At 45.2% G+C, this 60948-nt stretch overlaps 1 protein-coding gene across 2 annotated transcripts; it reads left to right on the forward strand.

Annotated features, from left to right (window-relative positions):
- Positions 1-31039: 31039 nt before the first annotated feature.
- LOC119169418 (uncharacterized) lies at positions 31040-60652 on the forward strand. 2 transcript variants are annotated; one of them, XM_075884049.1, is made up of 3 exons: positions 31040-31178; positions 56385-56527; positions 58114-60652. In XM_075884049.1, the coding sequence occupies exons 2-3, from the start codon at positions 56432-56434 to the stop codon at positions 58459-58461; spliced, it is 444 nt and encodes a 147-aa protein (XP_075740164.1). In that variant the 5' UTR covers positions 31040-31178; positions 56385-56431; the 3' UTR covers positions 58462-60652. The 2 variants fall into 2 exon arrangements, with proteins under 2 accessions (XP_075740164.1, XP_037276418.2); XM_037420521.2 differs by lacking the exon at positions 31040-31178 and adding an exon at positions 38512-38727.
- The last annotated feature ends 296 nt before the right edge of the window (positions 60653-60948 follow it).

Here is a 60948-nt window from a genome sequence, read left to right on the forward strand (position 1 = left end):
CGTCGACCTCCGCGGTGCCGTGGTGGCGTGCACTCGTCTCGTGGCCGGCCCAGCCGAACAAGTGGCGCCTCACGCGTGGTGCCCAGACAAAGGTACGGCACGGCACGAGTGCAGAGAAAAAGGCACTGGTGCCGCTAGCCGAAGGTGCCACCAGTTGCGGCGTTATAGTTATGCACGACCCTACTGCGAACGCGTTGTATGGATTGTTTGTCTACCTCTCCTAATGGCCTTCCTTTCTTACGCAGCCCTCCCTCAGCGTCCAAGGTCAAAACTCTAGGAGCACGTCCATCTTCAATAAGATGAGCACGCGGGTGCGAGCGTAGCCAAGTGATTGTATAACAATTACTTCTTGAGGGTGTGCATAGTCTGCGCAATAAAGCTGATAGAAGAAGAGGGCCACTCGCTGGCGTTTCGCCCTGAGCACTGCTTCTTGGCAAGAGCAAAAGCAGTGGGTGGACAGATCTTCGCCATGGGTGTCTGCCAATAAAACTGACTGACGTGTGAACTCGGATACGAATTCGTTTATTGTGAGAAGACCTGGGCCCGGTTCCACTCGTGACTGTGAGAGGGCATGTACCGGCTGAGCAGGGTGTTATAAAGTACAGGCTGACCACGAAGATTATACGCGTGGATTCGGGGTAAACTGCATTCACGATGTTGTAAGGCGCTTACCAGGAGCTAATCTGAGAAGCCACCAGGCTGGTTATTCTCAGAGATACTTATCGCAGGCATGAAAAGCTCTTATTTTAATTTTAACAGCCCGGACGTGCCTTCAAAAATTATCCCCAGGGAAAGTTTCTGTCAGATTTATTGCATGGGTGCACTTCTGCACTCAATGGAACGACAAGCAAGTGAAAGAAGGTGCCTCAAGTTTGAAAACAGTGCCCAACTTTGTCGACCATCCTTGATGCGAAGCCGAGTTCTATCGTAGCCAGTGAAACAGAGCGCGCTGCGAAGTGCATTTGACCTTTTCGTACTGTTGGCTCGTTCAAAAGAAGGTGTTGCCAGGGCACGTACAGAGTTTTGACTAGCTCGAGCCATTCTGCAGAGCGCCCCTGGCGTTTCTCGCGTTGACTGCGGCGACAGCTTTTGAAACGGAAGAAAGGACAGCAGTCCGTGCATACAGTATGCGGAACGTTCGACTGGCCGTATGGTTCGGTTGGCAAGTGGTGCTTCGGCTACGATGGTTAACAAGTTTAACCAAGTAACCGAGTTTTCGCTTGCATAACAAGGCTTCGCTGAGCTAAGCGGCAGTCAATTTTTAAGTCTCCCAGTTTAAATGCTTTGCTAGCACGGCCGCTTTTGTAAAGAAAGTACCATGATCAGGATCGCGGCCAAGAAAGAGAGAGGTTGTGGAGGTTCAACACCACTTCCTCCACAATTTATTTTCATTTTGCTTGCGTATGTGTACACTCACACACACAACGAACATACATAAAGTATGGTTTAACCCCCTCCCCCCAAATTAATATTGGTACACCCCTGAACGCGTTAATAACGAGAAGTGGGAGCTAGGTCTTTGCATAGGAACTTAGAAATACTTGTTTACCTTTTAAAAAATGCTAGCTGCCTGCAGACAAGTATATAATGTATTTGAAGTGGGTCGCAGAAAACGATTAAGAATTATAGCATGACTGCGCTGATTCTACACTTATTTACGCTGCCATTACTACTAATTTTTGTGAAATACACTGTGATATCTTTTAAGGCTTCCTTTTTTAAGGTAGCTCTGCAAACACTTGACATGAAGTTACGTAATTTTTACGCATTTATAGAGAGTTAATTATACGGCGTGCTACAAAAAGACCTATAACTAAGACTTTTGGAATTCGGATAATGAAAAGCAGATAGACAAAGAGAAGAATGGCCGTCGCCATGACGCGCTGTACGTTTGAAGCACGTCGAACGGCGTAATGCTGGAGAGTAGATGAGAATACGGTTCATCTTTGCTCTCTTTATTGTATGGAGATATCGCGAGTCAGTTCTTAGTCTGACGATTAATTGAAATCAGGGCATGATGGCCACCTTCAATCGTTAAAGGAAGTATTCACTCTCGTAACAGCGCAGCGGGTTCTCATCTTTACGCAGGAACTCGTCACAAGATGTAAAATTCCAGCCCGGTAGTTTAAAAATCCACAATTTTTAGTATTTAATAATAAGCAGACCTCTTCGGTGGGCCTAGTTCGGCGTTTGAGTCTACGAATTAGATTTTTTTCTATAGTGGTCCTTTATGTCCATGCCCTACTTGGAAACGTGTGGGGTTAACGGTAAGAGTTGCCTCAGAAAAATCTGGCGCCGCTATAAGACCGTTGCCCAGGTGCTCTGGGCCGCACTGGCAAGATAAAAACACACGGCGTTTTTCGCATTCCATAGAATACGCACGTTCCGTTTCGAAAATGGCGAAGCGTGTAATGTCGCGACGATCTTCGTGCTACCAAATAGGATTCTGTGAGTGCACACAGCAGAACAGAGTTGCGAAATACTTTGGCGTCACGGCCATTTCTGCCCACATTTCCCGCGTTTTCGGGGACTGAAGCGCGCATGCTTCGAAACAACCCTCTGCTTTCTTTTTTTTTCTGCGTGCTCGCGAGAGCTTCCACGTCCCTTCACACATACCATGGCACGTCTTTGTTTCCACAACAGGAAGAAACAAAGAAGGTGCCATGCGCAAGACATATAACTGTATTTGTTTTCCTACTTCTAATTCCCACTAACTATAATCGCTGCTGTAATTAGCTGCAATCACTATCTACTCCACATCTGTCAAAAAATTAAACCAAAATTTTGAACAAGGAGCCCGCGGCTGCTCAAAAAGGAGGAAATTTCGGAAAGGCCCTTCTCGAAGCACCTCAGACACGTTTCCTGAGATTTCTTTAATGAAGGAGCTTTTTTTTTTTGAAATGTTTGCGAAGTTGGGTGGCTTGTTTAGAGACATGCACTTCCTGGAAATGCTTCCCTCAGAAGATTCGTAACATTAAGCAGGTGTTCCGGCGAGTGGAAGCTTCAGCGATCGCAGGGGAATGTTGAAACTTAAAGTGGCTGTGTGCGAATCCCGTGCTTAAAGCATTCAGCGCGTATCATGGTCGTGAATGAAAGCAAGGCACTGCTTTTACTGAATTATCAGGTAAACGTTTTGCAGCCTTGGGAAGAAAAGATGCAATAAATGAGCTATACCGGTAATGCAAAAGAAAGTTTTGTTGTAGCACTTGTTGCTGAAGCGCGAAACGCATATATTGTTTGCCTTTCGTTGTGACCTTAATGGCTCGTGGCTACCAGTTCATCCCGTTAAACTGACCGTTCATGGCTTCTCGTGACTCATCACACAATTTTTCTACCTTAGTCTTCGCAACAGCTAAAGTAGTAAAGAAAATGCAGCAACTATGATGTCTGTGTTACAACAAAAGCACTACGTCTTTGAAGATTTAAGAGATAGAGAAACGCAGGAGTAACGCTCGTGAACAAGCATGGCTAAGGGACATATAATTCATTCATTTTCAGCATATCTGCCATAGCACACACGTAAATGTGACCATAAAAAATATTTTATGGTCACATTTACTGGAAGCTGACATTTTTACTGGAAGCTGACAAGTACAACAGCACCGTCGTAGCATCGAATCCTGGCAGAGGCGCCTGTGCTTTTGATGGAGGCGAGAATGTTTCAGGCACGTGTACTTCAATTCAGGCACATGGCAAAGAACCCCAGGTGGTCGGAATTTCTGAAGCCGTCTTCTACGGCATCTCTCATGATTATTTCGTGGTTTGGGGAGGTTAAACTTTAGGTATTATTGGGTGCAACAGCAGAAATTTGCCTACTCTGCATATATACTGGTCCCGAATGACAGCTTTCTTTGCCGAAGAATGGCCTTCAAAAAGATCATCACCCCCCCCCCCCCCACACACACAATAGTGTAGAACAACCCATTTTTTTGTGTGTCCAACAATAAAATGCACTACCTATAGCTATACATTTTATAGAAGACGATTGGTTCATATAAAGAAGGTTGTAAAAATGAGTAGCCACGCTTAATTGCATCAATCATTCGTATAAAATCCAACTTAGCAAACACTTTTCTTTTTAACGGAATAAGGCATAGACTTAATATATTCGTTAGCACCCGAAGTTCAGCGAATTGCTTGTGAAATGTGATGAAAGCACAGTATAATTAATTTAACCGAATAATTGACTAAAGTGGGCCACGATTTGCAAATACAAAGCAAAAAAGCAGATTACGAGGAAAAAGACTGAACTTTTTCACAAGGTGACTTCAAATTATGCAACTATATATCCTATTTTCCCGCATTTTACTCGGCGCACTGCAGCCAGTGTTACTCATGCATCGGTGCAGAGAATGGACATGTATACGTGCAATGGAGTCTAATATTTCTAAATTACGCGCATGTCGCAGGATCAACTCGCGGCCACGGTGACCACACTTTGGTGGAAGGGCTTGGGGCTTGTGTACTTAGATTTAGGTGCACATTAAAGAAACACAGGCAGTAAGACTTTCCAGAGAACTCCACTACGGCATTTGTCATGATCATATCGGGCTTGTGGGACGATGTGAACCAAGAAACAATTTAGTATGTCAAAAGTGCACTATTTACAATAGGTTTCTTAAAATCACAGTTCTGGGGCTGATAGGGCGCAGCTGTCCCAGGTCGCTCTTGCCAGCTCCCTAAACTTACATGCGAACAGGGCTAGCTCCTCATAAAGCCTAGTTAAAGACAATAGCAAGCACTCTCCACCTGGTCTGAAAAGGTCACTGTCTATGTGGAGGCGCTTCCTCGCTCAACTACGTCAACCTGCCAACCTCGTATCACCGCCCCAACGCGAAATGGGAGGCCCTTCTCTTCAGCACAAGCTGAGATGTTGCCATACACGGGTCCTGGCATAAGCTGAGAATACTATTGAGAGCAGTGGTGTACCATGGTTTACCACGTGGGCCAATCACGGAAGACGGAAGACGGAAGACGTGCGGCCGGTCGGTGGCACTTTTTATGCTACCGACCGGCCGCACGTCTTCGCTTCTCTTGGCACGCATGCACAAAAAACCTCAATTTCTTCTTTTAGGACACAGTACAGCTCAATTCCGAAAAAAAATAACGAGATATATGTGAAGAAAACGATGTCAAATACGCCATTCCGTCAAGCAGGTCATCATAGATATCGAATATCTTCGGCTATTGAATCGTACGCCAATATGTGAGTTGTGCAATATTAACCGAATTTTTACTGAGCAGTATAAGCTTCTAAGAGAAATCGATAAGGTGATTGAAACCACGGTTATATCATTTGGAAGAAGGAGATAAAAGAAGCAGACGCTTATGAGCACCAGATTATTCTAACAAATGTGAGGCAGAGTATAAGATTGAAGATGCACTACAATATCGGCAAACTCACGTGGCATCAATAAAACAACGAACGAGAACGGAAGCAAGATGAAAAATACACTCTTTGTCTGCGTACCCACTATCTATCAATAAAGTCTTCAACAGCAATCTTGTCCCACAGGACCTGGATGAGTCTACCTTAGGACAACTAGAGGGACATAATGGCAGCAGAAGCCTGGGTTTCCCACTACACAAAAGGCCTCTTCCACGCCGATCGAGATCACGTTAACGTGCCATGCCCATCAAACTAATGAGTATACATCTGCAACAACTCCGGTGTTGGTGGAGGAAGACATTCCTAACATCGATAGGTGGGAAGACTTCTGAAATCCAGTAGGCCATCCGAGAGAGATTAACAATGTGTAAAAGCCAAAGTTGACAGACTTGAACTGTATAAAGTCTTCACCACCGAGCGTACTTGTGCCCGACAGAAAAAAATCAAGAGCACTTCTTAGAGCGAAAAGAAATGAAACAAAAAATGAAAAGAACCTGACGACACAAAAGCAAGTTTCTTGTACAGCGCCCAGCTGCTGCTCATCGAGAAAAGTGCACAAATCAAGATGGAAGAAAATGTACGGTACGGCTCATTACCGCGAAGCTGCGAAATGCCGAGACAGTGTCACAGCGCCGAAAGGGCAAGATGAGACGAGGACGGAGGCCGAAGGCTGATGCTTTCAAGGTAAATAGAGCCAGAAAAAGAAAGAGAAGGAAAAGGTGTCTGAGAAAGAGCTGCACAATATTTTTTTTCTATCAGCGCCCTGAATGGGAATTTTAATACCAAGGAAAGCTTCTCAGCGAGAGTACAGGTGCATTGATTTAAACGCACTCAATCAATAGCACGAACGTGGCACAAGCGCCGAAAACACAGCTGGAAGATCAAGTGCAGAAGGGGACCCAGATTCCACTATACTAGAACTGACGTGGAACTCTTGCTGATACTGAAGAACATTTTGTACTCGGAACTCGTGTGATTGTTTACTTTTCGTTGTCAGGCGCCACTGTGGGGGCGCGGAGAATGCTGAAAATTGCGTAGAAGACGAGGAGCGACATTATCTTCATCGGCGATTAGATCACTGGGATCGAATAAAGCAAAATGATGGGGAGAAAAGAACGACCCACCATCCCCATCGTGAAGCCCACCGTCGACGTCTTCTTTATTCTCCTGCTCATGCCTCCACCTCCTTTTTCTTCTTTTTCGTGTCTCCGCCTTGTTGCTGCGCATCCGCAATCATCAGCAACAATACCCGTGTACTCTAATGTATCGGGATGTAATCGGTACATCGCAGAAGTATTTCAATACTGACTTACAGATTCAGTTTTAAAATGTTTCTTCATACAGAAATACAGATACTTAAACGTATCTCTGAAATATCATCGCAATACTCCTGTGTCACGAGACTGCTTAGTTGGGACACGCACGGCGGATAGCCTCGATGCCAGTGAAGGTGCGTTAGCATCGAGGCGTTACGCTCGCTACATTGCGTTTGATGGCCATGCGGTAGACTACTTGCACATCGTTATTGGGGTTCACTACAGGAGTGAAATTTAGACTAAACGTGCTGTTTAAATTATTCGGCAGATCCCACGTACCTTGGGAATCGATGTTATGTGATGCATGCCGGTGGAAGGTGACTGCTTCGTAACTTTTGTCATTGAGTGAAACGTTACGAAATAGCCCTAGAGATATGTACAAATGCACGCAGAGGCATTCGTTACAAAGCCGGATATCTTTTATATAATGAGTTGCTTACAATTGCGTGATGATGCCAACAGCAAAAAAGATATTATATATGAACACCAGACAGCGGTAAGCAGATACCAAGCGCAGAAAAAGGTGTCGCCCTGGAACACTGCTTCATAAATCAACTTCAGCGAATGACGCCTAATTCCGATCCACGTTAACCTGAGGTGACGCCTGTGTCATAGGTGTACATATGTAATTTTTATGAAAGTGGATAGCCAGCACTGCAACCACAATAGACGTTTCACGAACTTTAGAGTCTACTTGAAAAGTAGTTCAGAGTTGTTTGGTTGTTCTCTTAATTACGATAACATTGCAACATATGCTATTTGGTAGAATATGGAAATGACAGGGCTAGTAGAAAGGAGATGGTTTCGAATAAACGCATTTCTTAAAAAACAGATTAACTTTAAAACGAGCGATACACTGGTGGGTATGGTATATTTAAATAGATCTTGGTAGTATGGCTGCTGTTATTCGACAATCGTAATGCCAAGCTTTCTCATCAATAAACTTATTATAGTACTATAAACCAAACAATATTAACTAAAAGTACCATGCGACCATGGGTGCACTCCCGAACGCCAACAAACGCAATTAAACCAATTTTAATGCGCATTTGCACTTCGCTCGAGAAGAATAAAAGTTGCGTAGTAAGCTCACAACCTGCTCATTTTATGTGTAATGTTTTTAACATTTGAAAGGCAGCACAAGAACCACAATTGACGTTGTATGCAGATTAGGTTCTATTAGAAAAGTAATTCTGTCACCTGGCGTGGCCCTGTCGCAGAGAACTTGCTTGCCATGCAGAATGCTAGGGTTTGATTCCTCGTGCTGGAGCACTGACGCTTATTCTTTGCATTCGTTGGCTCAACGCTGGCGATGTCAGTAATATACACGGGTAATTTTAACGCTCACGTGTTAAAATCACTCACGTCTGTTTGCGCCGTTGTTGGCATTTACGTGTGGCACACAGGTGCAAACCCGTGGCCCATACCAACCCACGGGTATGTGCCACACGTCTGGTGGATAGGGTTAGATGACGTACGCGATGAAATAGGGACATTATTTTTGTCATATCACCAGCAAATCATATTCGTCAGACTATCTTACCCTCTTATGTTAATTTTGGTTTACCGAAACTTACAGGGGTAATCACTAGAGCTCCAAGTGATAGATAGATAGATAGATAGATAGATGCATAGATAGATAGATAGATAGATAGATAGATAGATAGATAGATAGATAGATAGATAGATAGATAGATATACAAAGTGCCTGCACTATGCAAAGAAATGCTTCCTATTTAAAAATGAAAGCTGTCATCTAATCTAACCATTAACGGTACATACAGTTCCCATGAAACACTTTGAAATGCCTCTTACGTTACTGCGAGGGGAGGATAAGAATCTTCCGTAGAGTTCCCTGTCTACGTTTTTTGACGTCATTAGTGTAGTTTCTCATTAAGCAACCACTGTACAGTTTGCCATGAAGGAGATTGACAATCCATTTTTTTTATGAAATCCTTTTCTTTTCTCGGGCCGCCACGTGCCTTCCCTCAGGCGAATGTTTCTTTTAATAATATTCTGTTTTAATAAGATTATCTTTCTTTTAATATTATTCTAATAAAATTTATTATTGTTTAGCAAATCTTACCTTGTTCATTTTAAAGCCTGCGAATATTGTTCAAGCGGCTGTGCTTTTCTCATTGCGCTACACAAATTTATTAAAACTTTCGGAAGATTACACTGATAGTACTATTGACCACCGGTGAGAATTTCCGTACCAGTTCTGACCTTTTAATCATTTCTGCTTTGGAGCCCTCTACTACGGCGTCTGTCATAACAATATGTTGGTTTTGGGACGTCAAACCGCACATATCAAATCAATCATCATTTCTGTTAGGTTATGTATTTACTGCAGGCTACTCATGTGCAGGTTTTAATGTTTTATTTTCATTTTGGTGAGCGCTTCGTGATTTTCGGTAATTGCTTCTTTTCTACACACTTTTGCTATATTTCTCAGTGTGGTCATTCACTATCGCTGATAGAGAGTCACATAAGTGACTCTCTATCAGCATAGTGAAAAATAAAATAAAAAGCAAGAAAAATAAAGCAAGGTCTCTCGCTTATCACTCCCGCTTTGACAATATGTGGCACAGAAGCTTCGTAAACATTACGGTCTTATCGCTTATCTGCCGTTTCTGCTGCGTGCGAAGACTTAAATCACTCAAATGGACATCGCAGCAGCGCATACGAATAAATAAATGCAGGCATCCACCAGTTATACTCGATCGCGCAGCTTCGGCAGGATTCATGCTCGGAGACGCACACACCCCGCCCGTGTGCCAAATAAGTTTGCTGGTTCGGCATTCGCAGTTCTCAGCCCAGGACTAGACCACAAACTCTTGGCAGTCCAGCAGGCCAAGGAATCTGGCTTCTAGGTGTAAACCCAGTCCGGAAACCTGCAGGAACTGAAGAAAGTTATTCGCCCACTAACGGCATGCCCTCGTTGTATAGCGCTGTTCCGTAAGATCTCAAAGGCGCGATAGGTGGGATTGATCGCCATTCGAGTCACGCCTCTTAGTGCTGGAGTTTCTTTGCAGGCCCACCGAACTAGTGTTTCTGCGTCGAAGGTGCTGGTGCCTGAAACATACATGCGTGTGTTCCGGAAGAATTTACGAGCCATGCCATAAGGCGCCTCGCGATCCATTAACGCCCAGTTGAGCGTTCGCTGGTGGCCCTCACGTAACGCTTTCGTTAGCCCTGCCTGGCTGGTTACTCAAGTGGATCGATTCTCTGGTTTGGCGAGCACGCTATAACATCTTCTTCGGGCTTTTGTTCCGTGGTTTTCGTTAGTTAAGACGTCAATGCTAGAACCTTTGCTTCTCAGGCAGGAACGTTGAGAGGAAAGAAAACGTAATTTTCTTAGAATCAATACACTCAGCGCCAACCCGCTGCGGTGGTCTAGTGGCTAGGTACTCGTCTGCTGACCCACAGGTTGCGGGAGCGAAACTGCCCAAAAAATGAAGTATAGAATAAATACACAAATCGAGCACACACACACACACAAAAAAAAAGGCGCCTCTAGTGCCTAAGGCATACTATAGAGGCTGGAAGCACTACCCTTGGATAGATCACCATCTCATGAACTACTGTTGTGAATTTGTGGCGGGATGATTATATGACGCTGTTTAAACGCCAGTGGAGTCAGTGGACGGTTTCGGGTGCAGCGGAAAGGCCATGGTGAGGCGTTCTACAACCACCTTAGTGTAAAAAACCGGTTGAATATAATCACGCTTGCGCCACAGTTTTCGCCCCGCAATACACATGAGGGGGCGCAAAGCTGTGCAGGTGAATTTCTATGAAGTTTTGCTGCTTCGGACCATTTCACGGCCAGCTGTGCTGTCAGAGATTCATTTCCGCTCGTTGAAGGTAATCGCTAGAGCTTGGGTCATGGTGCCACACTATAGCCCTAACGTAGCTATATCGCAGATTTTTCACTACCCTAAGTATAGTACTGTCACCAACTCGTCTAATTTTCTTTTTCAATAGCATACTTTGGCTTTATATAGAGAAACCTGGTAATACTGGCTTACTGTCTTACGGCGCCGGTGGAACCACTATTGGCTTCTTTGGTCTATGGATAACAGATTTTCAATGTGTTTAGGGAACCGTCATCACGAGTAAAAGTGCTATGGCGCACAATGTCACCTGTAAGTCACCAACGGGACAAAATTACTATAGCTATTATTGGTAAATAAAGAAACTGGTATACCAGACAAACATTTAAATCAGAGTTGCTCGCTCCTTTTACCATAACATTGCTTGAGAGCTATAATAAATGCGAACTTCGGTGACTTTGAGCGTATCTATCTATCTATCTATCTATCTATCTATCTATCTATCTATCTATCTATCTATCTATCTATCTATCTATCTATCTATCTATCTATCTATTCGATTACGTTTGGGTGCTGTCTTGGTCAACCTATTTACTTGGTGTGAACCGAAATTAGCACGAGAAGGTAAGATAGTTTGACGAATGCGACGCGTGCTTGTCAAGACATAAATTATGCCACAATGGCGTCGCTTACGTCGTCAAACACTTCCCGCCAGACAGTGGCACATTCCCACGGGTGGGTATGGGCCGCTGGTATGCGGTTATCTGCCACAGGTGATTGACACTTGGTATCTGCTCAGGAATGGCGAGAACACACATGGGCAATTTTAACGCGCGATTGATAAGAAATACCCGACGTTGATAGCGTCGACCCGACGAATCCTAGCTGGAATCGAACACAAGCATTTTGTGTGCCAATGAAGCATTTTACCACAGAGCTACGCCAGGTCTGGGAACTACTTTTCAAACAGACGCTAATCTTCGTGAAACGGTGTTAGTGGTCGCAGTGCTGCCTACCCAATTTTACAAGCATTACATATGTACCACTTTAATACAGCCGTCACGTCAAGTTAACGTCAGATGTGGTTAGTTGCCATGCTCTAAGGTGGATTTATGTAGCAGTGTCCAGGGCAAGCATCCTCGCGAGCATCAGCGCTTCATAACAGCTTCTGGTGTTGCTAATACGCATGTTCCAGTTGGCATCGTTGCGCAAGTGCAAACAACTGGTTATGTAAACAACTGCAACTATTGAACATAAATTTGTGTGTGCAACTTTTTTGCATTTTTTCAGCGTCATTTTATGTCATTTCGCTCAATAAAAAAATTGCAACACGGCCACCTTTCTTCCGCGTGCTTCGCATAACGTGGATTGCCAGGTACGTGGGATCTGCCCATTTTTTTTCTTGAACCACAGCGACACCGGGCCACTGAATTTGTATTGTCTAATTTTGTTGGAAGATTGATTTTTCCATCGTAGCCACCGTATCCCCCGAGCGCAGGAGACGTCTGACGGTGCACAGCTGAAGGCACTGGTAGGCTCGTCGCCACTATAATGACCCTCGTCAGGGCTACCGAGGCTGTTGCCTGTGTTGCCCTTTGCAAAGGAACGAAAAACTAATGATATTATTACTTTCTGGAGTTTACCAACTAGAACCACAATATGATTATAAAGGCGTCTTTGTGGAGGACTTCAGACATATCTACTACCTGGTATTCTTTAACATGCACCTGCATCTAAGTAAACGGGCCTCAAGTATTCTCGCCTCGATTGAAAAGCTTCGGCAATTTCTTTCGGGAAAGCAGCACAGACTGCGAAGCCACTCACAAGATTTCGTGCCATAACGCTAGGACATTTCAGAACTAAAGAGCGATACCAGACGTCAACCAAATCGGGTACTTGTCAACGCCTAACATTCGTCTATTTCGGTGTAACAGAAATTGCGCACCTTAGCAAGCAGAATTCAGCAATCACAAGAGGAAGATACAAGGAAACATTGTAGGTGCTCGTAGGTCTCTTTCCGCACGTCCGGTTTACGTGACACTTTCTTCTGTGATTGTTGTTTTGCACTTGTGAAATACATACGTCACTTGGCTTCATACTGTGCCTCCTGTGTCGGAAGCTTCCAGAAAGATGATTGTGTAGACGCCATGGTGGTCCTATTTTTATGGTGCTAGACTCTTCTCCCGATAGTCGTGAGATCGAACCTCGGATGTGGTGACCACACGGCATAGAGTGACCATCTGAGACACGTAAGAGCATTTATTGCTCACTTCCTCCCCTTCTTTCTTTCTTATTTTTCTACTCTCATTGACCATTCCCCCATCATAGTTAGTCGATTTCACATATGTCTCGTTAACCTCTCTGCCTTCTCTCTTTTGTTTTCTTCGTTCCGGCCTGGCCACGGTGGTCTAGTGGCTAAAGTACTCGGATGCTGACCCGCAGGTCGCAGGATCAAGTCCTGGCTACGACGGCTGCATTTCCGATGGAGGCGGAATTGCTGTAGGCCCTTGTGCTCAGACTTGGGTGGACGTTAAAGAACCCCAGGTGGTCAAAATTTCCGGAGCCTTCCACTACGGCGTCTCTCATAATCGTATAAGGTTTCGGGACGTTAAAACCCCCATATCAATCTATGAATACTCGTTCTTTCAAGGCACATGACTAAGCGTTCTTCAGTACTACACAACGCCATCTACAGCCTACCAGTGTTTCGGTTTCAAAACATAATGCGGCTATATATTGTAGGAGTAAAAGCTATGAAGTTTATGCAGAAAACACTCATATAAGCAACGAGAGCCACCACATGGCTCAGGTCTTCGTGCCTACAAATACAATCCTTTCGCATCATTCGTGACCAAAATAAGAGTTCCATTAATTGGCTTGCCTTCACGCACTGCGAAATCGCGACCTACATAAGTGATATCGCAGTAGCCCTTATGTAAAACCAAATTATGGCTGACGTCGTAACCAACCATGCGAAATGCTTAAAGATCGCTGAACGATGTCATCGGGCCGTTCTTTCACAGCGCAATGGTTTCTTCCTTTCATCACAGGCGTCGCGACTGTTTTGATAAATTGTTACGCACAGCGGATTCGTGAACTTATTACTTATTACCAACTGTTACTTATGGCTAAGTATCTGTTAGTTATATGAATCGCTGAAAAGATTAGACGTTATTTAAGGTTGCTATGAGTGCAAAAAAGTAACATCTGACCAATGAGTGCAGGCAGCAACATATTCGAATCTTACGCCATAGTCACTGTTTGAATCCGCTTTTAAAAGTAGCAGCGAGCAATTATTCTCTTTATAAGACGGTCTCGTGTAACTCCGTAGAACACTCATGTAATAAAAATGCCGCCGTTGGTGAAGCGAATTTGGTTGAATGCAGGCTAATCATAGATGACCCAACATACAAAAAGGTAGGAATCTTCTGCGGCTTACTGTCAAGATAGAAAGCGTGGAAACACACCCAGCTGCTTAAAGTGCGCCGCTTCTGTTACAGCCGTCTACCAACTCGCCCCAGTTATTGTTAGCAAACTCTTCATAGTCACGTCTGATGCCGGTTCCTGTTGACCTACACTGGCTGCTCTTTAGACTGCTATAGTGCTTGCTAATTTTGGTTAGTATTAGCTAAGTGCTGCAAAATGTCAACCTAATTTCGGCTATTCGGGGACATTGCGAGGTGATTTTGTAATTGTGTAGGTAATTTCAGACAGCGCTGGTAAAACTTCGCTAATGTCTTAGAGCGTTGGCTAGCTTCTCAGATAACAGTATGAAAGAATACGAATAAACTGCTACCATTGTGAAACTTCTAGTCATGCGCCGCCGGACCCCGCCGTCGTTGGCCAACGAGTCCTGCTTATAATATACACGCCTTAGTGTAACTAACTTATCGCGACTTGGCAATCCCTCGAAGCACTGGCAAATTCACCCACTTTTCCACTCTTCGAGAAAGGCACACCACACACAGCGCTTGATGAACTGCTAAGTGCTGCGTGTGGTTCTTCAGTGGACACGTGCGTGAATTTGAGAGTGTTTCGAGGGATTTACAACTCGCGATAAATTACCTACAATACAATATACAATATACAATACAATATACACGTCGGCACACCACAGCGTGCATATCTCCTCGACAAAATTCCGACCTGTGCTTAGGAGCACTTCCTGTAACATTTTTTTTATATTTGGCAAAATTTTGGACAGTAGGCTACGTTAGAGCTGGCTAACCTAGCATCATGGCAGAAAGGTACAAGATAAGCACAAAAAGAAGAAAAAACTAATCAGAAGCACTATGTTCCTTTACTTTGTGTGCATGTTATTTGCGGCTAAAGCATGTCATTAAGCAAGTACCATCTAGGCAAACAATCAGTATTGTTACTATGTAAATACTATACACACTGTAAGGCTTATAATGCATGAATGAGCACAGTATGCAGGGGCGTAGTCAAGTTCATATATCGAGATCACGTCGCAGGTAGCGTACGTACGATTAGTGGCAAAGTATAATATCAACTAAAAACAGATAAGCAGATTTGTCCCCATTAAAAATAATAGAAGGCGCTCACTGCGCGCCTTTGACTATCGGATTGTTGCCCCAATCCACCACTTGCTGTTTCAGTCGGTTCGCACTGTGTTCTGATCATAGAACTATGGATATTTAGCGCGAAACAATGTAGCATTGAGGAAGAAGGAGCATAAATATGCGCATGAGGAGGGTAGGAGGTGTGCCTTCCTCCTTATCACATAAAAGGGAGGGGGGTAGCAAGGCCTGCTTCCTTCTTTTACTCAATTATGACCACGATAGTTCCCGATGGTAACGCTCGTCGAAGAACGCTGATGCAGCATTCGAAGTACTCATAACGAATTCAATTGTACAGCGCCGAACACTAGACCAAGAACGAACACGGACGGTGTTGTTTTTTCCCTTTGGTGTCGTATTTCGCAATGTGGAATTAAATAATTATGGATTAGGCCACCTAACCCACTGTCCGTTCTGTTCTAAGTGCATTAGCGAAACTCTGTTATCATTATCACAGGCGGCAGCCCGATTTCAGGGACAATTTGCGTTAAGTTCGTGCCTAAAGAGCCCCTTAGGCACTTCCTGTTGCGCCGTCCATGCTTGGTGCTTGTTTATTTTTATGCTTTTACAGAAGCGAAATATTGTTTGGCTTTCAAGCAAAACAACACATGCGTGTAAGTGTCGTTGTATGTCGCTCCTCTGCTCGTCCTCGTATTTTTTTTGCGCTGTTGCTACAACATGGCAGCACACCAACTTGTCCAGCTAACTGTTCCGATTCCAAGAACTCTACATTTCATCATAATTCCCGAAAGGGCACACTATTCTCCAGACGCACTTAATTTTGTTTCTTCTTTATTGCCACGTTGACTGGCTCTTAATCCATGGTATCACTTCATTTCCATTTTTGTTTCTTCCATTGTGAACCATGTTGTTCTTTGGACTCGACCGACGGGATGGGTTGGAGGTGGGGAGCGCTGCGATGAACCTTTGCCTCCTAATGAACAACTATGAGAAGCATGCAGCTTAGCCGTCACCTGGCTCCCTTTCAGCACCTTTTTTTTTAGGTTGTTACACCCTAAGTGATCATTGTTTCATGGCAAGTACAAAGTACGTAGCGCAACGAACTTGTGCTGTAGCATTTAGCTCAGACGCAAGTAGAGTGGATTCTTTTTGCGAGCTAGTTGATAAAGACTCGTATTGTAGATGGAAAGTGTCTTGGTTAGTGTCGGCTACTACTCGAAAATTTGCCCTAATGGTAAAGTTAGCTATCACTGGCTGACTGCCGGCAATACTTAGCTATAGCAGATCCTTGCGGTGGTGAACGCACGCCTAACACTACATTGTGTTGCCTAACTTACCAGTGGCACTGTCCACCTAATAAGTTGTCCACGTTTAGCTTGCGCGAAAAAGTTTGCTTCAACTAATGCGTCCTAGCCAGCCACTTTCTGGCTGTTTTGCATAACATTGATTATCACGGTGTGCAGGACCGGGCGAAACATTTTTTTCTTGTTGTAATACATTTTTTATATTATACCTAACAAACCATTGGCTAAATGCATATGTTTGTGACTCAGTACAGGGAAGCTTGTGCTTAATTTTATTAGAACCAAGATTGTAAAGCGTGGGTGGACTACCAGAATTTGCCGCTCCTCCAACAGCTTATAATGTGCGATGGCGTCGAAGCAGAAAGCTGCGAGTAATGACGATTATTCCATACTGTTTAAGAATTCACGAATGCAGTGATTAGCGAGCTAATTTTGAACTAATTGGCTGTGTCTCCTACGCATTATGAAACGAGGGGCCGCTGACCTTCGCGACCCATAGAGAATTTCGAAATACTTAAAAGAACATGGACATCGGGGGCTCTGAAAGTTACATGTTGGAGTGTTACCGTGTCTATACCCTACTTCTTTTCACTTTGAATATTTCGTCGGTTGCCGAGCTGCTACTGTTAACTTGAAAAATGAGAAATTGAAGACCTCATCGCCAAGTGGTTGATGTCATTTATCCTAATTTATAGGCTGCTGAATGTAAGCTTTCTGAAAGAGATGTTATTACATTTTAAACGCTCGTCAATGAAGGAAAGAAGTGTATATTTAAGTGCTTCTTTTTTGAGACGCAATATTAGTGAGCATCAGAAGCATTATTCGAAGGTCACAAGTTCGCGCTCTGCAAGTTATCTTTTCAATCACTTCTTCTTTTTCACATATACATTACAAATACTTCTAGTAACATGGAGTCAATATTGGGATGATGGAGGTATAATCCCGATGGTTGAGATAAACACGACAACATGTTGAAGGACTGGACAGGCCTGGTTGCTCAGTTCCTGGCAAAATTCAGTTTATTTATACACAGACACTAATTTACAATCAAAGCCGGGGCGTCCTCTAAACTGACCACACAGTAAGCACTGAGCTGTATTAACGTCGGCATTACTTACCGAGCCCTTAGTATACTGCACTCGTTTACACCAACTTCTCGATGTAAGATCGAACCCTGGATCAGAGTCGGCGCCAAGCACGACTTTGCTTCTCGATCTCGTCCTCGAGCACCAAGCTCCCCTCCTCACCATTTCTGACTACTAAATACGTCCCGTCTCATCTGAGACCACCTCTTCAGACGAACCCTTTCTCAATGCTCCACCAATGCAGCAAACAACTCTCCTTTCCTCGGAGATGTGTCTCCGCCTCTGCGTTCCCACACTTTGCTGTCCGTCTTCCAAGAAAACCGCTGAAAAACTTCGTCGTTTCGTCAAAGTACAGATTGAAAATACTTTCGTGCAACAACAAGCTGGGCTAGACAGGTGGCCCGCTTTCTGGAGTTAGTACACACGATGTGGCCGTATTTATGTCCACGCTTACTGTGACAGCACGCCGCCACATTATCCTGTCTAGAGTGGTGTCGCAATAGCGGCCACTTATTTTGCTTCTCACATGGAATTCCAATGGTAGATTGCGAGCTCTGGGCCGGATTGCGAATACAGCGCGCAGATCCGCGCGGGATTGCTCTCGCTGAATTTACGACTGCAACGCGCACTTCTCGACGTGAGCTCTTGGTGAGCGGAAATTTAGCGAGGGAGCGCGAGGGGATTCGAGAGAGTGCAAAGCGTTTTCAGGGCATCCATCGGTGATATGATGAAAGGTGAGCTCAGAGAATACGTCTCTTGAACTTCTGGTTTAAACCGCCGATTTCAGCGGAGCAAGAATTCTTGCTTCACGGAGCAATCCGTCATCTGCAATTGCTCTCAATCTACCATTTGAACACACAATTCACGCTTCCAATCCGCCAATGGAATGTGATTGCTCCACTCAGAGCAGAAAAACTTGACCTAGATCTGCCATTGGAATTCAACATTCAACGGGCTCACCGTGAGAACGCTTCCGCCGTACGGGTGTCCCACCAGCGCAAGGTACGGTGAACAACAGCTCACGGGGTTCGGCCACAAAGGCGCGTGCAGAGGCGAAAGTCTTAGTCCACGTCTGTGCAGCCACTTTTATTATCTCCCCTTTTCGTCAGCCACCGTCTAACGACTGGCCATCCTTTGCTTGCCCCAAACAAAGTTGTTCTTAAAAGAAAAAGGGAAGAAATAGGCACGGTGCCTTTACTGCATCTCCTTATGAAGAGCACCTCCACAGCACCGCGCAGGGGATGGGGGAATCGGAATAGAAGGGTCGGAAGGTAAGAGCAGAGATGCAAAAAAAAAAACGAACTCAATCTGCCCAACGTGCACGCGCAAGAAAACCCGCGCGCCACACTCAGTCGACCGGGGAAACCACCGAGAAGGCCGCGGGTACAGTGATGTGCAAGTTTTAACACGGGCCAGAGCCACACTCACGAAGCGTGTGTGGTTGACCCGGGGATAGCTCGAATGAGAAGCCAAATTGATGCGCCATGGACTCGAAGGCGAGCAGGAGCACAACACAAAAATTGCACTGGTGGGAGCCAACCGGGAGGGCCCTGAGTGCTCTACAAATCCTCGGAGCAAAACCGGTCAAGATGCTATTCCTGGTTGTGATGTCAGGATCTCACGAGGTTGAGGAATCGGGCTTAGTTTCTTCATGTTCCTGGGGATGGCGGCCGGAATTAGTGGTTGCGAAAACGCGTGCGGTGTCTGCAACGCCGTCGAACGCTTAGTGACGACGGCAAAGGCCGGCTGAAATGTCGATGAGGGCGGGGCTGTCGTAGTTGTAGTGGGGACGACGGGCGCACTCGTTGTGGAATGACAGGCGGCCACAAAGGTCGTGCCGCCGGTACCGGTGAGCGTACCTCGAAAAGAGCGTTCTTTGATGATGGTGGTGTAGTTGCCAGGGGTCCTAGCGTGTTACAGGGCTTGGCGGCAAGTCATGTTGCCGTCAGTAGAGGCCATGACGACTGCGGTCTTGCGCTGAGTTGCCAGGAGGGGCAGCACGGCTCTGTTGCAAAATGCTTTCCGCGACAGTTTATCCATCGAGGGTGTGCTGTACACAGTCCTGGGGCGTGCTTGATGCCACAGCGCAGGCACCTTTCGTCTCGCGAGCAGGTGGCGGTTGCGTGCTCGAAGCGGCAGCAACGGGAGCACTGCAGGGGCCGGGACCAGCGAGGTCAAACAGGGTGTTTTCGCCTATAAAGCAGCATATCCGGAGGGACGGCGGTCCCCACGAAGATAGGAATGAGGCAGCTGCCTCTGCGGACACTGGACTCGGATGGCACAGGTGACGCAATTTTGTCGGCGAGGTCCTCGAAGGGGATTGTTGGGTCCACTTCAAAAACCACGCCAACGCAAGTGGTCAGGTACAGTTATTTTGCGCGAACCTTCGTCTCGCAGATCGTCCCTACCTGGAGTAGGGTGGTCAAGTCGGTGGTAGGGTGGTTGTCGACCGCAACCAGGTTGCGCCGGAAATTCACCCCCACACGCTGGGAAGCTGGGAACCCTGACAGAAAGGCGGGGATCGCATTTTTCTACGCAGCCAGGAAGTTGGCCTTCTTCCTGATGGGTGTTGCGTAGCGCGCGTCCGACGACGTTACGAAGGGCGCCTCGAAATCTCACCGCTGCAACCACTGTTTCGAAAGACGGCGACGCCAACACGGTCCCGAAGGCGCCACTGCTTCGAACTCCGCCGGGAAGGTCACCAGCCGTTTGGTAGCGTAGGTTTCTCAGCTCGCGACTGCTTCTGCGCAGAGCTGATAGACGAGCGGACGAGATGACGGTGAGTTAAACAAGGTTTATGTACAGCATATATACAGATGCATTACAAATTCGGCACTGGGGCCGACAGAGACTCGAAGAGCCGCGCTCTCCTCTCTAACACATAGGTCTGCTCTCAAATGGGTCCGCTGTCAAAGGGGTGTGCTCTCGACGCGCCGCAGGGCTTCTTTTATATGCCCCGGGTCCAACCCAAATGTCCAACCAGAAGCGCCGCTGGTCGCGAGGTCAGAATCCTCCAATGAGGTCGCCGCTGGGCCGCGTCATTCTTTCTCATCGAACCTGGAGAGGCTGTGCTGCAGGTGGCTGCGCCCAAGGACGAGTGTCGTCGCAAGGCATTGCGTCACCCCCCCCCCTTAGACAGGAAGACGCCGGTTGTTTACTCGACGGCTCGCTTGTTGAGGTGACTCACTGCACGTGGGCGACAGAAAGGCGCCGTCTCGTGATGACGCCGTTGAGTTGTTGATCGCGTCAGGCGGGCTCGCGTGCTGGCCTTGACACAGATTTCCTTTTTCCGCGGCATGGACTCGCTGGCATAACAGCACCCCCGCCACCAGACAATGCGCCGGAAAGACGAGCTGCTTCCACGGGGCTCGGATGGTAGGCGCGCTCGTTCGCCAGGTCCCTCCAGGTTCACCTCCAGGGCCATGGGAAGAATGCAGCTGCAGGCTCTGTTCCTGGAACACATCCCATTCTTGAGGACGGATCCCAGCTCCACTGGCTTGTCGCCACAACTTGTCGACCCGCTTCGCTCGTCTCTGACGATCCTTGGTTTCAGCACTTGTCGATGGTTCTGCAACTTGTCAAGAACGGTTTACAACAGACAACACACGACACAAGCAAGTGCCTTCGGTCACCCGACAGAACACCAGACAAAGTATAGTACAACATACACCTAGCTATGTGTCTATCGGAATTTCGTTCCCTCTACATCAAGAGGCACATGTGGGACACAAGACTCTTAAAATGAGAACTCAAATTTTTTTCACCTACAACAACGTAACGAATTAGAATCGAACATAAAGTTGGCACCTTGAGCGCATTCTGGACGAGAGCGCTCAGCCCACGTCGTGATGAGGTTAAAATTTTGCCCCGAATCGCCAGCGAGAAACCGAAAGGTAGAGAAGGTACTAACTAAACGCACGGCTCAATGCGCCTGCATTAGCGTTTAGCTTTCCCTTTTTTTAGCGAACGTCAAAGTTGCGCTGTCGGAGTATCACGCTCCATCTCAGTAACCGCCCACTTTTAGGCGACGATACCTATGCGGTACCAAGAGCGGCTCACACTTGCGACGTTGCACAGGGGAACAACGATACGGCTTGCTACGGATTAACTCCTCACCGCTTAGCTTGATATCGTGTTCGAACGCCCTCGTGTTTCCGGGACGGTCCGAAAACGCGTCTCCAAACTCGGAAACAATCCTTTTCAGGTCCTCCTCCTGGACTTCACTTAACCTAGGCTCTAGGTTCAACTCCTCCAAGGTTACCTCCGATTTCCTTTCTATTACATCACTGGAACTCAAAATTTCTGCTTCCTCTTCCTCTGAAGCATTCAAAAGCAGATTTACGACTGCTTTCAAGTTACTGTGGTAAATTTTGTTCGGCCGCCTTCCTAATTTCGCTTCATAATTCGTATCGGAAAGCTTAGATATTACTTTGGCGGGCCCTTCCCAATGAATCTCGAGCTTGTTCCTTTTGGACGGCTGCAGCAGCATTACCTGATTATAAACTTCAAAAGCACGCTTATTCGTCGATTTGTCGTAGTACTCTTTCGACAACACTTGTGAAGCTTTCATGTGGCTTTCCACTTGCGCTTTACTCGAGAGGTCCTCACGCTGCTCTTGAATGAGCGTTTCTTGATCAACCCTCGACAGCTCCCTCCAATTTTCCGCTACAGGCGAGAGCGTTGCAGCCCTCTCGCTCTGATTCAATGGCGCCATGTCGTCTCCACTTGCTACGGAAACCGCGCCGGTCGCTTCGGCGACGGGCCGCTCGCGTGACTGCTCACATGACTCACGCGGAAAATTTCCTCTCTGAGGTTCCGTCGACCCGCCGACAAGGTCACTTGAGAGTTCACCGCATTGAACAAGGTCAAGCTCCTGCGAAAGCTTCCGCGCTTGCGATCGCGTGAGGGCCATGTACGCTAAGTTGGGGAAGCACGATTTACCCTGCTCTTTGAGAAGCTGCTCTGAGTTGTTAGAGAAAAGATAAGGAAAACTATCGGGAAGCGCGGCAGACACAGCCGCTTCGGTGCGAAGCTTACCGAACGGGCCTTCAATGACAACCGTAGCGATTGGTAAGCAATTACTCTGCTCCTCGGCGACTTGCCTAACCCACGCGCATTCTCCTGTAAAGTCATCCGGAGACACCATGAAGGATGGACAACGTCCATGGTTGCCGCTGAGTCACGAAGTACTCGACACTTTTTCCCATTCAGACTAATTTCTTGGATATACGGCTCCAACAACCGCATGTTCTTTTCCGATTCTCGGATTGTTGCAAAGGCAAACGTTTGGTTACAGTTTATCGCGATGTGCCCTTCCTTTTTGCAGTTGTAGCAGATTAGCGGCTTCTGTTTGTTTTCCGATTCTCGGATAGTTGCAAACTGTTGCTTACAGTTGATCGCGATGTGCCCTTCCTTTTTGCAGTTGTCCTTTCCTAGGCGCACTGCCCTGCTATGCAACTTTCGGCGAGTATAATACTCCTCAGCCAGCTCTGCTGTCTTGTTTAGCTGTAGTTCACCAAGTTTGTCCTGCAGCCAAAGTTTGACATCCTCTTCGATGCAGCGGTAGAATTGCTCCAATGCAACGCGTTCCACCACTTTATCGCGGTCATCATAAACACCTTCGCCCTTGAGCCATTCAATTAAATCGACTTTAAGACGAAACGCGAAGTCAACGTGTGACTCATTCCCCTTTTTAGCATACCAGAACCTTTGCCTGAAAGCCTCGGGTGACAACTTATAACGTCTCAAGAGCACTTCCTTAACCTCGTCATAGCTCTCAAACGCTTCCCTCGACAAGCAAGTTATTGCGTCGGACACTTTGCCGGGAAGAAGAGCTAACAGGTTCTGCGCCCAAAGAGACCGCTCCAAAGCGTTTCGCTCACAGACGTGTTCAAACTTGACGAGATACTTCGCCATGTCCTCGCCTACTACGAACGGTGGCAGTTGGTCCCGAATTCTATAACCGCTGACCTGAACTGTTGGAGAAGCTACGCTAGGCGCCTGCGAACACTGTAGTATTGCCAATTCTATTCGTTTCAACTCGAGGCGCTCCTGTCTCTCGGCTTCCTCGTGGCGTTCTGGCCTTTCAGCTTCTTCACGTTCGCGAGCTTCTCGCCTTTCAGCTTCTTCAGGAACTTCTCGCCTTTCAGCTTCTTCACGTTCGCGAGCTTCTCGCCTTTCAGCTTCTTCACGAACTTCTCGCATTTCAGCTTCTTCGCAGCGTGCTTTGATATCCACCCAGGCCTCATCGACTTCCTCAGCCGACACTCCGTCATCCTTCATGATCTGAAGGATCGCTTGCTTTCGTTTCGCATGGTCCAAAGTAAGGCCGAGTTCCTCACAAATTTCGATGAGTTCCTTCAGTTTAAGGTTCTCCATCGTTCACACTAGCCTCTTGCTGTTTGCCCCTGTTAACAATTTACTTGCCGTACCCACTATAAGTCAACTAGCAAGACGTGCAAGCAATTTTTCACACTCCCGTGTTTACCCCCTCCACATTAACTTTGGTTTCAAAGCACTTCGACATTGCTTGAAATGATCAAAGCTCACTTCAATGCTTCACACAGCCCTTCTCTAAACTACTACAACCTGAGCTAGAGTAGTCTGGTGAACTGAGGGGAAAACATCAGGCACTCACCGCATCGATGTCGCTGACGCCGGCCGATCCCGCAGCTGCCAACCACTGTTGCGTAGCGCGCCTCCGACGACGTTACGAAGGGCGCCTCGAAATCTCACCGCTGCAACCACTGTTTCGAAAGACGGCGAGGCCAACACGGTCCCGAAGGCACCACTGCTTCGAACTCCGCCGGGAAGGTCACCAGCCGTTTGGTAGCGTAGGTTTCTCAGCTCGCGACTGCTTCTGCGCAGAGCTGATAGACGAGCGGACGAGACGATGGTGAGTTAAACAAGGTTTATGTACAGCATATATACAGAGGCGTTACAAATTCGGCACTGGGGCCGACAGAAACTCGAAGAGCCGCGCTCTCCTCTCTAACACATAGGTCTGCTCTCAAATGGGTCCGCTGTCAAAGGGGTCTGCTCTGGACGCGCCGCAGGGCTTCTTTTATATGCCCCGAGTCCAACCCAAATGTCCAACCAGAAGCGCCGCTGGTCGCGAGGTCAGAATCCTCCAATGAGGTCGCCGCTGGGCCGCGTCATTCTTTCTCATCGAATTTGGAGAGGCTGCGCTGCAGGTGGCTGCGCCCAAGGACGAGTGACGTCGCAAGGCATCGCGTCACCCCCCCAGACAGGGAGACGCCGGTTGTTTACTCGACGGCTCGCTTGTTGAGGTGACTCACTGCACGTGGGCGACAGAAAGGCGCCGTCTCGTGATGACGCCGTTGAGTTGTTGATCGCGTCAGGCGGGCTCGCGTGCTGGCCTTGGCACAGATTTCCTTTTTCCGCGGCATGGACTTGCTGGCATAACACGGGGCGCGGGCCGAAAAATGATGGTGGCCGCAGAGTCACTCGGAGGAAGGTCGCGAATGACATGGGGGCCATTGGGGTACAGAGACGTGCTTAGGAGCACGCGCGCAGTGGGGGCGGGTGCCGTTTGCTCGGTGGCCGCAGTGGTTTAAAGTCAAGATGAGGAGGTGTTGCTGCCAGGGGGGTATCCCTCGCGGGAAGCCACAGCCATGGCAGGAGACGAGGAAGCTCCGGTTCACACCTTCGCTTCGCTCGAAGCCGGAGAAATGGTAGCAGTGTGATGGCTGCTGACCGTCTGCGGATGCGTTTTCTGCGAGTGTGCCGGATTGGATTGTGCCTGCTGCTGCTGGGTTGGCACCGTTGACGATGCCGAGGCTGCCACGACGGCATCCTGCTGCGGCATTTTCTTCTGGTTGCTTCTCTGAAGTGCCATTTGTAGCCCTTATAAGGGCTGCGCGCTAAAAGCTTGCAGCGACGATAGGTGCAAGAAGAGGAGCGCAAGAACTTGCGTCCTTTTTAGTTGAAATCTCACTCGGCTTTGCTTGTTCTACAGATAAATCATACCTTATGCTTTCCTTGACATTGTTGGCTGTCACTTCTCATTATTGTTGTGTTTAAACGCTCGTGCTTTTTAAGTCGACAGAAGACAGAAAATATTAATGAAAAAATGGGGTGGTACGTACGCAGCAGAAGAACCAGAAACTACCTGCAAAGCTAGCAACAAAAACTCAATGCACGTTGCAACACATTCTTTGGTACTGTGGTTCACTGCGGCTCAGTATCACGCAGCACCGCATCGAAAGGGTTATGAAATCATGATCATGCCAGAATGAAATGCTTTCCTTCCAGTACGTCCACGATAAGACCAGGAGGCTTCACCTTTCTGCTACTCCATGGAAGTAGTGACGAGACAGCCTCAAACGACTTAAGCTCGCATCATGTGTGAGTCCTTCCGTCCACTCTCTAGAACGGTACCAGCTGGGGCTTCTCCCCGTCGTACTCTCCGAGCATTCACGTGAAGGCACATTGGCGCATAGCATCAATGGCGCCGGCACAGGTGTGGCCTCTTCCCGTTGCACTTCCTCAGTGATCGCGTGATGGCACAGCAGCTCGCACGGCAACGCTCTTTCGTGAGATGGCTTGTTGCGGCAGTCAAGTTTGTCGGATGACTTCCAGGCGGCCTGGAGGTGGTTACACAGCAAGCTGTTCGGAAAAGGGTCCCGACAATGCGGTTCGGTGAAAGCTTGCGCTCATTTCACTGGGAGTGTCATGCAAACAAGCAAACAAAAAAAAAAAACAGAAGACATGGCATAGTTAGTCGAACTGACTTATCCTTTCGCCGAATACACTTCTGAGTTTAAGACGTGCCCTTCAATTTTTCAGGTGGACGCATTCGCACCATGTACAGGATAAATATTAATATTTTAACGAAGCAAAAGCGCCTGCACATTTCCACTTTCATAGCTAACTAACTAACTAACTAACTAACTAACTAACTAACTAACTAACTAACTAACTAACTAACTAACTAACTAACTAACTAACGAAATAAATAAATAAATATATATATATATATTTGACGTTCCATGACGTTCGCAGTGTTCGCCATGACGTTCGCCATGACGTTCGCAGTGTGACGTCAGCGGACACTGACCAGCTAGACTATAAAACGAAGGTCCATCTTCAGCGGCCTTTCAGTGGGCTTGGCAGCACCTTCTTTGGACGGACGCTCATGCATTTCTGCTTTTTCGTCCAGATTGCCCTGTTGCGGGCGGATGCCGCCGTGGGATTTGCAGATGTTGCCTCACCGCAAGACAGTACCATCGCGCATGCGCAGGGACAAGGCCTCGATGGAACATCATCATGGGAAGCTACTACGCCTCGGGTGTTGTGTCGACGCCATGACGTTCGTAGTGTGACGTCAGCGGACACTGACCAGCTAGACTATAAAACCAAGGTCCATCTTCAGCGGCCTTTCAGTGGGCTTGGCAGCACCTTCTTCGGACGGACGCTCATGCATTTCTGCTTTTTCGTCCAGGTTGGTGACAAATATCCTGTCTATCAGTCTATTCGTGACGATTCTCTTACTTTGATAGTGCTGCCAAGCCCACAATGTTTGTTTATTTCGCTGTGTGACTATTTGATTGTCATTAGATTGCTCTTGTTAGCATCGGGGGACGTGGAGCGGAACCCGGATCCGTCTTCGGAATCAGAATCCGAGGCTACTGTAAACAGCCAGCTTCTTAGAAAAATCTTAAAAGAGCAAACGAAAACCAATAAGACGCTCACCATGCTTTCTGCCAACCTGAAACAAGTGGAAATAACTATAGGTGGTGTTCAAGAAAGGATAGCGTCGATTGAAAAAGAGCTTAGACGGCTACAAAAATGCGAGGAAAAGCTAGTTGAGCACGAAGAAGCGTGCAAGGGGACGAGGGAACTGGTGAACGAGCTTACGATTAAAGTTGATGACCTTGAAAACCGAAGTCGAAGAAACAACTTGATGATTTATGGTTTAAGTGAAGAATCAAAAGAAGATAACAAATCTCTGCAAGACAGGGTTCAACAACAAGTATTTAAGGACTTACTCGGCGTCGAAGCGAATTCGATAGAGCGCATCCACGGAGTAGGTTTTAAACGTGCTGGGAAACACTGACCAATTATGTTAAGGCTATTTGATTACTCTGAGAAAACTACAATTATGTCGGTTTGTTTCAAGCTAAAAGGAACACAGATATCCATATCTGAAGATTTTTCCAAGAGAGTTCGCGACTTACGCCGCAGGTTGTCGCATTCGGCAGCAGTGGAAAAAACCAATGAAGCATAGGTTTCGCTCTTGTTTGATAAACTGAAAGTAGACGATAAAGTTTATATCTGGGACGAGCTTTCAAACCAGCGGCTGGAAGTTACACGACGTGATGCGCAGGCCCGGCGGAACCCTGGTCATTCTGCAACAACCCGAGTGAACAAGAGAAGCAGCAGTAAAAAATGACAGCCTGTGAGCAAAGTTCTCAGAGTTGTTTCACTGAATGCGCGTAGTGTTGTTAACAAAGCCAGTTCCCTTGAACACGTTATCTCCTGTTATCAGCCACACGTCTTAGTAATCATTGAGACATGGCTACATGCAGATGTGCAAGATTCGGAAGTCATACCGTCTTCTTACAAGCTTATTCGTAAAGATAGAAAGTCACGTGGGGGAGGAGTAGCAATCGCCATTAAAAACAACGTCGCAATTACTGTTTTGGATGGCATCAACAACCACGAAAGCGTGTGGTGCAGAATTAAATTTCTTGGTAAAAGAATACTTTTAGGGGGCGTGTATCGACCACCGAGTTCTTCGCCCGAATACTTAGAAGCCATTCAAGACTACCTTGCAGATAATTCAAATTCTCGATCCCGGATTATAATAACAGCAGATTTCAACCTACCGGGTATAAACTGGGCTGATTTTTCTTATGATGGCAAATAATCTCGATGTGCAGATATACTGATTACGACCGCATTCAACTTCTGCTTACAACAACTAGTTTCTGAGGCTACCAGGGTTGACAGTTCATCATCATCCCTCCTTGATTTGGCACTGGTTAGCAGCTCGTTCCAAGGTTGTTCAGCCAATGTAGAAGAAGGAATATCCGATCACAAGTTGCTTGCTGTGTCATGTCCTGTTTCAGGAACACGTTCATTTACTAGACCGTCGGATACTTTCGTGAGAGATTACACTCATGCGGATGATAACGCTATTTTAGAATACTTGGAATCGCGCTTTGATTGTTTTAGCCAAGTTAATGATGTCAATGAAATGTGGTCAAATTTTAGAGAAATTCTTCTCTTTTGCGAGCAAAGATATGTGCCGTTAAAAAAGAAACGAGTTAATAGGAAATATCCGTGGTTCACGAGAGAAATGATTCATTCGAAACGCAAAATTAAGCGTCAGCGCAAGCGTCGGAACACGAGTGATTTTTCAAGCCTTACTTCTAAGTTGCGAGAACTAACGCGATCGGCAAAAGAAAGCTTTTTTTCAGATACTCTACCGTCATTCATGAAGAATGAACCCCAAAAATTTTGGCGCTATCTGTCAAAAGATAAACGAGGCATTTCAGAGATCAGGGTCGCGGGAGAAAGTATTGTTGACGCGACTACCACTGCCAACAAATTTAATGTCTTTTTCCAGTCCGTTTTTACACGGGCAGCTACGCATGCTCAGTTGCGGTCATATGACTCTGATAGTCTTATGACAGAAGTGGAAATCACTGAGGATGGAGTCCTTTGCCTTTTACACAAACTAGATGTAAAGAAATCACCTGGTCCGGACGAACTATCTAATACTTTTTTGAGTAGATATGCTGTTTGGGTGGCAAAAGATTTACATCGCATTTACACTGCATCGTTAGACGCTGCCGTTATTCCTGATGACTGGCGCTCGGAAAAAAATAATTCCGGTACATAAATCGGGCTCCACTTTGGAAGTTAACAATTATAGGCCTGTTTCCTTAACTAGTACTTGCTGTAAATTATTTGAGCACATTATATTTAAGGCCATGATCACTTACTTAAAAAATAACAAACTACTGTATGCCCAGCAGCATGGATGTAGGTCTGGTTTGTCGACCGTCACCCAACTGGCTGAAATAACTGATGATTTATATAGAACGCTTAATTTGAAAGGTCAAACCGATGCCATCTTTTTGGATTTTTCTAAGGCCTTTGACGTCGTACCCCATCAGAATTTAATAACAAAATTATTAGCTATAGGCATTGAGCAGAAGGTTGTAGCATGGATCGCGAGCTACTTGAGTAACAGAAGACAGTGTGTTACCATAAATGGCTGTCTCTCAAAAGAGTTGGCAGTGCATTCGGGAGTTCCGCAGGGCTCAGTCCTCGGACCTCTTCTTTTTTTGGTTTATATTAATGATATTTATTTTTGTGTCGAGCCACCGATCCAGATTAAACTATTTGCGGACGACTGCGTAGTGTACACATCCATAAATAACCAAGAAGACCAAATTAAACTTAATGATGCCTTGCGCTCAATTAACGATTGGTGTATAAGGTGGGGACTAAAAATAAATCGTTCAAAAACAAATTCCGTTACGTTTACCAACAAAACGTTACCTCTTCATTTCACATATTTCATAGGAAATGCTGCAATCACGAAAGCTGATCGGGTTAAATATCTGGGAGTTACACTTACCAGTAACCTCAGTTGGGAAACGCACGTTGAAAATGTGTGTTCGGGTGCACTGAAGAAATTATCCTTTTTGAAAAGAAAACTGCGTAACACTCCTCCCACGTTAAAACTAAAAGCGTATAAAACACTCGTGCGACCAAAATTGGAGTATGCCGACATTATTTGGAGCCCTTGGCAACAATATTTGATTAAGAAAATAGAAAGGGTCCAAAGTTTAGCTCTGCGCTTTATATATTCCGCTTACTCCCGACAACATAGTGTAACTAATCTACGTAATAGGGCAAGCCTACAAATACTAGAACAGCGAAGGATAATATCCAGATTAAAATTCATCTACCAACTTGATCACGGGGACTTTAAATTATCACGGGAACGATACCTTCAGCAGCCTTCTAAACTTTCAGCTAGGACAAATCACAACAAAACGTTTAGGCAGCCACCCAGCCACATTAATGCCCACAAGTTCGCTCTCTTTCCTCGCGCGATTTTTCATTGGAACGCATTACCTGCGGAAATAGTGAACGCTGCCTCGACGGCTTCATTCACTCAACAGATAGAAAAGATTAATTTCACCATATAAGTGATGTATGCTGAAAATAGTGTCATTTGAGTGCAATTCATCCGGCTACAAATGTAGAAAAATATTCTTAGTTGAGCGCAGTTCTGTTGAACAGCGAGAAAATATATTTGACTTTTCTGTACTTGATAGTTATGTATTCTTTCATTTATGCCCTGTACTCCAGTGTATTACTAGTTATTGCTTGAATGTATTATTTGTATCCCACTCCTGCATGGGCCTGGGTAGGGCCTGCAGTATCTGTAAATAAATAATATATATATATATATATATATATATATATATATATATATATGAGTATAAGCTGATATGCTAATATATTTCACTTATTTACTTTACCAACACCCAAATAACGTCAAGATCATGAAATATTTCTTTTTTTCAGTTGAGGTTTAATGTACCAAAACGACTATATGATTTCCAAGCACACCGGCCACAAGCATTTTCGCCGTCGTCGGTCCCGTGACTTGGGGGTCACCAGTCCAGCCCCACAACCACTACACCACCTTGGCGGGTGTAAAAGGTACTCACTAAGCATTCCTTCATAGAAGGCCTTGCAAGAACTTCTTTTGAAAAGAAGATTCTGTGCACGCAGTGTATACCATGATTTCTGACGTATGAGTATTGCCGGAAGCATCTAGTTTGCGAGGGGAAACCCAGCGTTAAATAGACCGGACATGAAAGGACACAAACCACGGCACTGTGGTCTGTGTCCTTTCTTGTACTGTATTCTTAGCGCTGTTTTCATTTTGAACTCGTGAACATGCGCCAACCAGTCAGAAGGCTTACTACCCTACTGTGGTGACGTTCCAAGTTGTTCACACACAACATTTGCCCAAGTACTCTTGTATATGAGGTGACGATCCTTCACGTGCATATAGTCACACGATGAAAAACATACAGCATGACGCACCTATACAACATACTATACTGTCATATCTTAGATGCGGTTACAATATTTTGTTTTAGTTTGCTCTTCTCTTTCCTCTTTTCTTCCCTCCTACCTTTTTTCTTCTATGTCTCCCCTTCCCGCAGGAGTAGGCAGGCGTTGTGCCCCTATAGGTGGCAGTAGTCAGCCTCTTCCCTCCCTATTTCTACTGCGTCTTCGTGTTTTCTATATTTACAAAGTAAATAACAATAGTATAATAATAATATGAATAGTAACAGTAATAATTATAATTATCTTAGAAACAACATTCACAGAATAACCTACAGACAAATCTTGTCGATGCTGCAACTGTAGTCTCGTGCAACGCTGTGGAGACAGAGTGATAGAAGAATATGCTAGGAACTGGTTCAGCTAATCCCTCTTCGACTGAAGCCTTGCCGCTATTGTGCGTCAAAGTTATTATCATGACGGCATATTTGTCATTTCTGGTTTATACCCAGCAAGGGAATCTGTATTGCGAAGAGCAAGTGTCAGAGGGCGCTTGACCTTCACCTTGAAGAGTAGCGTGCGATAGTGTGATCTGGCCCCGTTCGTATCGCCTTCTTATTCGCTTGTCACGCTTCTATTTTCTAAGTGCCCCTCCGCCGCGCTGCGAAATAGAAAAGGAACGTCTATGCGCGTGACATTGGTGGTTCTGAACACTCTCATACTGCATATACACAAGGCACAGCTTCAAATAAGTGCCCACTATGCCATAATTATTCATTCTCCCAATCAGGGAAGTAATATTTCGTAGCTACATATTTTGTGGCCGATATGACTCTTGATGGCTTATTACGCCTCAGCGCTATTAATAGATGGGCCTTTAAACAATCCACTCGTTTCCAAATCCCAAGTGTATGGTGTTTGGTACAGCTATACCCTTTTACCACGCAATCTTGCTGCGCTCGCAGGGCTCCTCCGAGTCTTCGCACTATACATGACACCTCTTTATTTTTACCTAAGTGGCTTCAAACCCTGGCGTCACTCTGAGGAACAACACCCAACTACCACGCTGACAATTACCCCAGTAGCTCTTGCACGCCCTCTAACGCCTTCGTTAGCCTAGACCATGTGATCTAGTGCTACTCTTGTTTGGAGGTGCGGACCGAATAAACCAGGATAGTTGCTATTAAAAGTACCGATGCTGAGGCTCTCAACTAAGGCACCTCAAGAGGGCCTAAGATGCGGTGGTCAGGTCTGGCCTGACTTTTGCTGTGTTAGAGCGACCCGCTGCTTGTTGAGTCAGGCACCTCACTACTTTTAGTAAAGTTTAGCATCACTCCATTGATCCATTGGAGTTGTTCGCTGATGGAAACACCTTTTTTTGCTTTCTACTAATGCTACTGACACAGACAACGGAATTTCTGCGACGTCAGCTGCATGAACGGTATTGCTTTGGTGCTTACATATTTCTGATATCATGGTATACGTATACGTTTGTTCACACAGTTTTTAGGGGCGAATCTCCTTAAAGCGGCACCCGTTCGTCCCTCATAGTAGTACGTAACATGCGTTACGCTTTGACCTGCAAGGTGGTGCCGGTGAAATATTTCTGCTGTGCGTTGTTGAAGAATAAAAAATTCGCACATCTCTCATTCACCATTAGCAGCCATTGGCATGTACATTGAGTACTATCTGACAGGAAAAGGTTGCTACGTTATACTCACTGGGCGTAACCTCCTTGGTTTTAGAAAACTTTAGCGAGAGTTGGGCCGCAGTGCCATGAATACAGTGAACTAGTATATACCATGAGCTCGAGATGGTTAAAGGTGGGAAGTAGACACGAAGCGCAAGCCGTAAGAAAGTGTGCGTGTGCCACCTCTCATTTAATCCTTGGAATGTCCGCTGGATGGCGGTGCTTCTATATGCGGAGTATATGATGAAAGGATGCGAGATGGTGGTACTTGGAGTGTTGACTAGATGGACGATTGGATACACAGACACATGCATGGACGGACGCACAGATGGCTGCACGGACAGATGCACGCATGGACGGACGCAGGGGCGGATGCATGGACGAACGCAAGGATGAACGCACGGATGGAAGTGCGGACGCACGAACAGACGCACGGAAGGACGGGCGGATGAACGCACAGACGGTCACACAGACGGACGCATGGACGGACGGAAGCAGGAACAAACGGATGGACGGATGCTTCGCCTTACTCTCTATCATTCGCTCCGCGGACATGCTGCCATTTTTTGTACGCGTTTCTAGGCAAAGTTAGCGGAAACGTTCACCCAGGAAAAGCCTACAAAAGCTGTGCCTTGAAAGGACGTGACCTCAACCAACTGAATTGAGAACGTCGATAGCTGCGGCAACCACCGATTGCAATCGCGGCGTAAGAAAGAGGAATCCTCCTAGTAGATTCCTTCAAGGCACCCTCGAAGGGGCAAATAATGGCGCTAGCCGTGTAAGAGGTTAGGCTTGTTAGTTACAGCCTTGTAATATAGGCAGTAAAACAGCAGTAAGAAGAAAAATAAATTTTGCATATTGGTAAAAAGCAAGTTCACTGTCCCGAAAACACCACTCTTAACGCGAGATGATGCTTGGTAAGTAAGAAAACACGCGATAAGAAAAGATTGTCGCACCAAAGTTCGAGACGTTATACATTTGGCGGTGTCTACTGATGTGAGAGTGAATAGCGGGGAGGGTATTTGGCAAAGAATGATTCTAAATAGAATGCTCAAAGAAGACGGCGGACGAAAAGGGTGGTGTGGCCATGAGGGTCATCATGCAATGCATTGCAGAGATGACAAGCATACGTGTATCGAATATTCGCACATGCTCCGTGATAGCCAAGAATCTAGAGAAGTGTAAAAGATCAATAATCGAGAAAAAAAAAAGATTATTCAAGCCGATGATCGCTGCGTATCTCCGTATATTTCTCTCAATGTGACTGCGTAGCACTGAAAACGTGGCAACACTGTCTCCCCTGTGTGTGTGCGTCTCCTTTTCCGTGCTTCGTCTTCCTTGCGCCTTCAATTTCCAATCGTGTATTCTGAGTTGTAGGTAATTTCTAATCGGTAAGAATGTATATTTTCATCTGTAGGTGCCATAGGCCAAACGTACGAAGTTTAAAAAAAAAGTTATCGAGCCCACGTTGCGGAGATAAAAGAAATACATTTTGAAATTTGAGCCATTATGGGTCAATGTGCGTCATTCACGAATATTTCGCCACGAAATTTAAAAATGAAACATCAACCTTGATTTTCTACGCTACTAATGAACTTATAGGGGTGGCCCCGCCACGGTGGTCTAGTGGCTAAGGTACTCGGCTGCTGACCCGCAGGTCGCGGGTTCAAATCCCGGCTGCGGCGGCTGCATTTCCGATGGAGGCGGAAATGTCGTAGGCCCGTGTGCTCAGATTTGGGTGCACGTTAAAGAACCCCAGGTGGTCAAAATTTCCGGAGTCCTCCACTACGGCGTCTCTCATAATCATATGGTGGTTTTGGGACGTTAAACCCCACAAATCAATCAAATCAACTTATGAGAGTGGAACATATTCTATTAGAGTTCTGAGAGTGCACTTTATCTTTCTAAACGAAGTCACTCTTTCACTTTAGTGTCCCGTTTTTCAATTATATGTTCATGTTCTACTTTTAGATTATAATCTCTGAACAGTCTTACAAGGCTTTGGTGGCTTTAAGAAAGTAATCCATAATAGCGCATTTTTACTTTGAGGCTAGACCGGGTGATATGTCTCGATAGTTTTGTACTACAGCTGTACGGTAAAAGCTAGTTAACTCAACTTCGGTTAATTTAGAAAATTAGATAATTCAGACGTGTTGCCTGGCGTGTGCCAGGAAGTGTATTGCTCGATGGCATTAAACTATTTTTACTTTGGTAATGCTTGGCCGCTGCCCAGTTAATTGGGACTATATCTCTGGATCACGCCATGGGAGAAGCACCGCAAATGAGCAACGGGAAGGAACGAAAACCGAGTTCATGCACTACCGAACCAACTGCGGGCTATCATTGAGGCACGGTGGCATCCACATTGGCATTAAACCTAATCAAGTAAGAGTTCAGGGTTTTGGATTGAGCCACGGGGTTCTTGCCACGTTTACATTGTGAGCGAAGTTCCAAATGACTAAGATGACAGCTTTGGCATGGCTCTAAGCAAAGTAAGTGCTAGATTTACATATCTCTCAGCCTAATGAATGTGCATGAACGTAATATAAATTTCTTTCTTGTTTCTTATGCGTTCGATAATTTGGCAATCGGTTCATTCAGACAGTTTTTCTGGTACTGTGTAATTCGAACTCACGCGGGTTTATTGTACATTCTCGGATGTTTGGTTTGGCATACGCGATGTGCATGCTGTGTTTCACTTAATACAGAATTTTTCTTTTTTGTGTGTGTGCCAAGCATTTGTGCTTTAGATCATGTGCCACCTTTCCGCCTGCAATTGCTAGGCATGTCGAGATATCATCAAATGAAGGTGTCAACATCGCATGCCTTTTCTCAGAGCTTCAAAATTATTTAATGCTAGGAAGAGTTAGCCCTTACAGCGTGCACAGACGCCACTGCATCAGCAACACTGACCGACGCGCCATCAGGTAAGAGTAATTGAAAGGTATTTCAGGTTTTCGGTGTGGCATAAAAAATTTTCCCAAATGGTTTATTGTAACATAATAATGTCTTGTTTTCAGTAGCAAACGCACGTCACCGATGACTCACATTCACCGTTTATTTCGTTGAAAGCTAGCGTCAGACTGAGAAGTAGAAGTGCTGTTGTGTTGCTCGCCGACGTGGCAACCTCCTGCAGTGATCGTAAGTAAATGATTCGTTTGATTATTAGGATTTGCGTATATCACAACTCAGTTGAGCTCACTTCTGTTTTAACTGTTTTGCTGTGGAGAGGCGGGGGTTTATATTCCCTCGGCTACTCCATTTACATAAGTTCTTCAGCGAAAAATAGATAAAAAAAACCAAAAAGAAAAAATGGTTATCCAGAATAAAAACTGAACAACTAAAACACACAAAGCGCAAAGAAATAGGCTAAAATAGAATGGTAATGTACACACTCCAAACAATTTTACGCCCTAAAAGGTGTAAAACGGGTGTACTCATTAAAAGCACTCATATGAACACCCTTTTTACGCCCCATTTTTAAAATTTAAGGTGTTCGCAATTGAAACCCCTTCAAAACACCCCATTTACACGCTTATATTTGGGGTGTAATGAACAAGGCTACAAACAATTGATTCATATGTGGGGTTTAACGACCCAAAACCACCATACGATTATGAGAGATGCTATAGTGGAGGGCACCGGAAATTTCGACCACCTGGGGTTCTTTAACGTGCACCCAAATCTGAGCACACGTGCCTACAAGGCTACAGATGCACGACATTTTCGGGCCGTTTTGCTTATACTGTTAGTGTACGTTAACCATCTTGATACCAGCAAGGCTCCCACTACTAGCTGTTTGCGAGTCTAGTAATGAATCGAAGCAGAAAGTAATGTTACTAAAACGCAGTTTTCATCGATAAAGCGCGCAAACAACTATAAGATGGAAGATACAATAGGAGCGACGCTTGTTCAATTCAGTAAGGGCCGATTCTCCTGCAGCTGTTTCTTTCATCTGTGTCATTTGCGTGATTAGTCAACACTCACAAAGTACACTGATTTGCCTGAACAAGGTGATATTGCGCACATTGGTGTAGCTATGCATAGAACACTCCCCCCCTCCCCCCGTCCCCCATAAGATTGAAGCCTTTAAAGCTGGAGATAAAACGTCCACCACCTGCAAAAAAAACAGCACAGATGTTTAGCCATAACCACCACGTCAGCTGGCCATCAGATCCCTTAAAAACGAACATTGAGGTCACGTATTTTTAGCAGGCACGTTTTATTTAATTACTGTAGCGAATGTTCCTCTTCATGTGTCCTTAAGTGTGCGTCATGGAAATTAGGAAGAAGACACCGACCAAAAAAAAAAAAGCAGAATAAGGACACTTCGGTGACCTTGACGCAGCCTTGCTCACAATGACGGGAGTCTTGTGGACTAGATTGCGAACAAAGCTCTCCTCAGGGGAGCCTAAACGCATTCTCTAGTTCTCTCTCTCGCTCCGTTTTTTGTGGATCCCCTTGTTTTAATTTATGTAACTTCCCCAGCAGACGTGCTTCGGTCAAAGCCTTGACTTTGTAGGTAGTGAGAAAACAGCATTGATGAAATATTCTCAGCCGTGGTCTTGTTCCAAGGACTGCAAGCTAAGTACAAATGTGTTGCCGCAAAGTAAAAACAGAAGTAGTAATTAACAGGTTGAGAAAGTAGCAGCAGATCAGTATTTTTATTTACTGCGCACCAGAGCGTTCCTCTTCTTTCTTGTTATTGCTTCCTGCATAACAGCGTGCAGATGTGCGTATGCGCTGTCCTCTTCGTCTTCCTAGCAGCACGCACGTGGCAATATGTTCTCATCGAATAATGTGACGGCAGATGCATGCAATGTTCCAATGTCTTTACCAAAATGAAAGTGCTGATAAAATATCGCCTGCGTGACCTTGAATGTGCAGTCCCTAAAGACCCATAGAGCTAAGCAAAAAGCATCAGCTTAGCTTTTTTACTCAAAATTCACTACATTAGGTCGGTGAAGGTGTGCTAAACATTGCTCCCGAATATTATAAATGCACGTTCTGACTAGTAACAGCTCGTGCTGGCCGCACTGCACCGTCACGAAGTTCACTGCGATTCAGATGCACTGTTAAAGAACGAGTATAACGCAACAGATCGCTGCCGCAAAAAAAAAAAACAGCACCCGCGCTATCAGCAGAGGGCCGGAGGTAGCGTTAAACCCTATGTAGCCGGTCTGAAAGCGCGCCGATGCCATGAAGTCTCGTCGCCTAGACAACCTTGGTTGCCCGGTATTGCTGAGTGCCGGGCGCACAGCGTGGGAAAGGGGTCAAGAGGTTCTTACATGTCACTGCGTGCGCTGGCGAAAAACCCTCCCGTGTGTGTGCGTGTGGTGCGCGTGGCTTCTCGATCGGTAGAGTTTATTAGTCGGTGTTTTGTTTGAAATGTGCCTGCGCTCTGTGCTCCACCAGTGTGTTCTGTCAGTGCTGATTATTGCGAAGGTGCACCATCCTGAAGACTGGACCTGTGGATTCATATTGTGGAGCAATCGAAGTGAAATAGTGAGTACCGCTCTCACGTTGTTCCGTTCAGCGCTCTGTTAACCGCGTGAGCACAAGAATAACGCCTTCAAACAAATTTGTTTTCAACTAGTTGATGACAAATCAGCATTTGTTTACTTACCGAGAATATTTGTCCGAACTGTTTCACGAGGATGATGGCGAAGTGTGATTGTGGGTAAGTTTTTTGTTTGTTTGTTTAGATTGTTTGGAGTACAAAGCAGAGTGAGCGTGCGCCGCTGAGGTTCAGCGAAGAAATTGAACAGATTTTTGCGGTGCCCTTTGTTGGCAGCCGTTTTTAACGAGGCCCGCTCGTGCTGCACATCAATTTTAGTTTACTAATTATTATATGTGTGGGGACGGTGCCTGTTAGCTCTAAGCATCAACCATATGTAAGACGCATATGCTTGGGCATGTCGGTAGTTCATTTACTTTTTTTTCTTATTGCACAAAAAGACCAAGAACGGAAAACAAGGGCGTGGTGTCCATGTCGTTATTTTCGGTTCTTTTTCGTTTTGTGCGGTAACACTGCCGTGATAACTCGGGTTGATGCATCGGGTGACAACACAGCATATTGTTTCGCGTTAGGTGTGCCTCGCGAAGTTTGCCTACTTGCTAATACATTCAATTTCGTTATTCGTCTTCACCGGTATTTTTGTTCACCCGCAACGTAGCGTGACACTGCCGACAGCCGTGCCTATGTAGCGGATCGAGCACTGAAGCTAGACTTTTGTTTGAACAGACCTTTAGTCTGTGTGTGTGGTCGAATTGCCTACTTGAACAGCGCAAACACTTGTTTGAACATAACTGCTAACGTTAGAGCACATTTTACTCAGATTGTTTCCATAATGTGTAACTTTCAAAATATTCTGGTTATTCAGAGTTTTATTGCCATCACCTCGCTTTGGCGTTTAACTTCGCTAAGTACTTCAGATGTTAAAGGTATTTTCGCTATGTGAAGCGTATTATTAGTTTTTTTGTTGCACAAAAACACTTTGATGTTATACATACTGCACGGTATCTAAGCATGTGTTGCAGCTAAAATGTAAGACTGGGCAGCATATCTGCCTGGGAACACAACACGCACAGCCACTGAACAGCCTACACTGCACCGGGAAGGATTTATGCTTTCTCACCCTGACAGCATGATTGAAACAAATGGCCCTAATTTAGCAGTATGCAAGTGTCATTGAGTGAAGGTAACAGGGTCACTTTATTCGACATTTCCAGCCAATTTTGCGACTATGGCAAATGTGTTTGAAAAAAAATCGCACTGATTTATTGCACTGAAAACAGTGAAGTGCTTGAATATTTCGGAGAGAAAAACGTTTTTGGTCACGTCGTTGCCTTTCAAACTTTCCAGACTGTTGTTTGAGTGTTGTTTGTGAAAAAAAAATTATTTCACAAGTACCGCACCTTTCTTTATACCAATTTTAGTACATGTTAAGTAAAAGGGCTTATGTAAGGTGTTTAAAACTCGGCAATAGTATTAGAAATTTTCGACCACATACGTCTGCAAGAATTGAGCCAAAGTGTGCTATGTTTGCATTTGCTCAATGCTATACTGCACTTTGTATGAATATCTGAGCTGTGAAAGAAAAAAATATTTTGATGAAAAATTGCTTTTAGACATCTTAAGCTGTTAACCTCTACGAGAAAAGATTACTTATTTCACAGAATTGTCATTTTTGTCCGTATTGAGACGCAATTTGCACCGTGTGGTGGTCCAATTAAAAATTACCTGTTACCTAAATTGAAATCAAATAAACATTTCTTTGTATGTGACAAAACTCATCATTACAATTTCTATTTCAAGGAATAAAATATTTTTTTAATTTTCCCATTAACGGCAATGGGGAACTACGAGGCGTCGGCTGCTGTATGACCAAATGGCGAATGGGGAACTTGGAACTTCCAAAATCATTTAGGGGCAAAAATCTTGAGGCCGTGGGTCATTCCCTCCTCTGTAGTCGTACTAGTATTATGTAGCCACTTGATGAGTTGCACAATAGATAGCGTTAGTGGTTTTCACAGCATATACATGGACAAAATGATGATTCGTGGGGCGGATCGTTCGTCCGTACATTTGTGCTATCGTCCGTTCGTCTGTGCATCCATCCGTCCGGGCTTCCGTGTGTCGGTCTGTCCGTGAGTCCGTCCGTCTTTCTGCTCGTTCATACTAGCGTCAGACTATCTGTCCATCCGTTTGTGCGTCCGGACGAACGAACACTACGCCCCATTCATCATTATTCACTGATTTCTCAAAACATAAATTACTATGACAAAATTTGGCACATGAATATAACTGCTTATTTGCTTCGATTTAGGTACAAAGTCTATTTCAATTCAACCACCACTTGGTGCAAGTTGCGTCTCATTATAGACAAAACAATTATTTTTTGAAATTCGCGATTTTTTCCCGTTAAGTTTGACAGCTTGAGAGGTCTAAAATATTTTTTCCTCCAAATATACCTTATGTGGATTAGCATTCAATCCTCAGATATTCATTCAAAGTGCAGTATTGATATAGAAAAAATGCAGATATAACACACTTTGGCTAAATTATTTGAGGCGTATGTGGTGGAAAAGTGGTAATAATAATACTGAGCTTCAAACACTTTACGCAAGCCCTTCACTTAACTTGTAAACCAAATTTGGAATGGAAGAAGAGATACTTATGAAATAATTTTTTTCACAAACATACAGACGAGATTCCTGGAAGTTCAGGAGGCAGCCACGTGATCAATAAATTATTTGTCTGCGAAATATTCTAGCAGTTACCTTTTCTAATGCAGTAAAATCAGTGGTATTTTTTTTCGAATACATTTGCGGTGGTCACCAAAATGGCTGGGTTGTCTGATGTGGAATGACGCAATAACCAACTCTTCCATTATATAATCGTGTCAATGTGAGTCAGTTCAAGAACACTAGTATCATTCGCATTTTAATGCGTAACTGTACAGTAACTAATTTTACAAGTTACCTGCACTGAATACCTTCTCAGTGCGCATACCGTCATGTATGCTCAGTGGCATTGTGCTGTTGTGCAATTCAGATAAAATATGTATATTTTGTTGCGTGTCGTACTGTATTCCTTTTAATAAACTAATCGAATGAGCACCATGGTAGATCTGCAGAACTACACATGCAGCTGTGTTTATGCATACTTAAGCATAGAACTTGACATTCACTTAGATTGGTCGTTGCATGCAGCTAATGGAACATTATCAACTTGGAGCAGCACCTTTTTATTTGCCTGCACGAGAAAGCTGAAAGGGTAAAGTAAGGTTCATATCTACGGCATGAAAAGTATAATGATTCTGCCACGGCACACTTTTTATGGCGTTTATTGCTCAGCATACCGTTTCTAGCATTTCTCGCTGCAGTGTAGTCCGATTCCACTGAATATGCTTGCTATGCACTCAATTTATACTTACACATAAGAAAGCAGTTAGTTATGCATGGTGCACACTGTATGTTGCACTCTTTGTGAAAATTCAGTCATTGTTCCTTGTGTATTTATTTTAGGTTTCCGGGATTGAATTTCCTGTACAGAAAGTACAGCTTCGCCCCACTTCTCTCGAAGGCACCAGTCATCTCAGTAGCTGAAGATGATTGTGAAAGCAGCAGTGACGGGTGGTTTTGCAGTTAGAAGTATACCAACACTGACATTACATTGATACAACCCCAATTACGCTACCTTGTTGAATGTTCTCTTTTTTTATAAACGAAATTTACACTGTGAGATGTAATACGTTGTAAATGTGACTCCAGACTCTCGCTTACTCTTTCTACGTGTTTTTTTTTCTATTGTATAGGTGTCAATCAAACGCCATACGTCTCAGTCGTTTGCCCGACTAGCGCAAATGTTTTGAAAGTTGTGGAGATCTATTGTATTCAAAGCAATGAAATTTTAGTATAGAGAGAAAGAAACTTGGTGCCGTGACATATTTCGAAATTTTGCAGAATGCCATCAGAGTCCTGTTTGTCAGATTTGCAGTTTTTCTATAATAAAGGCAGATGCTTTTGCTTTGGCGTTATGTTCGGTTGGACCTTACGCTACAGGTTACTGCTTGCACTACTGTGGTGTGGTGTGGTGTGGTGTGGTGTGGTGTGGTGTGGTGTGGTGTGGTGTGGTGTGGTGTGTGTGTGTGTGTGTGTGTGTGTGTGTGTGTGCCTTCCGCGTCTTTGTCGTTTACGACCCAGTCTACGTACACATATATACACTGGTCTCGTGCAGCTTTTTCAAGACCATGTCACCTTATTTTATCAGCTGCATGCATGCAGGTATAAGTGCAGAGGGTGACGCCAGTATCTTCATTCTTCCCCGTCAGCCGCAGGGAAGGTTCATATATGCTTCTCCCTGAGAACAATTGAGGCTTGGGCCAGTTGGTGATGCATATTTGATGGAATGAAGTGCTGTGAATGGCTCTCCTCAACACACAAGTCTAAGAGTAACCTCTGGTGTCTCTGCTTTTGTTGCCCGTTAATTGCGCTTCAATTGATCAAGTATGCTCATCCATATAACTGCCATCGTTTCAAGGGAGTTTTCAGTGTACACCCCACTCGCATGGGTGTAGCTTCATCCAACACCCATAATTTAGGGGTGTTCATAAACTCCAATTAGGTAGGGTGTAACGTTTCTTTACACCCTACGGTTTCAGGGTGTTTCTAAACACCTTATTGTTTAGGGTGTTCCTAGACACCCTAAAAGCGGGTTGCCCATGGGACAAAACAAATACACCCTTATGGTTGTAAAAATTTTTAGAGTGCAGTTTGCATGCAATGATTCACATTGCTATAATTGTCTATATGTAGTACACACTGATGTCCACAGCCATATGTGATGCCCATTGATATATCCACACTTGGCTGTATAACGCAAGCGCTCATATGCTCCGTTTCTCACTAAGCCGTCTTTCAGAATGATGTTCACCTTTTTCTAAATATGCATTTCAGGCTACGGTCCAAGCGATTTCTGTAATGTGAGGGCCGTTTGCTCAGACTGCATAAAACTAGTTTCTGCCAAAATTATTTTGCTCGATTCTAGCACTTTATGCACTAAAAAATAAAATATGCCCAACATCTTCATATTCGTGACCACAGTGGCGTTGCGGTGAGCGGGATTGGTGTACCACTTGAAGGGCAGCCGTTCGTGTATTTTCACGCGCGTTCGTTGTTTCAGCTTCGCTGTATTTCGTTTACGCTCACAAACACTGTCATCAATGCTTGTCGAATATCACACTTCAGTGTTCGAGACGCTTCACGATTGTAGTAGACAAGTTTCTTAAGATTGTGCGCGAGAGACGAAAACTCAAGTTTGTTTCATCGGTTGCGTCACCACCTTTAATGAGGGTGGAAAGCTCTACGCAAGATGTAAAAAATCACAGCATATTCACAGGGTGAATGATGATGAGTCGGCGAAGCTCCGGAGGAAATCATCGGTAAACCGTGAATCTTCCGTGTAATTCGCTGAGTCCATCATCATTCAAAGACGTGAGAAACGCGATGTATGTGTGTGTATGCCGTGCCGCTTGCGCCTCCCGCTCTCGTACGGTATGATCTTGGTAGCGGCGTCACGCCGCTTCACGGCGCGCCAACAGCGAACGAATTTTATTGTAACGCTCCCCCTAGCGTACCTCGCTGCACTGAATCGAATAATTGACTTCCACCAATGACACGCGCCGTACGGGACATTGTTCCTATTATAACACCTCGCATCTTTCAATAACAACCACAGGCACCACTATCTAGTTTACCACTATCTCGTATCTATTAATCAGCTACAAGTACCGCCATCTAGTCAACACTTCAAGTACCACAATCTAGTCTTATAACATCTCGCATCAACTACCGCCATCTAGTGAACACTGCAAGAACTTAACTGGAGGTGGATACCTACTACTACCTCAGAGGATGTACATACCCACGCCTTCAGGAGCTTCACCCCTAAATAAACGAAAATTGGCAGATCTCACGTACAGCGGAAATCGATGATGTGCGATGTGCGAAGCACGAATGAGAAAGGTTGATATGTCACTTTAAAATGAGCACAACGTTATGAGGTGGAGATAGATGATGTCGTACATGACTTCCACATCATGATTATGATGCTTGGATGTCTCGTTTCCCTTTGTCATCTATTCACGTCACATGATACCAAATTTAGTATATGTGGAGCGAGCGAAATGGCCATGAGCACGCTATGAGCGTGGTATGTTGTAATGTTCTTACATGACACGCGTGTCAGAATTATCATGTTTGCACCAATCATATATTTACTCATCCAATAACGTCACGTAACACCAAATTTGATATATGAGGAGCTAGCAAAACGGCCGCGAGCACATCATGAAGGGCTCAATATACTCCAATTTTGCGTCGACGCGGGCGCACGTTGGGCACAGCGACGCTACGATAGAAAAACGCGAGCACTCTATAATCTGACGCCAGGCGCGACCGGTGCGACCAGCGTCCGTCGGCGCGGCCCAACGGCGACGGGCGCGAAATGCGAAATGCTGCATTTCGCGCCGATGCTTTACCCAGACAACACTCCGTCTCCCTTTTTTGTGACGGAGGGACGCCGGAAGCACTGAAACGCGCACGTCTAAATGCAACGGAGCGCGGCGCATGCCTGCGAGTATATGGCAGGACCGGCGCTTGACGTGGCGCGTGTCAAACCCGGCGTGATGCGACGAAATGAACGCTGGTGAGCACGCACACCGAGTCACGTCAAAATATATTGGCGCCTTGACTGTGGCATGTAGTCATGTTCTCAAGTGACACGCACCTCATGATTATTATGTTTGCACCAATCACATGCCTTCGTCATCACTTGTCGTACCACTTGTCGGGCACGACGCTCCAAAGAGTAGAAGGTTCCTAGGGGGAGAGCGTAGAAAATGGGGAAGGGAGAGGGGACGCGGATGTGCTGGAGGGGGAAGGTGGTTGTTCATTCGCATGGTAGGGTAGAGATATAGCAGCGTAGGAGAGTCGAGAGAGAGAAGGGACGCGCATGCGCAGTGGAGGATGCACGCTGGTGGAAGGACGAGGGAGTGACGGACACAGTCCCAACCATAACATACTTCGCATCTAAAAGACGTTGCGCGCCAACGATTCGACGGGCAATTCGACGGCCGATGCTCTGTTCGCCGCCATCAGTGCCAGTGTGTACTGTTGTAATCTGACTTCCTGTTTGCTGGCCTCAAGTTCTGCCAAATAAGTAGTTTCATTTTAAAGTTACCAACTGCCACTTTCGTCAACGTCATGACATCTTCATAATATGATACTTCGTGCCACTTCATTACTAAATGTGAGGATCATCCCCAGCACGGGCCCACCAAGCCTATTCTTGCTAAGCATTTGCCATTACCTATCATCTCTGTGCATAGAAGCGTGGCGGTTCGGGCTAGTTGGTAGGTCATGACAATTGTGGTCATGACCTATACTCGGCGACAACTTTCTGTGGCCACAGAGTGAAAGCTACAGGTGTGGAGCATTTGCACATGTGTTACTACGCCCAGTAGTTCGTTTTCGTGTGATTTCAGTTTCCGTTTCACAAGCGCATGCAACATGTACTTTATCGTACAGCCGTCATACAATAAATCTTACATTTATTTGGCAGGAAATTTATAAAACGCTCATTTTTAAGGGAAATAACACGAAGCTTCTTTAAAGCATTGAGATTTATTTCAGTAAAAAAAGAGGGTACGACCGAGTAGGTACGGGGCGATCGGAATAACGCAGAGTCAAGAAACCATTTTCTGAATTTCAGTGCATACTTGGTCGGCATCATTGTTTTTTTTCTCTTAGAGACGCACGCGGTACTGGCATCGGCGACTATCCTCGCCAAACTTGCGAAAACAGCTGAAGAGGCTGCTATAGCACTCGCCACCCAGACGAGTGAGGATCCCATCGTGGTCTTTACCGACTCACAAACAGCGGCACGGAACTACCTGAAAGGCAGGGTCTCCACGGTGGCGATTAGACCACTAAAGCGCATGGACATTCCTCCTCCCTACACATGCATCGTGTGGATTCCGGGTCATGAAGGTCTCGAGGGAAATGAAGCGGCACACACCGCAGCCCGCGAATGCGTCAACCGGGTATTCCCATACGAGATCCGAGGCACCTCCGACTGAACAGAATCAGAGGCAAGAGAAACCATACCACGAACGTACAATGCATTACTGCAACATTATCGGCTCGAACGCAGGTTATACCCTCCGCCACATCCAAAGCTCACAAGAGACGAAGGGACTGACTATAGGCGTCTTCAAAGCAACAGGTTCACCCATGGCGTACTATTGCACCATATGGGGCCAACGTTGCACAGCTACATCTGCCCTCACTGCAATGTGGCAGACACTCTGGCGCACCTCCTACTGCAGTGCAAAGTAAGCTTCCCAAGACTACGAGCAGCTGCACCAGATGCCAACCAAGACCTCCTCAGTGAAGCGTGGGAGGCTGCGATCTCCCAGCCGGACCTGGTCGAGCAACGTCAACTCGTCGCTCGAGCTCGGCGGGCTGTCCAAGCCAGAAGGTTCCTGGAATAAGGGACCTTCCCACCTTCACTCACAAGCTTCTTTCAATAAAAGTTTTCTCTCTCTCTCTCTCTTTTAGAAATTTCTCTCTTTTAGAAATCTTTTTTAAAAGAACCTTTTAGAAATGCTCTCGTTATTTTTTAGGGGATGCAAAAACAATGATGGAAAGCTGAAATCCTGGCACCGATCAGTGTTGAGCGAGCAATTCACGTTCGTAAATTCAAGTGGGTAAAACGCAACCTGTACTCGGCCAAGAACGCTGTTTGCATAGTCAACAGAGTGGCATGCATGAGTGCGTGTGTTACCCAGGCAAAGCGCAAGGACAACTCCCTCCGTAGACACTGCAGCGGTGTTACGGTATGCGATCTTCAGCGTTATCGTGTCAATAATATTAGGCAGCCAAAACACCGGCCACATATGCAACGCAATTTAACAAACGGGTCGTTTGTCTTACGTACATTTTCCAATCGCGCTTCTTCTTTCAAGCAGCGCTGGTGTTGCTGAAGAGTGACAGGTCACCGGTGTCCCTTTAGAGTTCCACTTTTGCTGATGATATCACTTGCATACAAATTATCGGCGATGGCATAAGCAGAGAGCAAAATATTTCATGACGCAATAATGTCTTCGATTCTTCCTGGTCGATGAATACTCACACGTTTCGATGTGAACTTTCTGCAACCGGGTAACGTCATCGCTCTTTACTAGGGCAGGGAAAAGGGGAAATGGTACCATAAAAGTAGAAATCTTGAAACATCAAAGAACGAAACATCCACACGAGTGATCCTTCATCATAGTAATGTGAACAATCTTCAACAGAATATTCACATCTTTTCTGTGGATAATTGTCATTATGCTACGCAGTATAAAAAAGTTAGCGTTCGTGGATCATCCAGAAGCGTAGTAAAAAAGGGCGTGCTTGGGCTTCGTAGCCTTGGCTGTGCTGCCTCAGAAAGTTGTCACCCAGTAAACTAGTTGGAAGTTAGCGCACGTTTTCTTGTCCTTTTGTCGTCGTTTTTAGCTCACGCGATAACAATCGCCTGCGTGTAGGTCGGTAAACCGCACGTTCCTACATGCACAAGCCTATGCGTAAATTTGTTTAGTTAAGGGGAGATGCGGGTCGAAAAACGCAAATTTTTTTCAAAATTACCTATTTTTCTATTTAGCCTGTTTTAATAAGATTAGTACCTCTACTGTTATGAAAAAAAATAATGCAGGTCAAGACTTAACTGGAAATGCTTTAAAATTGCATCCAAAGAGCACACGGTCCCTGTTAAAAGGTCCAAAGCGTGCAGTCTTCGAGCTCCTTGCCGCCGATAATGCGCCGCCGCTCACCATTGTTGATCGCATGAGTCGAAGAGTCGAGCCTCACTCTCCAAGTACCAACAGTTTCTCTCGCTGATGCAGTGCAAGAAAAAATAAAAAGAAGCACTCTTCTGCGTGTTTTTCGTGTGCCGCGACAGGCTTATCACAAGGTACGAATCTGGGACCGCCATTGGCCGCTGCGGGCCTGTATGTGCTGCGAAACCTGTTTGCGGGGTCCATGTCTTGTCGAGCAGCGCAGATGAACAATGCTTTTCTTGTGTAATTATCTCCTTTTTGAAGGAAAAATGCATTGCTCGCAAGTGAAAGCCGTTGTGCGGCACGCTCTGTAGGAATAGGCTACGAGGAGCTGGTCCGATTTGCGGCAGTTGTTGGCTTGCAAAAGCAAATGCATCAGAAATCATTCGCACCCGTCAGCCGAAAAGTTTGTGATGCGGCAATGAATGACGTGAGCGCCAATCTTGAGAGGTTGAAAGAGCTCGCAGTGAGAGAACTTAGCAGGGACGACATTGCCATTATGGATGACGATATGTGGCACAATCATGGCGGCAAAATGGCATGACACTGGACTTAGTTTGAATTTTGCAGTCCTGTCGAATTTCTTCCTAACTTGCAGTTGGCACATGGCTCTGCCAGATGGAGCGGAAGTTCGGCAACTATTACATGGCCCTGTCTGTGAGCGAAATGTCTGTGAGGAGTCGGCTCGAAAAAGCCGAGAGGGACAAACTCATGGTGCTGGCATATTTTAGTCGCAGTGGCCATGCCACAACAAGGATTGTTCTTTTTGGTGTGCAAATTTCATCTTATTTATTAATATCTTTCATAAATAAAAACACAATTTTAACTTTAAAACTCGTTTTTCTCAAAACACAAATTTTGCCATTTTTTTCAATGTGCCCCTCCTTTTTCGGGCCCTTCTAGTGCTCGGATCTGCATGAAATTTTGCCCAAATTTTTTCCAAATTATGGTAAATGCAATGATTTAGTTTAAATTTCAATATTACATTGTGCAATAAAAATTGTATGTATACCTTTACTAGGGTAGGTGAAATAGGAACTTTTTACGTCTATTATTTTTCACGCGCATTACATATTTTTATGTGCTTCCTAACTAGTTATTTGCCTTCTACACTTTATTTGAAGCATTATAAGGTATGAGTGGTAAAAAATTACCAAAGTTTAGGGAAGAAAAAAGGTGGGGAAAAGGGTTAGGGTTTTCACTTTGTCACGTTGCAGAGCTAGAAGTGTGTAACTTGCAAGAAAACTAATTATATATTTGAAATTGGCATAAAAAGTTTCATAAACAGCTCAAGTTTCACTGCTCTATGGTGAATATTAAAAAAGTGTCTTCGAGTGGCATCTCCCCTTAAACGTAATCGTACATGTGAAGTTGATAAAATCTTAGTGATATTCATAAGAAGGGGTGGCAGGAGGCACCAATTTTGTATAAAAAGTGGGCATTCAGGCTACTGCATGGTTAAATTGCGGAAGCGAACTGCAGTGTAAAGTTTTAGTCTCAGGAAGGGGAACTGATAAAACACGCACGCACGCACACACACAAACACACGCACACGCACACGCATAAAAATAAAAGAAAGCTTAACAGGACTTTCTACTCAGAGCCTGTATTTTTAACTCGTGCTTTGTACATAAACCCAATCTCGCAAGTTCCATTCGCAATAGTGAAGTTTTGTTAGTTTAAGCACTCCATTTGAATACTACAGTGTTCCGGAAGTCTGGTATTAGTAATTCGTTACAACGCACCTTGAGATCTGACAATTGTGTATTCCGAAAGAAGAGCTCGCACTTCGATTCTGAGAAATTTTCAATCATGGCGAAACTGTGCTCTCCATCGTTTTGTTAAGGAAAAAAATGAAGTGTGCCGTCCATTTAGAAACTCCATGTCTTTGTTCCCTGGAAGGGTGTTGTCAGAAGCGGAATTTGGCCATGAAAGAGCTGAGCTCATCTGAAATGCAAATTTGGTGCCGTATTGTTCACGCAGCTTCCTGTCCTCCCGAATTCCAGATACCACACTGTTGTGTGAGAAGTCTTTTATGAAAAAAAAAACGTTACTGGAGGAGACCGCTTTGGAGGAGGCAGGCAACGCACACACACACACGAAAGGCACCTCATTTTCAGTGAAGCACCCGCGAAAGCGCCGTGCTTGCCATTGTCCATTTTGGGGGTGAGTGGCGAAGCACTGCCTATCATATTACTGTGCGTGGCCTTCAGTTAGTTAGGTAAGTGTGGTTTCGAAATGCGAACGATCTTGTACAGAACTTCGGTCATTTTCTGCTAAGGCGGACCTGGTACAACTTCTAATGAGACCAAGGCACAGCTCTGGAGTTCCTCACTGAGCTGCCTTTGTAGGTTAAAGTATCAATGAACACACGAAAGGGAAATGCGTCTGGGTATCCAAGCATCGTTCTTTCCAACGGGTTCTTTCATCACTTTCGCTTTGAAAAAACTCGAAATAAAAAAGTAATGTATTCTTATGAATGCAAACGGGGCATATCCGACTTCGTCGACACAGAAGCTTTCTGTATACGAGCACGTCTTACTTAATTCAGCGTTTTCAATATCGTCTTCAAGGAAGTGCAGCCTTGAAAAACACTCTGCATTATTGTTGGTATTTTAATTGCTTGCGGAAAATTTTTCCGCAAATATTTCAGGTGTGATGACGGTAACTTCATTGGTTATATTGTGGCACTGAGTCAGTAAAGAAGCTTCACTTAAGTCGTCATTTGTATTTTCATGTCAAGTACGATCACACAGATTGAACATAACCTTAAGAAAGGAAGGAAAGAAGGAAAATAACGTTATTTTGCTCCTGTGGAACGCGACTGAGTCACGAACGCGGCTAAGTCCCACGTAGGGACCGGTAAGCCGAACCTAAAGCTATTTTTTGTAACACGAGAAAGTGACCAACTTTTGTAAGTGAGGTTATCATAACAGTTGTTGCGCATAGTTGAAAAAACTGATGTAAAAAATTGCTGTTAAATAAGATATCTTGCGTCAATGATCCGTTTTTAAGCGGTAGTGAGAAGAGAAATGAAGTGTAAGAAGTATGACTAAAGTACTACTGCAGCAGTTTAGGCATAGAACAATTTTCTAGACACACTGCCCGGCAACGGAGAACATTGATACAGTATAACTTCTACTCATTCTACAAATGTCTCTTAACTGTGGGAACGTTCAAATCGTCTGTTTGAAAAAAAAAAATCCTCTTCTTGACTGCTACTGTTCCTTCTTGACTGAGAGCATGAACATTGCTTATGGCTGGCCGTGGACTTAAAACTGACACGAGCCCGTCTCAACTGGTCGTAATTGTGAGGCGAACAAAGCGCCCACTGCCACCATACAGAAATGCGGGCGGCTGTTCAGCGGTATCGAAAATTGCAAGGAGTCAAGTCACTTCAAGAAAGGGTGACATGACGGCGGCGTAGTTACGAGCGTGGAGCAGGATCAAGGGTGGCCGGGAAATCGACAGATGCAACAGTAAGAAACGCTTTTCAGCCTGTGTGCTTTCTGCGTCAACCCATCTAGGCATCCTGTTGTAGCCTGGAATCCAATGTACATACCCACTCTGGAGGACTGGCCGAGAAAACAAAGTATCCTATCGACGGTAACTGCAATATTGCTTGCCAAAAAGTAAGATGCTATTAAAAAATCTAGAAAGTTTAAAACAAAAAATGGCAGCATATCCACGGAGTCAATGATGGAGAGTGGGGCGAAGCATTCGTCCGTCCATGCGTCCGCCTGTGTGACCGTCCATGCGTCTGTTCGTGCGCCCGTTCCTGCGTTCGTTCATGCATCCGCCCCTCCATCCTTTCATGCGTCCATCCATGCATCTGTCTGTGTGTCCGTTCGTCCACCTATTCAACACTCCAAGTCCCACCATCTCGCATCTTTTTATCATATATTCCCCATATAGATGCACCGCCATTCAGTGGAGATTCCAAGGACTAAACGAGAGGTGGCGCACGCACACTTTCTTACGGCTTGCGCTTCGGGTCTACTTCCCACCTTCAACCACCTTGAGTTCATGGTATATACTAGTTCGCTGTATTCATGGCACTGCGGCCAAATGCTCGCTAAACCTTTCTAAAACCAAGGAGGTTACGCCCAGCGAGTATAACGTAGCAACCTTTTCCTGTCAGATAGTGCTCAATGTACATGCCAGTGGCTGCTAATGTGAAATGAGAGACAGGAGGATTCAGCTTTTAATTTCTTACGGCTTGCGCTTCGTATCTGCTCATTGTATTCATGACCCTGCGGCTCAACGCTCGCTAAACCTTTCTAAAACTAAGGAGGTTACACCCAGCGAGTATAATGTAGCAACCCTTTCTTGTCCGATAGTGCTCAATGTACATGCCAATGGCTGCTAATGGGGATCGCAGCGTGCGCGTTGACTAAAAGCCGAATGCTCCTGTCTCTCATTCCCCATTAGCAGCCATTGGCATGTACATTGAGCACTATTTTTTATTGTTAAACAACGCACTGAAGAAATCTCTCACCGGCACCACCTTGGAGGTCAAATGTTATACCTATTTCGGGTATGTGCCACTAGTGGTTACGTACTACGAGGGACGCACAAGCCACGCCATAAGGAGCTTCGCCCCTAAAAAACAAGAAAAGCATTAGTAATATAATAATAATAACCACACTTTTAGAGCCGACCAGACAGCTGAGTTTGTCAAACCCAATTAATTTGTGATGTATGTCTCATATTCATTCACATAATAAAATTACTTCCCGACTCCTTTCTTTTTCAAGAATTTGTTAATGTGGTCGTTATGTTGAAATTCGTTTAGAAGCTTCAATAAAATTAGACACCACATCAATGACATCTCTGTGGAAATGGCCCAAAAATGAGGCACTGAAATTTAGAACAAATTGTGTGGTTAAACCTAAACGTAGATTCGCAAATGGAATAGCTAGTAGTGCTTTCTTTATTACTGCGTTGTTTTGACACAATATAAAATAATGTTCAATAGTTTCCTATTGTTTCCTAGACCAGCTCTGCGTAAATAAAAATTTAATGGAAGTACACGGCACCAGAATCTGGAAATATTAACTTGAAGGTTTTCTGACTGAGTCCACTGAGGTTTCCATGAAAATTTGAAGTGCTGATAATCTGTCCATGTTGTGACACTTTCCAACCTGTCTGTAATATAGCTAATGTTCTATATCTAATCCGTGTTAGGTATTTCAACTATGGAAGTACCAAAATTATTGATCGATCAAGTGATGCATCCAGCTCATTTCATTGTATCGTGCAGTGACCTGGAACCCACAATTATTTCAGTAGTTTTACCTGCGCAAGTGCTAATGTGCGGAACGCAGCTAGAGCTCCAAATAGTTCTAAGGCTGTAAGAGCTGGACAAACTGAAAGTGAATCTGTTATGATGATTGCACTGGTTTCGTTCGAAGGAATTTTTCGAAAAGCACAAGAGCAGACATCTTTCGTGGAGAACCAAGAGATGCTGCTAGTATTTCTTGATTCGTTCTTTTTAGTCGTACTGCCGGATATTAATCGTTAGAATATGAAGCAAAGTATCTTGACTGCGCATTTGAAGACCGCCATATAGAAAGTCCCACATGTGTTTAACTTGTAATAGACGAGCGCGAAAGTTGAAATTGGACATTCCTGCAGAACTATTGGTGGCCTCTAAAAATTCTTCCAGGAGCACATATTCATATTTTTATTTATCTAGTTATAACCGGATGTCGCTGATATCTAATTCATATGTAGGTGGATGAGAGCTTTTAATTGTTATTGTCGCTTCAGGATGTTTCGACAATATATTTTCATTGAAAATGGAAATGCAATGTTCGTTAACAAAACAATGACTAGAGCACGGCACGGGCCCGGGCCAGTCAAGGCCCAGCCTAGCCCGCAGGCAGGGCCGAGCCCGGGTCCGTCAGCTCGTACTAGGCCCGGGTCTCATATGTGTCCGCATAGTGGCATGTGTACGATGTTCGACTTTGTTGTTCGAAGTAACTTTTGATTTTATTTTGTCGACTAAAAAGCTGACGCCGTCTAAAAGGAAGCCTACTAAAGCAATAGAATACACCTGACCCATGTGAAGTGACGTTAAACAAGGGCGATAGTCTTGTTGAAAATTGGCTTCATCTGCACCTTCCACATTTTCCTCCCCACCATTGTCACCGCTTTTTTTTCTGCCACATACCTCATCCTTCTCCATAGGCGCTGCCACGAGCTGCAAACTTGCAACCACCACCGCGAGCCACAGATAGCCACACTACGCTTCTGTGTTCGCACTGGGGCCTTCGTCTAACAGCGAGTAGGCAACCCACTCTTGCGCTTTTGGTTCCTGAAACGGAGGGGGGGGGGGTCGTGCTTTGGACACCCGACACGCCCTGTTGAACGGAGAGCGCTTAAGAAGCCGCCGGCTGGTTCACTTCGGTGCTGTGACAGAGAGTGTTTTTGGAAGCCCTAATGCAGTATCGCTTTAAGACGTACACTTTCAAAGATGGAATGCTGTTACCCGAAGACGACGACTCAGGCATCGTCAGGGAACAGCGAGGATGGTGGCTCGCTCGCTAACTGGTGTGGTTCGCTTTGACAGATATGTGGCACTGTCGTGGAGGCGACTCGGGGGGAAAAGGTTGGGTCAGAGAATATTCTCGTTTTAAGCTTGAAAACGCAGTGTACGTGGAGAAAATTGCCTGCCAAGGAGTCCACACGACAGTGTTAGTTTATGTTACGCTGCCCATCGTGGTGTATTCCTCCTTTAAGCAGCTAGAGATTGCTTTTTTACGTTGCGTTGTGCAATAAATAAAGTTCCCAAGAGACTTCTTCCTTTACTCTACAGCCCCATCTCGTATGCAGTTTTCGTAGACTCAAAATATAAGTTTCTGCCATTTTTTTTTCACTTTATGGGGGTATTCTACTTGATCGTTCTTTTTTTGAAACGCCAAAGTATTACCACTTCATACGTGAGACAGCCTTCACACTTCATACTTCATACGTGAGACAGCCTGTTAAGACTCCAGTTATGATTCATATTGCCGTGCAAACATTTGGAAGTGTTTCGGGCGTACTCTACCGGAAATATACACAGTGCCAAGGAAAGTCGTGACAATAAAAGAAGTTCTTAAAAATAAACTCTAAAAAATATCTTGTTCGCGGCAGACATACCTTCACAGAACGCGAAGATTGCATAGTACCTCGTTTATGCTCAAGGCGTAATCGGTTGAAACGGGCTGGGCCGGGCTGGGTCGAAACCTTTCGGGCGCGGTCCCTGAACGGGCTATGTTTAAAAACGCCGGGCCGAGCTCCGGTGGGCCGGAGCATGACGTTTTCGAGCAAAACCGGCCCGTGCAGTTCTCTAACAACAACACGTTTCAGTTTTCTACATGTTACTCTAACGAGTTTCTTTCGGACTAAAAGAACTTGTAACAGGAACTCTTTGTGAAATTATAAAGAAACGAGCAACCAGCATACGTTAAACTTTTATATGGACGCGTACAACGGTGACCCATGGTTCGCACCCATGCTGGGAGATATGCCAAAAGGCGGGTAGTTTCGCAAAACGTTTAATAATAAAAGTTGTACTGCGTCCCTGAAAATGTTGAAACTGATGAAGCAACAAATATTTAAATATTGCGAATGTATATATAGATAGCAATATCGGAACTTGTGCTTAGTGTAGCATAATCATCGTCATTATTTCTTCGGGATAACTTGGGTGGTGCACTTCTGAAGAAGAGGAGGAAGACTACCTGCGGACAGCCACGAAGCAAACGGCTTGCTTCCATTTCTCGCTCGCAGAAAATCCCCGCACCAGTGCGACTGCAGAACACTCCCCGTCCATCGTGATGCTCTCACCGTCCAACAGCAGCGCTGTCCAGCTCCCAGCGAACTCGGCGCACGAAGATGGACGTGGCGGCGTCATCGCGCTACCTCCTACTGCGGTACGTGCACTCGTATGCACAGTCTGAGTCTAACAAGCGCTAGAGAACCAACCGTAAAGACTGTGAAGGCTGTTAATTGGAAGTACAGTGATAACCGATGTCACTTTGAAGACATCGCGCTGGCGTTTTATACCTAGATCCATTATTTTTAGCACGAATGTATAGTTTTTTTGTTTTCGGTGTTAATGATTTCGCAAACTGATTATTTTGTTAAATATTCTCTTACCCGTGTGCATCTTAATTGTACAAAAATCAACTTAGGCCCGTTTTCACAAACCATCCTTGGCCTGACTTCCCGTATTCCTCAAGTTACTGCACTCTCTACGTGCGTTATAGGGCACATAAATGGTAACACTGTAAAAGATAAGATTTCTCCATGCATGCATAAGGGCCTACTTTGTTCATTAGGCGCAACAAAGGCTTGAAGCCGATATAGAAAACTTGAGGTAAGCTGGAGGTTAATTTGTCAATATGGTTCTTAGGCTTGTAGAACTGATCTCCAAGTGGCGTAGACTAACTAAATTTACCCTGTGCGCCCATTTCCTGCCGAAAGAAGGTTTTGCAGAGAACGGACTGCCACTCGTTATTTTACGCTTCAGTAGCCAAAGAATGCTTGGTGCACCTTTCATTTAAAACGGCTTTTGGAAGTCCGGTGTGTACTGCATGGCAGAAAATGCCCGATCCTAAGTGTGCAAGGAAAGCATTACTGTGCTCGTAAAAACTGTTACACGCTATAGTATACGTAGACATCACATGCGCATACTTTACTCTTATCGCCAACACACGTTGAAAATTTGGGGGCTCTTCGTTTCCGATAACCATTTCTTTTTGAGATATAACAGAGAAGTCTTGTTCGCAAGCACATCTTTTTTTTACTGTTCCACATTCGTGGTGACGAACATTTCTCGGTTTGTTCATTGTAATAAACAGAAGTACGGGGAAGAAGGAAATGCATCCATAAATAACAAATAACTATATTCTAGCACTTTCCAGTCCTACCACGTACACAGAAAGTTTGTCATCCCTGTCATAATTAATAGTAGAACTTTTACTGCAATATACACTGTACGGAGCGTCCTAATAGGACAACTTGATGAAATCGTTAAGACGCGATCTGCGTAGTATGTAACGTATGTAACGATGCCGTTTGTAACAGTGTCGCCTACGTATGAACACCAAATTTCGCATAGCCCACACGAGTAGAAGATGTGCTCACACGCTTTGTGCAATACCCAGCGTTAAAACACACGTGAAGCATTTGCAGTACCAGTGAGACCATATGAATTTTTTTCGAAACCGGAGGATTTCATGGCTGAAACAACATGAACTCAAACAACATCCATTCGCGCGAATGAAGCCATATTTAATTTCTTTTTGTGACGTGGTTTATTGAAGGAGCACTTTCTGGAAAGCCAAGAGACTCAAGGGTTTAGCATCGATGAACGGTGGTTTCCGTCAAGCACGCAAAATCTGGGCAAGCATAGGCTCGTGACTAAGACTATTACGGACACTGAAGCTCACCGGATAACTCTTGTGCTTCGTCATCGACCTTTCTTCACTACATTTCATCCATTCCCACGTTTCAGGCTCAGCCTGTGCCCGCAGCGACGCCCAGTGCCCCGCCGAGATGCCACGCGTGCAATGCGTGCCTCGGTGTGTGCGCCGTGTTACTGTTCGTGCTGTCGGCGCTGTTCGCCGGCATGATGACCTTCCACACATTCCGGCGGGTCGAGTACGTCGGCAGGCTGCTACGGGACGTGGTCAACGAGACGAGGCGCCTCGATACGGACGTGGCTGCTGCTGCCGTCGATGCCAGCTCGTCGCCGCTACCGGCGCCTACGGCTGAACTAGGTCCCACAAGAGCAGCTGCTGATCACGAGGGCGTAGTTATTGATAACGGCACAGGCGCGTATCTCGGGAGGCTCCGCCAGTGACGAAGCGGTGCTATATGTAATTGCTAAATGAAATGCTGCATCGTGCATACTTGACGCTGTACTCAAGTACTCAATTAGATGTGAACACTGACATCCTCTGCACCCGTTATGGTACTCGAAAGCGCAAAAAACACGTACACCCGAAGAACTAGACAGGACCAGCGGTCCATGTACTTAGCTGTTGCAGTGTACTTTGTGAGTTTTGCATTTCTTAATGCCATCCCGAATCAGTACAAACTCTCCCGACTATCGGCACCTCTAACGCTAATCCAATGCGTCACCTCTGCCTCACTGCTTCTTTTCGAGCGGTTACTTCCCGTGATCGACCGACAGCAAACATGGTTACGAGTGCACGGAGGTGTCAAACAGCTTCATTGTTCGCACCATGGGTACACTCTTTTATAGCAGAGTGGCAGCGGTGCTGTCTTTCTGCACGCCTTGTGTTAACACTAAAAAATGTCATGGAAGCTTTACAGAAGATATGAGCATTTATGACAAAACGATTCATTAAATATTTGCTGATTTATTTATTTACAATACCTACAGCAACCGCATGGGCCATCAGTGTAGGGAGAGATAACATTTAAACGCCTATTTCACTTTCGAATCATGCCTCCGATCAGCAACTTCACGTGTATATCAATTTTATCATTCTATAGGTCCCACAGGCACAGCGAAAAAACGAAACAGGACACTTGCAGCGTAGGCCAAGCAAGAGTCGTGACTGTTCATTTTTCAATGCTTGCTGGCCGAGACTATTGGTCAGTAATCAGAAAGATTAGCAACCTAAGTAGCTTTGAAACCACGAAGTAAAATCGTTAAGGTCGAGAGCATAGCTCGACAAAATTGGTCCTACTTGAACTCGTACAAGAAATATGTTTTGCTCTAAGAACTCAACTCTCACTCACAAAAAAAAAATCTATATCCACGAAGTGATTGAAGATGATTAGGTGAGGCTCCGGAGGCAATTCTGGTAAACCGTGAATATTCCGTACATTTCACCTACTAAAGGTGCATGTAAAGACGTGCCAAACACGGGGGTGGTACGCTGCATACACGACATAATGTTCTATTTCTGACCGTATATGGTACAGTGACACGCGGCTTCCGTTGACACTGCACTAAAACCACTTTGTGGTCAATCAAGTGACAGTGGTTCTCAAATCAAATGTAGTGTTAAGTTTGCAAAGATGTGATTGATGCAGTGTCCTCGCATAGTAGATGATAGAATTATATGCATCTGAGAGCATATCTAGAAGTGTTGTAGAATCGAGGTGTCGTCTACGATGAAGTCTCCCGTCAGTATGAATGGTTCCTTCTTATATGTGGTTTCATAATCTCGTAACACGATGTCCATGTACTTCATGATGTTTCCTTTGAATAGATTCGGTACCAGATACATTGTCATTAGGATGAATTTATTGGAGAGCTTCAAAGCGGCATACTCACCATAGTGCTGGTGAGTGGTAAGTGGTAATTCTTCGCTGTTTCGGACAGCTTGACGTAAATCCCAACACCACCCGCCGGACGCTCTTCTTCTTCAGTGCTGACAATTCGACTGAATTCATTTATTAACGGTTTTCTTGCACTCCACGTTTCCGTAAAGCAGAGTATGTCCACTGTGGTCAGTATAGGATATCTCTCGATGTCATCTGCGTAGACAATGAGAGATCGAACTTTGAACAGGACAATGGTAAACTTGGTCGAAGGGTCAACGTCTTGTCGCAATTCTCGAAGATACCACTGCCTTAGTGTCGGCACTGCCGCTAGCGCTTTTGTAGTTGCTCTCGCTGCGCTTTCTCTGATTCGTCTTCGGTAGGAGGGAAGGCACGCGTGGGAGTGGAGCGAGCGCCACAGAGTCACCTAGACGGTGCTCGATTACTAGCGTGGCTACGATGCGACAACGGACAAGCATCGACCTTAAGCAGCTTCACCGCAAATTTTTTGTCAGCTGGACTCGCTCAGAATAACTAAACTTTCACCGACTCAAGCTTACCAACTAATGATCAGCCTGCCTCACTCAAACTCAGACTAACGGCTTCAACTGAGTCTGGGTCAATCTGTGTAAGCCGAATCACGTGTTCACTGGCGTAAGATAAGCTTTCCCGTTAATGGTGTAAACGCTGTGTAATGAAATTATGCAAAAAAGCTAAATAAAAACACGTTTGTTGGGTGTAACTTTTTTCAATTATCAAGGACGTTTTCAATGGGTGCTACCATAAAGAATCATGACTAACGAAACAGCTCATTCATTCTTCTAAAAAGAATGTCAATTCACTAGTAAATCGTGTGGCAGCTCATGTAAATTTATTGGCCCTCCATATATTTATGCAGAGGTAACAAAAGAATTTGTTTCCTTTATCTCTCCTCTTTAAATGACATCCCTAAATTAGCCTAAAAAATTGAAGCTAATAGAAATAAGAGCCCTAGAAAATGAATGTACAAAGAAGCTGCTAGACAAACGCCACCACGGCAATTCATCTTTAT

The sequence above is a fragment of the Rhipicephalus microplus genome, unplaced genomic scaffold (assembly GCF_043290135.1).
Source record: "Rhipicephalus microplus isolate Deutch F79 unplaced genomic scaffold, USDA_Rmic scaffold_23, whole genome shotgun sequence".
NCBI lineage: Eukaryota > Metazoa > Arthropoda > Arachnida > Ixodida > Ixodidae > Rhipicephalus > Rhipicephalus microplus.

Coding starts and splice junctions, on each gene's coding strand:
- LOC119169418 (XM_075884049.1), top strand. CDS start 56,432: ATGCTCTCACCGTCCAACAGCAGCGCTGTCCAGCTCCCAGCGAACTCG. Junction 56,528..58,113: donor TCGCGCTACCTCCTACTGCG/GTACGTGCACTC, acceptor CCCACGTTTCAG/GCTCAGCCTGTGCCCGCAGC.